General features: G+C 41.0%; 1 protein-coding gene across 2 annotated transcripts; it reads left to right on the top strand.

Annotated features, from left to right (window-relative positions):
* The first annotated feature begins 41,098 nt into the window (after window positions 1–41,098).
* LOC132818735 (DEP domain-containing protein 1A-like) lies at window positions 41,099–71,775 on the top strand. 2 transcript variants are annotated; one of them, XM_060829785.1, is made up of 12 exons: window positions 41,099–41,229; window positions 45,962–46,227; window positions 49,311–49,458; window positions 54,795–54,916; window positions 56,982–57,112; window positions 57,766–57,813; window positions 60,069–60,209; window positions 60,516–61,580; window positions 62,067–62,239; window positions 64,571–64,747; window positions 64,911–65,096; window positions 70,541–71,775. In XM_060829785.1, the coding sequence occupies exons 1-12, from the start codon at window positions 41,182–41,184 to the stop codon at window positions 70,697–70,699; spliced, it is 2,664 nt and encodes an 887-aa protein (XP_060685768.1). In that variant the 5' UTR covers window positions 41,099–41,181; the 3' UTR covers window positions 70,700–71,775. The 2 variants fall into 2 exon arrangements, with proteins under 2 accessions (XP_060685768.1, XP_060685769.1); XM_060829786.1 differs by lacking the exon at window positions 60,516–61,580.
* Window positions 71,776–72,089: the final 314 nt, after the last annotated feature.

Genomic DNA, 72,089 nt, shown 5'->3' with positions numbered 1-72,089 from the left:
TAACTACAAGTCTTTCCTTCTCCATTTTTAATTAATGTTCAGCTTGTGTGGAACCATCTACAATGAACAATCTGAAAATCATTTCCCACTTTAGAACAGCACTTAAATGGCTTTACAAGGTGTCGAATATTTTATTCTGCAAACTATCAAGACAAGCTTTGGATCGTGGATGACTAGAGATATTTACTCCACTCTTAGCCCTGCTTCAGAAAACAATGGATGATAGCAGAGTACAGGTATATTAAGTATTTACTTCTTATCATAACGGACTCCTTTATTTTCAATACATTGAGAAGGAAACAAGGACAAGAACTTTCAAGGCCCATGAGAAAAGGAAACAGCCGTCCTCAAAAAAACGCATTTAAGGCATTGAACAACCTGCCAAGCAGTTTCTTCACAATGGCTAGAAGGCCCCAAGACTAAAGTTAATAGAAATTGAACCACCATTGTTATCTTTCAAAATCTCTTTGTATTGACATGGCAAAGTTTACAGATTAAAAATATAACGATTCTTATCAATGTTGTACAGATTACAAATAGAAAAAGAGAGAGACCAAGTTTCAGAATAGGTGACTTAAGCTACTAATCATACTAGGAAATATTTTTCCACTTCTTTTGTGTCTATGAATAAAATCCATGGCAATCACTTTTTTTTTCTCGTTACAGACAGTCTTTTGAAACTTAGACTAAAAACTGTTATTGTTACTGGCAGTGACATGATATTTTGAGTTAAGGTACATTTGAATGGCATGCTAATGTATTCAGTTGATGAACAGGTTCCCAAATCACATTGTCAAATGAGTAATGCAATTATTTTCTTTCAAGTATTTCTTTCTTAATCATTTATTATTGCTACTCTGCCACTTCGCTAATCTTGTGTGGGTTAACTACGATGCTCAGGACCTTTGAAAAAAACACCCACAAAAGACAACTAAACAATCACGTATTACTTAATCCACACAAAGCAAAATCAAATATCAGCAATGACCAGTGACTGGCATTTTTGCCGCAAGCTTGTTATATGCACTCCTAATTAAAAAGAGGAAAATCGGGATTAAATTATCAGTGCCAAGATTGGTGTACAGATAGCAAAATATGCATCAATATTGCTCATCTCACAAGAACATCAAGGTCCTATGGCATAGGATGAAACCTGCATTTGTAACTCAAATCAATCTCTCATCTAGATTGCTGCTAAATCATCTTTTTGTTGTTGTTGTGGCAGAGGTAAAAATAACTTCACTGTTTATCATTTGCCATGTTATTTTCTTACATCAACAGAACAGAAAAGCAAATTTACTTGTGGCCTTCAAATGAGTTTGTACAACAGGGAAAATAAAGCAAATGCACAACCATCTTAATCATTATTTTGAGTGGATTTAAATATGCTGCTGTGTCAATGACATAAGTATGTAATTTTCTCATAAGAGTTGCTATAAAAATATCTGCTGGCTCGGGTTCCTTAAAGCCCACTGTCTATCAACGCCTCCATCTCTTCTATTTCTGTCTGTCATTAATTGTTATCCAAATTTGCAAGCTTGATGACTCACAAGACATAGGATTAGTTGTGAAGCATTTCCTTACAACATGCTCGACAGAAAATAAGAACAGTAGCATTTCCAAGAGAACAATTAGAAAGAAAATGCAAAACTGTTCATCAATTATATAAATTATGAGAGAAAAACTTCAAATGCAAAATATTTTCTTCCTTGGACAAACCGTACAGAGCACTCGATTCTTCTAATTGTATACACCTGTAAATTTTCAGAGAGAGAAAAATCAATTTTGAAAATTCAGCACACTTCAAAGTAACTGCTGTAATTTGGAGCCAACATACAACAGAGCAATATTGACAAAAGAATTGTGTTGGTGAAGTGAATAATTACCTGAACATGAAATACAATCTGTTATCTGTGTGAGCCCCAGAATGCTACCCTGTTGCTTCTGGCTAGACCTGGTGAAAGTGATGTAAGTTTTACTTTGGTAAACATGGCAGTCAAACTGCTTAAAAGCATGCAATACAACTTGATGGATGACATGACACATGCACGAAGTAAAGAAATCCAGTGCTGCAGTATTTTGATTGCAACAACTAATGCAATGCCAGCAGTGGAGTGTAGGTGTTGCTGGAATGGGAAGCTTCATTTGCAGTAGCCTCCCAAAGCACTGGTACTCAGATGTGCAAGGGTTTTGTTTTGCACTTGTGTATTCTGCTGAGAGTGTCATCATGTTGTATCTAAGTTTCCTGCAGCAGAAAATTTTGTCTGATCCTTAAGTTACTGCTAAATCATGTTCAAATATTTGACAACTTCATTGCATCTGCAATAATTAATAATTTGTTTGCTCAACCAAATCCTAGGTCACTTACGAGTCAGAAATTTAGATCCATATCTTCATAATACGATGCATTGTAAAATCAATCCTATATGCTTATTGTCGAGCTACTTAGCACATTAAAATCAAAGTAAGACAGAAATTGCAATTACAAATTTCAAAGAGATGGTTTGAGCTTCAAACATATGGTCCATTTACTGTTCTACAAATTTGCAGGTTTCTCAGTTATATCAAAGCCTCTAATGACTTATCCTAGTCTCTCTTACATGTGCAGAAAAGTCTGTATCAAATAGCACAGAAATATATTTTAACATTGTATCTTGTAATTCTTTCTGCTGTTTCACTGAAATTTCAAGTTGAATAGAAACAAAATTTAAATGCTAAAATGTATAGGAAGAGAAGAAAAGTAACAAAAAAAAGACGGATGCCTGCAAAAGACTAAGAAAGTACTGTATAATAAGAGAAAGGATAAAAGACCACGGATAACATACAGCTGGAAATAAAAAGTAACTAGATAACTAAGCAATTTGGAAGCAGCAACCCACTTGTGAAACATTATTCCAACATGTTTCAGTGCTTTTGAGACACTAAGGAAGTAAAACAGAAAGGATATTATTGAGCTGGAGAGGATTCAGAAAAGACGTAACCAGGATGTTGCTGGGTATGGAAGGTCTGAGTTATAAAGAAAGGCTGGGATTTTTTCACTGGAACATAGGAAGTTGAGAGGTGACCTTAGAGAGTTTTTAAAATTATGAGGGGTATAGATATGGTTAATGGCAGTTGTCTTTTCTCTAGGATGGGGGATTTCAAGACTAGGAGGCATTTTTTAAGGTGACAGGAGAGAGATTTAAAAAAGACACGGGGGCAATTTTTGTGACACAGGGCGTGACTCATGTGTTGAATGAACTTCCTGAGAAAGTAGTGAATGTGGGTACAAACATAACGTTTAAAAGAAATTTGGATAGATACGTGAATAGGAAAGGTTTGGAGGGATATGGGCCAGCAGCAGACAGGTGGGACTAGTTAGTTAGGGATTATGTTTGGCATGAACTGGTTGAACTGACATTAGCCCTTCATTCCTAATGAAGGGCTAATGCCTGAAATATTGATTCTCCTGCTCCTCGGATGCTGTCTGACCTGCTGTGCTTTTCCAGCACCACACTCTTGACTCTGATCTCCAGCATCTTCACTTTCTCCTCAATGACTCTACACTTGTGCAGGCTCTTAAAAATCCACTTTATGAATGTTATAAAAGTATAGCTTTTCCATTTAATAAGGACATAAAATAAAAGCGAAACATAATTCCTTATGTTAAAACTGTTAAAATAATAATAACTTACTAAAATTATCAATTTCTTTCATAACATTTTAGTACTGGGACTGGGAAATGTGTATTCAAGGTCTCTCAACATTTAAGAAAGGCAAAAACAGCAGTAACTCTGAGGATCAGGAGATTTTATAGAACAGGCGGAGGACCAAGAAATTTTATCAAGAACAGGAATATAGAATATGAATGCAAACTAGCAAAAAAAAATTTTGACTGTTCAAGCTTTTACGAGAGCATAGAAAGGAATCAGGGATCTTGAACAAATGAGCCAATGGGCTGAAGAATGGCAGATCGAGTTTAATTTAGATAAAGGCGAGGTGTTACATTTTGGAAAAGCATATCTTAGCAGGACTTGTACATGTAATGGTGAGCTCCTAGGGAGTGTTGCTGAACAAAGAGACCTTGGAGTGCAGGTTTATACCTCCTTGAAAGTAGAGTCGCAGGTGGATAGGATAATGAAGAATGTGTTTGGTATGCTTTCCTTTATTGGTCAGAGCATTGAGTATAGGAGTTGTGAGGACATGTTGCAACTGTACAGGATGTTGGGTCGGCCACTTTTGGATTATTGCATGCAATTCTGGTCTCCTTCCTATCGGAACGATGTTGTGAAATTGAAAGAGTTCAGAAACGATTTACAATGATGTTGCCAGAGTTGGAGGATTTGAGCTTTAGGGAGATGTTGAATAGGCTGGGGCTATTTACCCTGGAACATTAGATGCTGAGGAGTGACCTAATAGAAGTTTATAAAATCATAAAGGGCATGGATAGGATAAATAGACAAGGTGTTTTTCCTGGGGTGGGTGAGTCCATAACTAGAGAGCATAGATTTCGGGTGAGAGAGGAAACATATAAAAGAGACCTAAGGGACAACTTTTTCGCACAGAGAGTGGTGTGTGTATGGAATGAGCTGCCAGAGGAAGAGGTGAAGGCTGGTACAATTATAACATTTAAAAGGCATCTGGTATATGACTTTTGTATATGTATAGGAAGGGTTTGAAGGGATATGGGCCGGATTCTGGCAATTGGGACGAAATTAGATTGGGATATCTGGTAGGCATGGACAAGTTGGACCGGAGGTTCTGTTTCCGTGCTGTACATCTCTATGACTCTAATTTGCTAAAAAGAATGTGGATTCATTAAAGGCAGAGTCAGCAGAATAGAAAAAAATGACAACTTTGTCTCTTTATACTGAAGAAGATACCAGAAATCACCCAGAACTAGAGACCCAAGTGGCTAGGGAGAATGAGGAATTGAAGGAAATTAGTATAAGAAGATTGTACTGGAGATGTTAATTAGATCTGAAAGTTGATAAATCCTCAGGATCTGATTATCACCACCAAGAATGTTGAAAACAGTGACTCTAGACACAATCAAAACATTACTGATTATCTCCCAATATTCTGTGGATTGTGGAATGATTCCTGTGACTTAGAAGGGAGTAAATATCACAACACTATTTAAGAAGGGAGTGAGAGAAAAAAAAGGAACGGCAGACTTGAGCTTTATGTCAGTAGTGGGAAAATGTGAGAATCTATTAGAAATGATGAGACAAATAGACACCTGTTTGAAGATGATCTACAAAGGCAGCATAGATTAACGCATTGGGAATCATCTTTTGCAAACTTGGTGTTTTTTTGAAGCTGTTACTAACAAAATTGATAAATGATGGACATATTATTCTTAGATTTTTGGAAGGCTTTTGAGCAAGTCCCCACAGGAGACTGGTTAGAAAAGCACATAGGAAGTAAATACTGCCATCAACTAAGGATTGACTGACAGACAGAAAACAAAGTAGGAATAAACAGGTCATTATTGTATTCATAAGTACAGGATATTCATAACTCAGGGTCCCCCCTCCCCCCATACATGCTAAGTGGGAAAATACATTGTGAGGAAGATGCAAAGTGACTTCAGGAAGATTTGGACAGGTTTATGAATGGGCAAGTTTTCCACTTTGGAGGAGGAACAGGTGTGTAAATTATTTCTTACATGGTTAGAGGATAGAGTGTATATATGTACAAAAGGATCTAGGTACCCTTGCTAATAAGTCACTCAAGGCTAACATTCATATTCACCAAGCTATTAGGAAGGTTAGTGAAATGTTAACCTTTATTGCAAGAAGTTTTGACTTCAACAGTGGTGAAGTCTTTCTTTAATTGTACAGAAGTTTGGATGTATTCAGCTTTGGACTTCTTATCTCAAGAAAGATATTATTAACATCGAGAAAGTGAAATGAAGGCTGACCACAATTGTCTCCGGAATGGTGGGACTGTCATACAAAGAGAGATTGGGTAAACTAAGCCTGAATTCTCCAGAGTTTCTAAGACTGAGAGGTGTTCACCTTGAAACCTATGAAGTATATAAAGGATAAACAGGGTGGATGTAGGTAAGATGTTTCTATCAGCTGGGGAGTCAAGAACCAGAGGGCACAACTTAAAAATAAGGTAGATGTCACTTAAGCCAGAGATGAAGAGAAACGATTTTACTCAGGATTGTGAACGTTTGGAACTTTCTATCACAGAAGGCTGTGAAAGCTCAGCCTTTGTGCATCTTTAAAGGTGAAGATTGACAGATTTCTGACTTCCAGTGGTGGACAGGATTAAAGGGATAGGGTGGGTAAACAGGCAGTAAAGTGTTCAATGAGCCATGATTGTATTGAATGTTGGGGCAGGGTCGATGAGCTGAATGAACTCTTGTTCTGTATTCCAATATGAGCACTGATATTCAAGAGTCACTATTTCTCAGATAGGTGCTGGTTAATGTGAAGAAATGTGCATAAAATACATCATGATGAAACAAAGAACTGCGGATGTTGGAGATCTAAAACGAAATGTGCTGGAGAAACTCAGCAGGTCAGGCAGCATCTATAGAGAGAAAAACACAGTTAGTGTTTTAAGTCCAGTGACCTTTCATCTTCATTTTTAGAGAGTAGATTGTTTTAAAACAGAAGCACAAATGTTGATTAGTTCTGTGAAGTTTTTTTTTAAAACAAAGCTCAAAAGTCATTCTGGAATAGTGACACAAACATACTAGTTCTGAGAAGACATGTCATTGCATGCAAGCACTTAGGAGAGTCCCTGAAGTGTTAACAAGATGCTTGTACATTTGGGTTTACAAAAGGCAGCTTAAAATCATCAAGCCTATACTTTCAGGTTCAGTCTATAAAATAGAGTTTTAGTTGAGAAAAGTATAAGGGCTGAGTTCAGAACTTTTCAGGTTTTCTCCAAATGTTTCTCTCCTAGCTGGTCTTGGTTCAGTTCAGTTCAGAGAAGACTAGTCATAGAGATGTACAGCATGGAAACAGACCCTTCGGTCCAACCCGTCCATGCCGACCCACTGCAGTGGAACTAATTTTTCGAGTGTGGAAATGTTTCCAAGGCAAGAGAGTTTGGGATAGAAATTTCAAGTTATAAGAATTAACTAAGTGTGGGCCATCAGATTTGTGAAGGGCTGATGCTATCAGATGCTGAGAACAATTAAAATTATCTCTATAGTTCAAGACAGGCAAACAAGAATAGAAACTTGAGTTAAGATATATACATTATTCCTCAAGAGTTAAATCTTTGTAAAAGAATATCAATGCAAAATAAGTTGAAACTTGGCTTTAGTGTCTTCTCTAAGATCTAACTATAACAAATATTGGTTTGCTTTTCAGTGTAATAAACGTGCTCTTTTATTAAAGAACTTCAGCAGCCTCATGTTTTACTGTTTAATTAACACACTATCCAACTAAACAAAAAAAAGTTAATCAAAAGAAGTCACTGCAAAAGGCAGCAGGTCTGGCAGCATCTATGGAGAGAAAGCAAAGTTAAACTAACGAGGCGGTGTAGTGGCTAGCACTGCTGCCTCAAAGTTCTGGGGACCCGGATTCAATTCTAGCTTTGGGTGATTGTGTGTGGAGTTTGCATTTTTCCCTAGTGTCAGTGTGGATTTCCTCTAGGTGGTCTAGTTTCCTCCTACCATCCAAAGATGTGCAGGCTAGGTGGATTGGCCATGGGAAGTGCAGGGTTACAAGGATAGGGTAAGGGGAGGTTGGTCTGGGTGTGATGGTCTTAGAAAGATCAATGTGGACTCAATGAGCCAAATGGTCTGTTTCCCCCACTGTAGGGATTCTATGATTAATGTTTCAGATCCAGTGACCCTTCTTCTGAACTGGTCAAGTGATCCGAAACATTAATTCTGCTTTCTCTCCACAGATGCTACCAGACATGCTGAGTTACTTTCAGTAATTTCTGTTTTTGCTTCTGATTTCCAGCATGCACAGTTCTTAAATATTTTTGAAAAAACAATCAAGCCTGGTTTCATTCTCCACTCTGACTTGTCCAGTAGTTCCATTAGCTGGGGTCTTAACAATTAAACAGACTTTCATTACATGGAAAATGTCAGTGGAGGTCATGGGGACACCTGTGACCTAGGAGACCATCCAGATCCCTAATCAGAAGGCAGTGGGAAAAAGGTAGGTGAAGATGGCAATACATAACCTATAGCACCAAGGACAAGGTCACAGTGTTATAACAAGTTTCATTAACTGATAGGAGTGATTAATGTCAGTTAATATATTTCATTGAGTAATAGAGCCATAGGATCAGATTGCATGGAAACAGATGCTTTGGTCCAACTTGTCCATACTGACAAAGTTTCTCAAACTAAACTAGTCTCATATTACAGTGTTTGAACCATATTCTTCTAAAGCTTTCCTATTCATGCACCTATCCAAATGAATTTTAAATGTTCTAACTGTACCTGCATCTCCCACTTCCTCAGCCAATTCATTCCTCAAACGATCATCTGTGTGAAAAAGTTGCCTCTCAGGTCCCTTTTAAATCTTTCCCCTCTCACCTTAAAATAATGCCCCATCCTCATCCTAAGGAAAAGATCTTTGCTATTCACCTTATCTATGCCCCTCATTATTTTATAAATCTCTACAAGGTCATCCTCCAACCTCAAACTCCAGTGAAAAAAGTCCCAGCCTAGCCAGCCTCTTCTCACATCTCAAATCCTCCAGTCCAGATAATATCCTTGTAAATCTTTTCTGCATCCTGTCCAATTGAATAATATCCTTCCTAAAGCAGGGCAACTAGAACTATACATTGTATTCCAAAAATGTCGACTCACCAACATCCTGTACAAATACAACATAACATCCCAACTCCTATACTCTCATGCTGGGCAAAAAAAAGCAAGCGTTCCCAACTCCTTTTTTTAACCATTTTGTCTATTTGTATCACAACTTTCAAAGGTCATATGAATGCATCATATCACTAACCTCACCTATTGTTCCAGTTGTCACACCTCCCTCATGCAACAACCAAAAATCTTTGTAAATCAAGTCTCATGACTAACATTCACATATGTAATGGAGTTGCAATCCCTAAAACCACAGCTTGTACCTTGCACACACTAGCAATTATTAAGCCATGATTTGGAGATGCCGGTGTTGGACTGGGGTGTTCAAAGTTAAAAGTCACACAACACCAGGTTATAGTCCAACGGACAAACCTGTTGGACTATAACCTGGTGTTGTGTAATTATTATGCCATGACAGTATATTATCCAAACAGATTGCGTAACATTCACTCACATTCTTCCTCCTTTCTTGCTGGAAATTTTAGCATGTAAGTGAGAGCAGCATAAACCAAAAACAGTTTCTATAATTGCATTTTCTAGTACTCAAACAGACATTGATGCTAGGTATTATGAGAATAGCCTATTTGCAGGCTTTGCCGGGAGGTTGAAAATATTGATGCTAATGTTATCCCAGACATTTAATCTTCTTTCTCTCATTGACTTCTCACTCGATCAAATTTCTTTAAACTAATGGTGTAAGCATACTCATATAGTTATATTGTTATGCTTTAATACATTATGTGCTACAATATGTTAGCATGCAGTCGAAAGAGGTACTAGGAAACAAGAGTTAATAACTAAGGAATTAGTGTAAGAGGCTGCTCGTGATGATAAAGAATGCTAGAAGGGAAAGACCTCATTCAATCAGCTAACTGATGAGCAGATGCGGGATGGAGCGGGAAGAGACACAGCAAAACAAAAATGCCAACAATACCTTTTACGTATGGACAGAACCTCGGTAGACAAGGCAAAATCAATATATTATATCAGCCCTGAACAATGGAGCTACAAGAATAGTTCATGGGACTCCTCCCATGAGTCAGATAAAAGATCTATTGCCGCACCCCCATCCCCATCCAGCACTGCCCCCCGCACTCCCATCCCCGTCCAGCACTGCCCCCCCGCACCTCCATCCCCTTCAGCACCACCCCTGCACCCCCATCCCCATCCAGCACCGCCCCCCACACCCCCAACCCCGTCCAGCACCACCCCCGCATTCCCATCCCGGTCCAGCACTGCCCTCGCACCCCCATCCCCATCCAACATCGCCCCTACAGCCCCATCACCGTCCAGCATCGCCCCTGCACCCCCATCCCCGTCCAGCACCGCCCCCGCACCCCCATTCCCGTCCAGCGCCGCCCCTGTACCCCCATCCCCGTCCAACACCACCCCGCCAGCCCTGTCCCCATCCAGCACCGCCCCTGCACTCCCATCCCCGTCCAGCACCGCCCCCGCACCCCCATCCAGCGCCACTCCCACACTCCCATCCCCGTCCAGCGCCACCGCCGCACCCCCATCCCCCTCCAGCACTGCCCCCCGCACCTCCATCCCCTTCAGCACCAGCCCTGCACCCCCACCCCCACCCAGCACCGCGCCCCCACACCCCCACACCCCCAACCCTGTCCAGCACCGCCCCCGCATCCCCATCCCCGTCCAGCACTGCCCTCGCACCCCCATCCCCGTACAGCACCGCCCCCTGCACCCCCATCCCCGTCCAGCACCGCCCCCGCAACCCAATCCCCGTCCAGGACTGCTCCCGCACCCCCATCCCTGTCCAGCACCGCCCCCGCAACCCCATCCCCATCAAGCACCGCCCCTGCAACCCCATCCCCGTCCAACACCGCCCCGCCAGCCCCGTCCCCGTCCAGCACCGCCCCTGCACTCCCATCCCCATCCAGCGCCGCCCCCGCACCCCCATCCCCATCCAGCACCGCCTCGGCCCGCCCCATCACTGTCCAGCACCACCCCTGGACTGCCATCCCCGTCCAGCGCTGCCCCCACACCCCCATCCCCATTCAGCACTGCCCCTGCACCCCCATCCCTGTCCAGCGCCGCCCCCGCACCCCCATCCCCATCAGTACCGCACCTGCACTGCCATCCCCATCAGCACCACTCCCGCACCCCCATCCCTGTCCAGCGCCACCCCCAAACCCCCATCCCCATCAGCACCGCCCCTGCACCGCCATCCCTGTCCAGTGCCGCCACCGCACCCCCATCCCTGTACAGCGCCACCCCCGCACCCCCATCCCCATCCAGCACCGCCCCCCGTACCCACATCCCTGTCCAACACCGCCCCCCGCACCCCCATCCCTGTCCAGCACTGCCCTCGCACCCCCATCCCCTTCCAGCACTGCCCCCGCACCCCCATTCCTGTCCAGCACTGCCCCACACCCCATGCCCATCCAGCTCCACCCCCACACCCCATACCTGTCCAGCACTGCCCCCCACCCATCCAGCTCCACCCCCGCACCCCCATCCCCATCCAGTACTGCCCCACGCCCGTCCAGTTCCGCCCCCGCACCCCGAACTCCATCCAGCACTGCCCCATGCCCCCTCTCCAGGGCAGCTGGACTGGACACTAACAACAAGACTATTGCTGCTGCTGCCTATATGGGGTAAGTCTCCAAATAGCGCGCTGCCACAGCCACATACCCAACTTTTTACTGCAACATTTTGACAGGTTCCACGTTTACCCTGTACAGGACAATGTTGGAGAGATTATCTGGGGAAGGGGGGTTAGGGTACACCCCTGCGTAGAACTCCAAGGTAAGTGGAGGGAGAGAGAGAGGGTGGGAGGTCAGTCATTTGGAGATGGTGCCTGTTCAACCATTGTAAACAAAAGACACAGTTATTGTTGGAGTTACATGTTTGATGTAATGTTTCTATCGCGACCTCGAGATCTCCTTTGGATAATCGGTTTTTGGATAATTGGTATTCGGATAATCGAAGTTCCTCTGTACAATGAAAGGGAAAAGGCCAGTTCTCCCAATTCAGGGTTTGGTTTCATTTTAGCGAGCAGTGTAATTGAGGCTGCTGGTGAAAGAAACAGCTCCAAGATGACCCCCTCTCTCTCTGCAATCTCTCCCCTGTAAGAACCTGTATTTGAATTTACCTTTTTGCCAAGGTGTTATAGGATGTCGTAAGTGTTTGGAACAGTACCATTAAGTTGCGATAGAGTCAAATGGGTTATTGTAAATTCAGCTCTCTTTTTGGGCATAAGCCCTTCATCAGAAATAGGGCCTCATTCCTGTTGAAGGGCTTATGCCCAACGCGTCAATTTTCTTGTTCCTCAGATGCTACCTAACCTAATGTGCTTTTCCAGCACCACACTCTCGACTCTGATCTCCAGCATCTGCAGTCCTCACTTTCTCTTAAGTAGTTCTGAAAGGTGGCATCATCCAAACAGATGCAATGTAGGCAAAGCAACTGGGAGAATGGGATGGAGTCCTTGCAGGACATGGGGTAGCAAGGGGTTTAGTGAAGGTAGCTATAGGAGTCAGTGGCTTTTTAGTGGAAGACAGTGGACAGTTAATTCCCCAAAATACAGACAGAGGGGTCAAGGAAATAAAGGGGAGTGTTGGAAGTGGACAATGTGAAAATAATAGAGGCATAGAAATTAGAGGCAAAATGAACAAATTTGTCAAGGTCCTGGTAGGACCATGAAGCAGCACCGAAACAGTCATCGATGTACTAACAAAAATGGGTGTGTGTGTGGGTGTGTGTGTGTGTGTGTGTGTGTGTGTGTTGGGGGGTGGGGGGAGGGGGAGAATGCAGGCAGCCGTGTAGAACTAGAACAAGGATCCATATACCCTATAAAGAGGCAGGCATAATTGGGACCCATGCAGGTGTCCATAGCCACTCCTTTGACTTGATAGAAGTGAGATGAATTAAAAGGAAAAATTGTTCAGTGAAAGAACAAGTTCAGCCAGGCAGAGGAAAGTGATGGTGATGGATGGGGAGTGTTCAGCCCTCTGGTCAAGGAATGGAGATATAGAAGGACTGGACATCCATGATGTTCAGGAGGCAGTTCGGGCCAGGGTACTGGAAATTGTCAATATAGTGGAGGGCATCAGAGGAATCATGGGTGAAGATGGGCAGAGTCTGGACAAATGGAGAGAGGTTGGAATCAAGGTAGGAGGAAATGAGCTCAGTTGGGCAGGTACACACTGATATAATGGGCCTACTAGCATCATCTGGTTTGTAGATTTTGGGGCTGTTCAGAGTTGAGAGACAGTAAAGTTGGAGGCATGAGGCAGGGGGGCGGTAAGATCTCCAGAGGTAATGAGGTCAGTGACAGTCCTGGCAACAATAGTTTGATATTTGGATGTGGAGTCATGGCCACCTAGCGCCCCCCACATTTTACAGTCAATGGCCAGATGACAAGGCCTTACTCATTCTGGTCCATAGCATGGTGGTTGGCTCTGAAATAGTCTAGAAAGTTAGCCAGTTGTATTAAAGTGTTACAAAGAAAGATCAACAATAAAACCAGATCAAACATGAGATATCAATCTCTGCATCACAGCCAACCAACCTTACTAGGACTTTCCCACTGACATCTAGACTTGTACCAAAATTGGGAGATCTGGCCTAAAGACTAGGTAAATCACAGTCTGGAACATTCATGTGAAACAGCACTAAAACTGATTCATAATCTCACTGTCATCCTTAATTAAGCATAAACACAAAAGTAAAATATTGTGGATATTTGAAGTCTAAAATAAAAACAGAAAGGACAAAAGAAACTCAGAAAGTCATGGCAGTACCTGTGAAGAGAAAAACAAAGTCAACATTTTGGGCTAAATCTTAGCCCAAAAACTGAAGTGAGTTTTGATGAATTTTCTTTTTGAGAGGGTTTTCACCACAAGGCCAAGTAAAATCTCACTACCTTACCAAATTCACCCTCATTACCAAACACACTAACTACATGCCCTGCTCTTATGGTGCCACTCTCATTCAATTCTAGCCCCATTTAACCATGCACTATTCTCTGAAGAACTTGCCATTTAATGGATATCCACCAAATGACCAGCATCCTTCACTGTTCTTATTAATTATTCACTCATGGGGCATGTGGGTTGCTGGCTTGCCAGCATTCATCGTCTGTTCCTAGTTGCCTAGTTGCAACAAGATGGTGGTGAGCTTCCTTCTTGAACCACTCCAATCCACATGCTGTAGGTTGAGCCATAATGCTCTAAAATGAGGGAATTCCAGGATTTTGATCCACCTGCAATGAAGGAATGGTGAAATATTTCCAAGTCGGGATGCTACATGGCTTAGAATCATAGACTTAGAATATCAACTGTGTGGAAGGAGGCCATTCAGCCAATCAAGTCCACACCAGCACCCAACCGTTTCCCTGTAACCCCACATTTCTTATGGCTAATCTACCAAGCCTACACATCCCTGGACACTATGGACAATGGTCAATCCACCAACCTGCACATTTTTGGGATATGGGAGGAAACTGGAGCACCCAGCAGAAACCCACACAGACACAGGGAGGACATGCAAGCAGTCAAGCAGGGTGGAATCAAACCCAGTCCCTGATGCTGAGATGCAGCAGTGCTAACACTGAGCCACTGTACCGCCTGTGACCACTTGGAGGGGAACTTGCAGGTGGTGTTACTCCTGTGTATCTACTGCCCTTGCTATTCTACATGGCAACGGTCATTGTTTTTGAAAGTTGTTAGATAAGGATCTTTCCCGAATATCTGCAGTGGATCTTGCTGCTACTGACCTTCAGTGGTGGACCGAGTGAATGCTGGTGGACCGAGTGAATGCTGGTGGATGTGGTGCTTTGTCTTGGATGGAGTCAAGCTTCTTTTGTATTGTGGGAGCTGCAGCCATCCAAGCAAGTGGGGAATATTCCATCACAGTCCTGACTTGTGCCTCATAGAAGGTTAATAGGCTTAGGGAATCAGGAAGAGTTACTTGCCGTAGTACTCCTAGCTTCTGATCTGTTCTTGTAACCAGTGTTTATGTGATTGAATTTCTGGGCAAGGATGTTGAAAGTGAGGATTCAGTGAAGGGAAAACCATTGAATGTCAAGGGATAATGGTTATATTGTCTCTTGTTGGTCATTGTCCAGCCTTGAGCTGACAAGTGGCAAGTAACATTCATTCCACATAAATGCCAGACATTGTCCAGATCTTGTTATATTTGAAAATGAACTGCTTCAGTATCTGAGTCAGAGTTATCGCAAATGATGCTGAAGATTGCATAATCAATCATCGGCGAACATCCCATTTGTGATCTTAAAGTGAGGGAAGATCATTGATGAAGAGCTGAAGATGGTTAGGCCCAAGACACTACCCTGAGGAACTCCCACAGAGCTTTCCTGGAGCTGAGATGATTAACCTCCAATAACCACAACCATCATCCTCTGTGCCAAGTATGATGCCACCCAGCAGAAAGTTATCCATTGTTTCCAGCTTTGCTAGGTCTCCTGAAGCCCCACTGTATCAAGTGCAGCCTTGATGTCAAGGGCTGTCACTCTCACTTCATCTCTGGAATTCAGCACTTTTGTCCATGTTTGAACCAAGCTTGAAATGATGCAAGGAGCTAAGGGACCCTGGTGGAACCCAATCTGGACATCGCTGAGCAGGTTGTTGCTGAGCAGGTATTGCTTGATAGCACTGTTGATGACACCTTTGGTCACTTTACTGATGATCAAAAGTAGACCAATGGAGCAGTAATTGCCTGGGCAGGACATATCTGGGCAAACTTTCCAGATTAGTTGAATAGATGCGTGTTCTAACTGTACTAGAAGAGCTCAGCTCAGGGAGTGACAAAATCTGGAGCAGAAGTCTACAGCCTTCCACCATTGGTACTGAAAGGACCCATAACCTCTGCCTTATCCAGCGCTTCCAACCACTTCTTGATGTTACGTGGAGTGAATTGGAATGGCTGCAGACTGCTATCTGTGGTGCTGGGGAAACTGGAGGAGGCCAAGATGGATCATCCACTTAGAACCTCTGGCTGAAGATTGTTATAAAATGTTTCAGCCTTATCTTTTGCACTAATGTGTTGGGCTCTTCCATCAGAGTATGTGGATATTTCCTTCAGTGAGTTAAATTGTCCATCATCATTCACGACTGCAGGATTGCAGAGCTTAGATCTGATCCACTGGCTGTGACATCGCTTCTCTCTGTATAGTGCTTGCTGCTTATGCTGTTCAAGAGGCAAGCAGCCCTGTTTAGTAGCTTCACCAGGTTCATACTTTATTTTTAGGTATGCCTGGTGCTGTTCCTAGCATACCCTGCTGCACTTTCCATTGTACTAGGCTTGATTCTCTGACTTGATGGCAACGGTTGAGTGATGTACATACCAGACCATGAGGTTGCAGATTGTATTGGAGTACAATTCTGCTGCTGTTGATAGCCCTTACTGCCTCCCGATTGCCCAATTTTAAGTTGCTCCGTCTGTTCAAAGTCTGTCCCATTTAGCATGGTGATAGTTTCATATAACACAATTGTGGGTATTCTCAATTTGAAGCGGGACTTGTTCTCCCCAAAGGCTGTGTGGTGGCCACTCTTACCAATACTGTCATGAACAGATGCATCTATAGCTGGCAGATTGATAAGGATGAGGTAAAGAATGTTTTTCCCTCTTGTTGGTTCCCTCACAACCTGCCACAGACCAAGTCTAGCAGTTTTGTCCCTTCAAGCCCTCCCAGCTCAATTAGTAGTATTGCTGCTGAACTACTCATGGTGGTGGATATGGAAATCCCTCGCCCAGAGTACATCTTGTACCCTTGACACCCTCGGTGCTTCCTCCAAGTATTATTCAATGTGGAGGTGTACTCAGTTACAGTCAAGAGAGGATGGTATACGATAATCAGAAGATTTCCATTCCCATGTTTAACCTGAAGCCATAAGATATCATAGAATTTTTTAGAATTAGAATCCCTACTGGCCCTTCAGTCCAAGTCCACACCAACCCTTCAAAGAGTATCCTACCAGACCCATTCCCCTACATTTACCCGTGCCTCATGCACCTAACCAATACATCCCTGAACACTATGGGTAATTTAGTACAGCCAATTCACTTAACCTGCACATCGTTTGACTGTGGGAGAAAACCGGAGCACCCAGGGGAATCCACACAGACATGGACAGAATGTGCAAACTCCACATAGACAGTCACCCAAGGCTGGAATCGAACTCAGATCACTGGTGCGGTGAAGCAGCAATGCTAACCACTGAGCCACTGTGCTACATATGGGGTTTGAAATCAATGCCGAGGACTACCATGCAATTCCCTCACACTATGCTGTCACCTCTACCTGCTCTGTCCCACTGGTAGAACAGGACTTATCCAGGGATGATGATGGTGGTGTCTGAGACATTGTGTATATTAAAAAAGATATGATTCTGTGAGTATGACAATGTCAGGCTTTTCTTTGACTTATCTGTGAGACCCCTCTCTCAACTAGCCCCCAGATGTTCATAAGGTGGACTTTGCAGGGTCAACAGGACAATTTCTGTTGTTGTCTTTTAAGCTGCCTACATCAATTCTGGATGGTCTATCCAGTTTCATTTATTTGTTGAGGTTCTGTAGCAATTAACACAACTGAGTAGTTTGCTAGGCCATTTAAGGGCAGTTTAGAGTCAACCATGCTAGAGTCACATGTAGTCTGAACTAAGTGAAGATGACAATTTTCCTTCCTTTAAAGATATTAGCGAACCAGATGGGTTTTTCCAGCAACGGTTTTATGGTCATCAGTAGATTCTTAATTCCATGTATTTTTTATTGGAATTCAAATTCTACCATCTGCCATGGTGGGATCCAAACCCTGTTCCCCAGAACATTAGCTGAGTTTCTGCATTGATAGTCTAGCATTGGTAACACTAAGTCAACATCTCTTTTGTGCCAAGATGTTCTGGTGTTCCAAAGCTGTCTTATTCAGTTATAGATATTCATTCAAATGACATTGGAGGAGAGGAAAATGGTGCTGAAATTCTCCGACAAAGACCAGGAGGTCTTGATAGATGCAGAGATCAGAGGAGAGGTATCCTTTTCCCAGAATACAAGCAGAAGAGGCCGCATCACTAGATCCTGAAACTTGACTTAAAACTGACACCAGGTAAGTACACTGCCTCTGTACAGAGGAATGGCAAGCAGTACTGCAAGAATGTCAATTACCTTCTCTACTTTGACACTGAGGGCGCCACACTCTTTTCTTAGCTACCTCATACTCACTTTTGCCAACTCTGCTACTGCATCAATGCTCTTGTAGTGCTACTCTCCCTATTTTCTGCAAAATCATCTTCATTACTGTTTCGTGCACCAACACCCACCCCCCCAAACCTTCTTGACCTCTAACTGTGCAAGGCCTCTGTGTTGCCTACTCAATTGCCTGGACACCTCACTTTTCAATTAGTTGCACCAACACTGACTGCTGTGCCACCCACTTCCATTTTATTCAATCCCTCTCTTTCTCTCATTCTAGCAGAAGACAGCTCATAATAAGACGTGTGGATGAGGACAGAATTCTGCTCACACTGGAGACGACTAAGACTGTTCCACAGGGATGCCAAGCAACTCATGTTCCAAGTCAGCATTATTGCTCATTCCAGTGCAATTTTCACAGTATTCCCACTATTAGTGTCATTCATTGCACACCATTTATCATCATTGACCATGTAGCTTTCTCTCCTTTTCATTGCGCAGGTACCAGCAGGACATCCGTGTCTGGCTCACCAGAAGGCACCTCATCAACTTTCAAGGAAGACAATACTGAAAAATCAGAGGAAGTATCAGCAATGCAGCCTCCTGCATGCTATACTAACTCAGATACCAACACCTTGCTGGGAGCATCATGCTCAACGTTTGGGAGAATAATCTCAGGAAGAAATGCCCCAGGCTTCTGCTAGACTGCTAGTGATCAGGTACCTGCTCAGCCCTAGATCAGGAGAAGACGGTGTTGGTAATCAGAGATATCATTCAAATGCAGACAGAGTAACACAAGTGACAGACAAGAATGTGGGACACAACAGCCTTCTTGGCACCTACCCTGAGACAGCCAACTAAAAAGCTATATCCATTTCATAGCTACAAATTTATTGCTGCTTTGCATGAAAATCCTTCAGCATAGAAAGAATAGGTTTTAATTCATAGGTATTTCATAGGTATTTCAAATTGGCTTAAATTATCTAAGTAATACAATCTCATCTACGTTTGCTGCATTTGTTTTATATGCAGTGTTCAATACAGGGAGAAGAAAATGGTAAAAACTACAAGACATTGATGCATCAAACATGTACACGTTTCCTTTGCAATTTTGCAGGAAAGAGACCTACTTTATGCCAAATAGTTTTGTATGGTGTTCAGGAAAGCACATGGCTAACATTCTGGAATTTAGAGAATATACAGTGCTAACAATACTTTTAACAGTGTTAAGTGCTTTTCCGTCATAAGCTATTCGAATTAACTATCAATAACAAAAACCCATAAGTGCTGATCAATGATCATTTTATTACAATCACTAGCAGAACATTTTATGATTACATTCAAAGTCTGAGATCCACTACACAGCAGGAGCTGTTGCAGTATACTCTGCAAACAGTTATTACAATTTTCACAAGATCAGAGTAAAAGTGAAAGATGGTGATGTATTTTGGGATAATTATATACATTGATGAATGTGTGATACACAGTTGAATTTCACAAGTCATCAATATTTTTGCTTTAATGCTGGCACAAACAGCAGAATGTAGTGCAAATCCACACGAATCAGGAAAATTGAGTACTTGTATCCAAACAAGCTATTACAGATGGTGATGCAGTTTCTTAGGTTCAGCATCACTGCTAGCACTATGCAGTCTGTACGTTTCTCTTTATGTTATCTATGTAACATGTACTACAGTAACTGGGTTCTTGTTGAGACAAGTGTCTCGTAGTTTATTAACACTAACAATGTACACTGTTATAAGATTGTCCAATTACCCAGTCTGGATTCCACGCTTGCTGATGTTACAGCGACATTACATGACATGACTATAATACCACAGATAGCTGACTTGAATGACTATGCAATGCATTGACTGATTACTAAAGAGGAAGTATGGACCATTTTTACTGGAATATCATTTGTCATGATGCAATTTAACTGACTTAAAAAGGTCCACCACCTTTCTGGGATATCTGCAATACTACAACAGGAGATTCTGAACAATTCTCACAGGAAAAGCCAAGAATTGTGGTGCAAGGTGTGCAAATTATTTATATTTTAATATAATTTATTTTAGAGTTTGGATTGGAGTTAATGGCATGAACGCTTTGATTCATGTCTTAAGGGGTTTAATGATTAACTTGCAAATATTTTTGTAACCATCATGATATCCCTTACTAAAAAAAAATCCAAGCTGGTCCTTAGAGTTTAATGGGAATTTGTTTATATTGGGAGGGTTTGGGAATGAACAGAGTGAAACCATATATTGCATTATGTTTTCAGAGTAGAAGATTCTGAAAATCAATTATTTTTATTAACAGATACTACGATATCTATTGAAAAAGCTTTTGGGCATCAGTTGGGCAGGTTTCGTTGAAGCTGGATATGTAAAACAATTGAACCTAATGGAAAATAAAATGGTTCAGAACTGTAAAGAAATAGGTTTCCTCAGTGTAAGCAGTTTTGTTTGAAAGTTCTAGACCAGAAGTTGTTTGTTACAACCCTGAAGGAGTTAGTTGAAGCTGAGAAGGTTCTAGCTCAGTTGTATGAATGCTCCAGATTTGAGGGAATTAAAGCCAGAGTTAAATTAAGCCACATAGATGCGAAAGAGAAGGGAATGCTCTCTAGTGTGAATACTATAAAGAAGTGATTTTGGGATTAATGTGATTGTATTCTAACACGTGTTTTGATCATTTTAATGATCTTAAGACTCAACAGACAATCAAGGTATTTTTCAATGTATAATTTCAGTTACATCACACTGTAAATTTTTGCCATAAATTCTGTGCCTTAGAATTGTGTCCTCCACTATCACCTGATGAAAGAGCGGCACTCTGAAAGCTAGTGTGCTTCCAATTAAACCTGTTGGACTATAACCTGGTGTTGTGTGATTTTTAATTTGATAATTTTAAACTTTTGTTATATGTAAATAGTTTGATTTATTCTGTTTTGATGTTCATTTGTTATGCATATTAAACTTCTGTTTTATTGTTAAAAGCAAATCTGCAGCATTGCATCATTACATTTCAGTTACGCCACCTTAGTAAAAACCAAAACGTTAGATATCAGTTGAAATCTGATTTGTCCAGTAATAACATCAGCTGGAATCATAACAATATGAAAAAGATCAAGTACACTATTATCTCCTAGGAACAAGATCTGGGAAAAAGAAATATTGAAGAAAGTATGCAAGAACAAATAGTCAATTCATAAGTTTGGCCCAGAGAGTTTATGAAGTGAGGGTTGCCAAAGAAGGAAAAGAACATCTTAAAAACAGATCAGTCATTCAAATTCTTTGAGCATACTATGAACATAGCAATATTCTAATTAAAGACTGTCAACGTGTCTTTATTTCTAATCTATCTAAACCACATGGATTTCTAATTCTGTAATCAAGACTTTTCTCAACCCTGCTCACTATTAAAACGTCTTTCACAAAATTAGCAAGCAGACAAAAAGAGAGGCACACACAAAGATGTTCATCAGCTCTTCAGAAAGGGAAGGAACCTCATATATGATTTTACACATACAAATTTCAATCTTCTGTCAACTTTAGATATTACATTTCTTCTCTTGCTGCTATCAAATACTGATCAACTCATTGTACTTTGGTTATTGTGCCCAAAGACTCCTCACTTATAGAAATATTTATGGATCAGCATAATACACGTAATGGCACACAGATGATTGAGGTACATGCTGTATTATTTTTGGTTTCCTTCAACACTGGAATTCAATAATCACAGATACTGATTCCTCCTTTCCACTAAATTATGTAATACAAAAACATTTGATATACTAGCACACAATAGAAATGGTCAATACTGAACCAGAACATCATTATTGGTTAATAGCTCGAGAGGGAAGAAAGGCAATTAACCTGGAACTATTCCTGCTCAAGTCATTGCCATTAGAAATACTCACATTTATAGACAAGAGAATGCTTAGATTCGTCCAGACATAGGTTATTAAAATTTATTACGCAGGTTCACAAAATAAGAATGTCGAGAAGTCCTTGTACCTGTGAAGCCAAAACAGAGTGAAAATTGGGCAGAAAGTAAATGATTCCGTTCAAATTAACAAAATGGGAACATTGGGTATTTTTTGGCAGACTTCCAAATGTTATTCATATTTTGCATCTTGGCAGTAAATTCTATGTTAAACATTTTGTGACTCTGGAGCCCCAGTCTCGCATGGCAAAGACTGCACTTGCTGCAGATGAAGACAGTAAATGGACAAAGTGCAGTATTTGCTGATCTCTGCTTTCACTGGGCTCCCTTCTCTGCCAGTTGCACATTTCACTTTTCTTCACATCTTACGTCCCTTCAAACAATCGGCCTCCAGAGGTCTAAGCTGTCGACACTGGCGTCCCGGTGGTCTAAATCAATCAATGTTTGCCATCTTCACAACTCACTTGCAAATATCTTTGTAAAGGATGTTTAAAGGTTCATGAGTTTGTGGCCTGGTAGACAGACTTCCAGCTTAAATAACATGGAAGAAAGCCCTGCATTAGTTATTTAGCACATCACTGAATTGCAGGAAAGTTGTCTCCAGCTCTGGGCTAGCAGCAAAGTGTGGATGGTCCATCAAAGTGAATACGTAGAAAGCAAATAAGTGGCACAGCGCCACACATACTGACTCCTGGTCTAAACACCGGGCATGTCTCTGCTCTTGTGCAGCAAGTTTGATTTTTGGCAAGAGGTGCACAACTCCAAACTTCAAAGAATATTAGCCATCAGAACCTCTGCAGGCAAAACAGCTGTCTCTGTTGTGTTTGTGATTCAGTAGAATCACAAATAGAATGAGGTAGACACAGGATAAACTTGAGCAGGGAATAGTTTGTTGTGCATCCACTCAGCTCCACAGTCAATCTTAATTCCTGCCTCCAGGTCACTTACCTGACATGTTAAAGGAGCCACACATACCCAACTACAGTACATACTAACAGCCTCTATCTTTACTGATGTCAGACTGGAGTTTTTTTCCAAGACTGCTACAAACTCAAGAAGGTTACAGGATGGTTGAGTTCAAGGAAGGCAAGTAGCCAGGACAAGGATAGTATCTAGGAACGCTTCAGGTTCCTTGCCTCAGATCAGAAAGGAGTGTGGTCTAAGTGGAGGTGAAAGTTGAAGGCCAAAGTATTTCCATTGTAATCAAGTTTTGTTCAAAATGCTGGAAGATGAGTGGGAACCCCATGGAACTTACTGGGGTTTGAAAACAAGAGAGACTAAAAAAGGAACTCACTAAGAAACACCTTTCATGATCTTTTCAGATACTGTAGCAATCCACATCCAAATGCAGCAAGACCTGTATGATATCCAGGCCTGGGCTGACAAGTGGCAATTAATATTGGCGCCACATCATTTTCAGACAAAGTCCATTTCAAGAAAGAGTGAATATAACTATTGTCCCATGACATTCAATAGTGTTAGCGTCACTGAATCCCATTTTATCAACATCTTTGCAGTCATCATTGACCATAAACTCAAATGGACTATCCATATTCAGTTGATGGGCTGAATTCTGGAAGATGGAGTTTAATTTGGATAAATACGAGCTATTACATTTTGGTAAAACAAACAGGATCAGGAATTGTACAATTAGAAATAAAGTGTTGTAGAATAGAGAAACCTAGATGTTCAGGTATATAATTCTTTGAAGTTTTCATCACATATAGACAAGGTAATTTTCTATAAAGAAGGTGTTCAGTATGCTTGCCTTCACTGCTCAGTCCATTGTGTATGGGAGATGGGACGTCATGTTGAGGTTGTACAGGATGTTGGTGAGGCCTCTTCTGAATACTGTGTCCAGTTATGGTCATCCTGTTTTAGGAAGGATATTGCTAAGCTGGTGACCATCCCACACTGTTAACAAAGCAACAGTGAAAACTTCAGCCATAAAATGCTTGAGTAACTTGTTTTGTTTGAAAAAGGCACAGCAATTCCTTCCTCAGGTTTTTGTTTTCAAAACAGTCCAATTCAGTCCACAATCAAATATAACAGTATAATAAAGAGATGCTGTCTTTACAACACTAACAATTCTCATGAAATTTAGTTTTAAAAAAATTCAAGGAAGTGCAAATATTTGATTTACAGGAAGTGTCTTACAAGAACTGAATTTTATGCTTGAAGTATTTTGTGTATTATGAATTTGTGTTATTAAACCAATGAATTAATTCATTGGTCAAATGTCTTACTAAATGACCCTATTATATTGCATTTACACAAAACTAAATGGTTGAAGTAATATTGGTGAATGTACAAGTGAACAGGAAACTTCTTAAACAATTCAAGTAACAGTACATTATCCACTCCATATTAGATACACGTCAATTACTTATGTGATTCCATTGCATTAAGAATTGAAAACTCCTTTATAAGAATTATATCCAAATGTCAACATTTATCTGCAATACATGCTGTGCCTGTACTTGGCACATAATAATCTATTGCAATGTCAAATCTCACACAGCATTAGACAAGATCAGATACTGCATTTTGGTTGTAGTCAGTTCTTATGTTATACCCTAGACACTCAATTATTTTCTAATAGACCGTTCCTTCTAACTATATCAAAGTTAGTTAAAAGTACATTCAAGGAAACAAATAATATTTTTGATCAAAATTCCTATTTCGCCAACATAAAACCACATACCTTTAAATGATATGAAAAACTTCCCGTTGATCACATGGTATTAGTCACATTCACTTACAGAGGTACTCTTTGTTACCTGTTGTCATGAAACTGACTTTCAAATTCTATTATTCAATGTTGATACCAGGAACTTCTATGGACTTTTTTTTAACCAAGGAAAAAAACATTTTTTTTAAAGTTATTCATTCATGGAATGTGAGCATCACTATTTAAGCCAGCATTTATTGCCCTATTTGACATGAGAGCAATTTCAACTCTACTGGAGTGTACTTGCGAGAGAATCCTTTTGTGTTGTACCAGTCTAGTTTCCAGTGTTACCTTGTTGTGATAGTCACAATCGAAGAACTATCCCCTAGTTAATCTTGTGCTGAAGGTAAAGACTCTTTCTCACTTAGAGTACTGCAAACTAGTTTTAAAAAGGAACCAGAACAATATCCTTCAGTATTGGAATTTGATCATAAATGAAAGAAATGAAAACTACATCATCTCAACCAATCTGCAAAACTAAGGATTATGAAACTGACTGTTCAACTGTGTCAACACTATCAGTAACCTCCACTGCAATGGCCACAACATGCATTCTTCATGAATGATTCAGAGACTAATTTGTAAAGGATAAAATCACCATCATCCCACTAGACCAAAGACCTGCTCTCTCATTAAACAGAGGTAATTGGTGATGGTTTAACTTAAGGGTTTCCAGACCTCAGGTGAGGGGAGAGGTTAAGAAGAAAATTCCTTCATGATAACCTCAGCCAGTGCAGAAATTGGACCCATGTGTTGCTATCAAACTGCATCACAACCTGCATTGCTAATCTTTGGATTTCATTGTCCAATAGAACAGCAGAGGTTGGATTGTTGAATACGTCAAGACCAAGTTAGACAGATATTTGATTCATACTGGAGTCAAAACATTATTTTTATAGGTTGGAAAGTGAAGTTAAAGTAACAATCAGATCAGGGATGATCTTATTAAATTTCAGAACAGCCTCAAGAGGCCAAATTACCTTTTTGCATCCTTATTTCTTATATGCTAATTATGTTGGATTAGACAGAAAGAACAGAAACTGGATGCAACATAATGATTCTCTTTGATAAAATTATAAGAAAGGGAACATGAGTAGCAGATTGTACTTTAACTGTCACAAATCATCCGCTCTAAAAGGCAACAGTAAGATAACAATGAATGAATAAATAAATAAATAAATTGGAGGATAATGGCAAGCCTTGGTGCTTCATTGGTCCATTCATTAAACATATCGTCAATATTAGAAACCTAAGACAACAAATAAATATCCATGGAAGAAAAAAGAGACTTTTGCAATGTGAATGCTAAAACATTTGCTCAAAATTCCATATGTAAACCGTAAGAAAATTGAACAGGTGCTCAAACTGCAAGAGCAATAAGATCTCTTAAAAAGAAGAAATCCAGGAAAGACATTTTCAACATTTTGGCCATTGGTCAGAACTGAAAAATTACAGAAATCTCTTCTAGGTGAAGCAAAAGGCAGCAGGGAAAGGGGTCAATCTCGGCAAAATTAGATAATAAATGTCACAGAGCGATTGCAGATGAGCTCCAGTGGATGGGAAAGAATGATACAAGATAGGCGAGATTATTTAACCTGACAGTAGATGGCTTGGTAGGAATAGCTACAAGCAGCAAAAGCAGCAGCAATATAAGTACATTATCAAATCTTTTAAAGAACATTGTTTATTACATTTGTTCATACCCACTGCTTGGGTATCCTCACTTCCTTCCTACCTGTTGCACGCTGACTCCTCTTTGAGGCAAAAATCATGCAGTATCTACAATATAACAATGATTATGGAAGATTTTAACTTGGCAGTATTGGAGGATTCCCTCAGACCTTTCTAGGGAGTGGAATCTGTGCTTCAGCATATAGATGATATGCATTCATTTGAATCCTTAAACTGGTAGTTCAGTATCATTCTTTCCTAATCATGGTGCAAGACTGCTCAGAAGTTTCATTCACCAAGCTTCCAGGAGCTTTTCTGGTTCCCTAGAGGCCACATTCTTGAAATAACAATATCACAGAAAATTACTGTAGAATAAAAGCATTTTGGCTAGCTTACAGCAAACCTTGCACTTAGCAGCAGTGGAAAAGTGAATGACAACACTTGACTAGTAATCTAGAAAACCAGGCTAATGTTCAGGGAACATAGGCTCAAATCATTCAAATTCTACCATAGTAGTTAATAGAGTTTAAATTAAATTAACAAAATCTGGAAATGAAAGCACATGTGATGGAGACCATGAAAGCATAATTAAGTGTCATAAATACCTATCCAGTTTACTAATATAATTTAGAGAATGAAAATATTTCCCTTACCTGATCAACATGTGATTCCAGAACAAAATGGTTGACTCAACTGAAATGTGAAATGGCTTCTTGTGATGAGGAACATGACGGCCTTGCCAATGATGCCCATATCCCATTACAGAAGAAAAAATACTGCTGTCAATGGTCACAATGCAAAGAAACATCATTGAAATGGCACAATTTTCTGTTACTGAAACCATAGCATTGCAATGAAACCAATCAGAAATTGAAATACATTATCTAGCCAATCCAAGACTGACTGTGCTGTTCATGCATTGGCAGGCCAAACAGAGTTCAGAGACGCCATTAACCAGGCACAGAGATTGTGGTTAATAAGAGTTAAAATACTAATCAGTTTAGCAGCGAGGTATGCAGTAAGAAGAGAAGAGAAGACCAAACAAAAGTTTTAGTCAACAGAACAATATGTGAGCACCAGATCGACCAGAAGTCACAAACTGGTGCACTAAAGTTCATAACTGAATCCACCATCTGTATTAAATATTACCCTTATGTATTTACTATAACTTTTAAAAATACCTTGACACTTGTGAAAACATACTCATACCTAGAAAAGTAACGTAAAGAATCAGAACCAAAGGACTCTTTAAGATCGGCTTTCCTAATACTATCTATGTTAATAATTGGCCCCAAGTCTTCAAATTAAAATTAAATTGAACAATCCAGACATCACAGGATGACCACAGGGGTTCCATCTATGAGGATCTACATTCTTAGGATACAAGCAACCCAGAAAAACTGAATTCCTATTGTTGGCATTTAAAAAGTTGGTGAGTCATCTGTCTCAGCAAATAAGAAATCAATTACTTGATTCCTAAAATGTGCAAAATTAGCAGGTCTCAGTGAAAGGAATGCGCAAGGAAAATTGTTGAGAATATCAGCTTCTTAAATGATTTGGAAATGTCCATCTGTGAATCCAAGGTAATGACAGAATAAAGTTCAGATGTTACATCATCCATTGTTGAATATTACAGACATTCACTCTCAGTTTTGCATACTGCCTGTTCTACAAACATAACAGAACAACTTGGTCAAAGAGCAGGTGGCTAGTTCTAACACACATCTTTTTCTGTAACACAATCAGGCTGTTTTGGATAAGTCCAGATGCAAGTTATAACTATTAACTATACTTCCCTCCCCATGATCTCAACAATACTTCATTCTGAGGCTGTAGCAGTTATTATAGTCGACGCATCCACCTAAATGGCCCTAATTTAATATTCCTGCAAAATGTTGCTTTACATTGTATCTTTCAATGTCTGGTAATTATCACATCAGAATCATTTTCTGACACCTTGTTTAAGCTTACGTTTGACTATAAACTCATAGTTTTGATGTTTAATAGCAGATTAAATTACCTGTTACTTAATTACAAGTTGTGCAAACCCCGGCAGGAGCTCGATCCTTGGAAGACTGTTAGTAGTTCCAAAGGCTCGCTGTGATTCTTTAGTGGAATAAGCAAGAGCAGAAAATGCAAACGGCAAATGTGGGTGGGCAAACTAAACAGTCCTGGTGTGCATCTTCAGTATACCTCTATCTGTAAGTAGTCCTTAAAAAAATCACACTCCACATAAATCTATGATATCACTACCCTGAAAAATTATGGACTAAAATATTTTTTATTTGATTATTAGATAGGCAGTTGTAGATTATTCATTCATACGATTTAAAATGTAAGCTAGGTTAATTGGGAATCACAAATTAAACTGAAGAAAAAGACAATGAATAATGAATAAAAAGAGAATTAATTATTGTCATTTCACACATCATTTCACTCTCAAAGTGTGTGAGGGGACTATTTTACAAAATTTAGCTATCACACCATCAATAAAGAGCCACATGTAGTTCTTATGTATTAAGTATAACTGTAAAATATAGAGGTTTTATTTTCCCCGATTTAATTATTTTCATCTTATTACTAAAATTAAGCAAACCAAAAAATTACAACAGCACCTCCCACATGGGTCTGGGTGGGTTACTCTTCAGAGGGTTGGTGTGGACTGGTTGAGCCGAAGGGCCTGTTTCCGCACTGTAGAGAATCTAATCTCATCTAATCTAATCTCTCCCAATTGGTGGGCGCATAATCAATTTTCAGAATGTGATTTCCCCAGTAGTTTATTGATTATCCCAATTCTTCCACATGAAGCGCATACACCTTCATCCTCTACATATAACATCTACAAAAAAAATCTATATGTAATGTTTGTAAATAAGCTTTTTGGGGAAAGAAATCTGTATGTTTGTTCTCGGCACTAAAGCTGAATAACCACATGATTAATCATTTAAACAGTGGATCAAAGCCTACCGTTCAATGATGCTCTACATCTCTGCAGATGTTTTCAAAGTCGTGCAGAGAGGTGGCTGACATGCATTTTCCTTCTATCTAATATCGCAACAAACCTGAATTGAAATTTTCACATGGTAGTTATATACTTTGAATATTAGCATTTATTTGAGACATATAGAAAATTTCCATTTATCCTTTTGGATTTTAACTTGCACTTAATTAGTTTGTTAATACAGAATGCATTTTATAAGTGTAATCTCAGCATTGCTGTAATATTGTGCGACTCACGGGAATAGGTACAACATCAAACCATTGTTGAACCAAAGCCTTGTCCAACACATGTATCGATTGGCAATTTTAAGATAGCATAATTCCAATGGAACTCCTCTGTGGCTATTAGTAGTGTAATTTGAATGAAATTTTACATTGCTTCCTAAAGTGTTGTATTTTAATTGTAGGGTGGAGAGAACAAGGACCAGGGTCTGCTGGGAAGGTAAGCAAAACGTTTACAGAACTTCTCTCTGGGATCTGCGGCCTCTATTTTAATTGCAGCGAGGGCAGAGAGAAAGAAGACTGGGAGGCTGCCAGGAAGGTAAGCAAATTGTTTAAAAAGCTTCCCTCAGGAATCTGCGACCTCCATTTTAATTGCAGCAAGCGCAGAGAGCATAAAAACCTGGAGTGCTGTCAGGAAGGTAAGCAAACCTTTTAAATAGCTGATATATTCGGGCAGCAGCTGAACCCAAGACACTACCCGTGCAGTGTCTCCCATCCCACTCCTCCTCTAACCAAAAAACTGACTCCAGGGTGTGTTGATAAGGTAAGGAGTTTGGTAAGATAAGGTAAGTTGGTTAAAAAAAACTTTTTCCTTTTTTGTAACTTTGGTCTCAACTTAGGTAAAGCTTAAGTTTAAAAATGACAGGAGCTCCTCTTGCTCAATGTGGGAGCTCAGGGATACAGCTGGTGTCTCTGGCTCCTTCACGTGCAAGAAGTGTGTCCAGTTGCAGCTCTTGTTAGACTGCATGATGGCTCTGGAGCTGTGGATGGACTCGCATTGGAGCATACGTGATGCTGAGGAAGTTGTGGATAGCAGGTTTAGTGAATTGGTGACACTGCAGGTTAGGATTGCTGAGGGAGAAAGGGAATGGGTGACCAAAAGACTGAGAAAAAGCAGGAAGGCAGTGCAGGTGCCCCCTGCAGTCATCTCCCTCCAAAACAGGTATACCACTTTAGATACTGTGGAGGGAGATGGTTCACCAGAAGAAGGCAGCAGTAGCCAAGTTCATGGCATCGTAGCTGGTTCTGCTGTACAGAAGGGCGGGAAAAAGAGTGAAAGGGCTATAGTCATAGGTGATTCAATTGTAAGGGGAATAGATAGACATTTTTGCGGTCAAAAATGAGATCCCCAAATAGTATGATGCCTCCTAGGAATGTCTCGGATCAACTGCAGAAAATTCTCAAGGGGGAGAGTGAACAGCCAGTTGTCGGGCGCATATAGGCACCAATGATACAAGTAAAAAAACAGGATGACGTTTTACATGAAGAAATTAAGGAGTCAGGAACCAATTTAAAAAGTAGGACCTCAGAGTTAGCAATCTCAGGATGTATGAGCAACAGAGTGGTGATGATAGGAGATTTTAATTTTCCCAACATTGATGAAGATTCATTTAGTGTTAGAGGATTGGACAGAGTAGAATTTGTAAGGAACATCCAGGAGGATTTTCTAAACCAGTATGTAAGTAGTCCAACTCATGAAGGGACCATACTGGACATGGTGTTAGGAAATGAGCCCGGCCAGGTGGTGAGGTTTCAGTGGGGGGTTACTTTGGGAACAGTAATCACAATTCCATCAGATTTAGGATACTCATGGACAAAGACGAGAGTGGTCCTAAAGGAAGAGTGCTAATTTGGAGGAAGGCCAACTATACCAAAATTCGGCAGGAGCTGGGGAATGTAGATTGGGAGCAGCTATTTGAAAGGAAATCCACATTCAATATGTGGGAGGCTTGTAAAGAGAGATTGATTAGAGTTTAGGATTGATAGAGAACTGGTTGGGCAACAGGAGACAGAGAGTAGTAGTGGAAGGGAGCTTCTCAAAATGGAGACCTGTGACCAGTGGTATCCCACAGAGATCTGTGCTGGGACCGCTGTTGTTTGTGATATACATAAATGATTTGGAAGAAGGTCTAGGTTGCCTCATTAGCAAGTTTGCAGATGACACCAAGATTGGTGGAGTAGCAGATAATGAAAGGGATTGTCAGAGAATATAGCAAAATATAGATAGATTGGAGAGCTGAGCAGAGAAATGGCAGATGAAATTCAATCTGGAGAAATGCGAGGTGATGCATTTTGGAAGATGCAATTCCAGAGCGAACTATACAGTAAATGGAAAAGGTAAAAACAGGACTGCAGATGCTGGACGCCAGAGTCTAGATTAGAGTGGTGCTGGAAAAGCACAGCAGGTCAGGCAGCATCCGAGGAGCAGGAAAATCAATGTTTCGGGCTAAAGCCCTTCATCAGCCATGAAGGCCTTTTGCCCAGAACATCGATTTTCTTGCTCCTCGGATGCTGCCTGACCTGCTGTGCTTTTCCAGCACCACTCTAATCTAGTAAATGGAAAAGTCCTGAGGAAAATTGATGTATGTAAACATTGGGTGTTCAGGTTCATTGTTCTGTGAAAGTGGCAACGCAAGTCAGTAGAGTTGTCAAGAAGGCATATGGCACGCTTTCTTTCATCGGGAAGATTGGTGAGTACAAGAATTGGCAAGTCATGTTACAATTGTATAAGACTTTGGTTCTGCCACATTTGCAGAGGCTGAGCAGATTAGGATTATTTTCATTGGAAAGAAAGTAGTTGAGAGGAGACCTGATTGAGGCCTACAAAATCATGAGAGATGTAGACAGGGTGGATAACAAGAATGGGGTCATAAGTTCAAAGTGAGAGTGGAAAAGTTTAAGGGAGATATACATGGAAAGTTCTTCACTCAGAGGGTGGTGGGTGCAGAGGTGGTAAGGGTGGGAACGATAGCACCATTTAAAATGTATCTAAACGGATGCATGAATTGGCAGGGAGCAAAGGGATACAGATCCTACGGCGCAGGCTTGGAGGGCCAAAGAGCCTGTTCCTGTATTGAAACGTTCCTTGTTCTTTGCTCTATTTAATGTCTGTAGAGTTTAAATCTAAATGTATTGACTTTTACTGGAGCAGGCTTTATTTTTAAGAAGGTATTTTTAAGAAGGTATATCTGAATTCACGACTGATCCACAAGCACCTGTTGCTAAATCCCTTCACCTATCTCGATACAATTTCAATCAATTTGAACCTACCCCTTTATGTAAGGTAACATTCGTAAGATGATAGCATTCTCTTTAATCTGTGAAATTGATTTAAAACATACATTGCTCAAATGGATCACTAATAATAAATATTTTATGTTGACTACCTTAATTAAGTAACATATGCGGTTAATTATTTTTGATAACAATATAAAAGGCAATTTATTTCTGACAAAAGCAACATTGTTGACCTTTGTCCAAAGGACTCTGGGATTTTAAAGGACTTTCCTCTGAATAAGATGCTTTGTAATTGCAAATGTCAATGATTTCAGTCTATCTTTCCCCAGAGTTGCAAAACTAATGTTTTAGTGAACTGGTAGTAATTGTTCAATTATTTTTACTTCAATTTTATAAAAGTAATTTATATTGGTGGCATGACATGTAAAATCGCTTCACAATTAGTGGTCTCCCAACTAACTTTTGTTTCATTTAATTTCAAGCTGCATAACTGAGACACTACCAGGACTGAACCAATACAAGCAACACGTTGCTGCCACCTGCCAGCCTCATGCAGTGTCACGAGCTGTTCTCACGAAATATGTCAAAAGTGTAGGCCCTTGTTCATTCACAGATGCCTGACATTGCGGCTCAATTGAGAAATGCTGCACAAAGTACATTGCTTTTAATATTTTTTATGACCTTGTAAATATATGTTGTATCTAAACTTGTATCACTTCTCAAATTTTATACAAGCAACTCTTTTTCTTCAAATAAAAATACATCGTGTTTAGAAATAATTTATATACTATAGTCCGAATATCTGGTTATATGAGGAAAGCTCGAATTAATTACATCTCATTAAAACACTTTCAAGATCTCAATCTCTGCTATAAATTGTTGATATCTAATTAAGCATCAACCTTTCACACTGATACTGAACTTTTTCAGGATTAATGGTCAAAAAACTTTCCATGGGGTTAGGTATGAATTTAGGGCAATACATTGAACATTATGATAATACAAGATGCTAGTATTGCCAAAAATGTTGGTATTTTGAAATTGTATAAGACCACAGCCAAGTCTACCAATCTCGGACATCCTTTCACGAAATTCTGATTATGATGAATTTGAAGAAAGGAAAGGAAAATGGACAAATCAACTTGGTAGAGTTTTGTCAACTTTGTCAAATCCTATTCATACAGCCTATGACAGCCCCTATATTGAATCCTATATTTACCCAACTTTTCAGGATCAATATATCTGCCTTGGAGGGAATAATGCAAAATTCACCAGCATTATACAGGGGTTTAGAGAGTTATTGGAGAGTGTGCATATATTAGATATATTTGGCTGCTATCCCATTGAACATAGGGAATTGAGGTGTTTAAATACTGAAGCGAGTTATACATTAGGAGACACTAGCTAGAATTTCACATTCTCCCTGGAGTTGGAGGGCAGGTTGCAGGGTTGTCACACCCAATGCTGAAAGCCCCTCCAGGTTTTCGCCTAAGTCAGGAGCACTCAATCACACTGTCCTTTCATGAGCAGATTAAGTGGCCATTTAATTTGCACTATTGCTGGAGTTTTTCTCAATGGCAACAGAGGCTAGTGTCAAGTGTCCAGGGCTACCTTGGGGCATTCTGGACCAGCTTTGTGGTGCCTCCAGTTCACACAGTCTGGTCTTGTCAGAGAGCCATAGCACTAAAAATATACCTCCAACACTTCTCTCAAATTTCAGAGTCTTCTCCCTCAGGCACCACTAAACTCCTTGCTGTGATCACAGCGAGACCCTAGAACTACCCACACATTGGGCTCCGTGCTTCTCACCTTACGTTCTGATTGCAATCCCAGCAGCTCTCTTAAGCTCATCCCTGAAGGGAACAGAAGCCCCACCTTAAGGCAATTAACAATCATAAAATGGCTGTAAGGCAAGCCAGAAATGCAATGGTGTGATCCACCATTCTGACGTAGATCATTGCTCACTTCCTGACCCCTCAGCCCACTATTTTCTCTGATGGGAACATCAAGGATAAAGGGAATTGATCATAAATGTAAGAAATGTTTAGAGTGGCAATTGGAATATATGTGTTTATATAAAAGCTAGCATTTTCTTCTTCAGAAGTCTGAAGATGTTGGGAGAACTAAAACATGCAAGTATGAGATAATTAGTTCAGACTAGTTATTCAGGATTCTTTGTTTACTAATTCATGGGTTACTGCTTGAGCCAGCATTTATTGCTCATGGTGGTGAGCTGCTTTCTTGAACAACTACAATCCAATTGGAAAATCTTGTCACAATCCAATTAGTTTCGATAGACTCACGAGGCTGTTAGGGAGGAACTTACAGGACTGAAGACAAGGATTTTGACCCAATACTTAGTGAAGGGAATTTAGAAGGGACTTTTTTTTTAAGGTATCGATTGTCTTTGCCGTATTAGATGGGACTTGGGTTTGGAAGGTGCTGTCTGAGGACAATTCCTGAATTTCTGTAATTCATTCCCATATATGAAGAACACTATATAAGAGTAGATTTATGCTATGGGTGTTGATGCTAGGGAAGGGAATAGGACAGTTAAATTTAATAGTCAATTACTAAAATTAAGCATTTTCTTTATCATCTATCCTGATACCAACTTACCTTTAATTGATCCAATACACACAATTATCTACAGAAAAACTGCCTTTTTTTCCCTTAATACAAACTTATAACTACATATTTAAATATTTACCATTATTTAAGTACAATCATATTTATGGATGCATTTCCTGGGTTTGATTTACACAGATCTATTTTTATCTCATATTTATTAGTTTATTTTATCAATCAATCCTCTTGTCCCTGACTTCTTCTCGGATTCTGATACTGGAGACTATTTATTTTCTGGTGACTACTCTTAAAATGTTTCTTCCTTTTGGGTCACCTATTTGTCATGCTCACTACAAAGAACCAGTTCGACAAATGCTTCCTTATTTGGTGTAATTAGACTAGATTCTCTACAGTATGGAAACAGGCCCTTCGGCCCAACAAGTCCACACTGACCTTCCGAACAGTAAACCACCCAGACCTATTCCCCTACATTTACCCCTGACTAATGTACCTAACACCATGAGCAATTTAACATGGCCAATTCACCTGACCTGCACATCTTTGGATTGTGGGAGGACACCCATGCAGACACAGGGAGAATGTGCAAACTCCACACAGTTGTCTGAGGCAGGAATCACACTTGGGTCCCTGGTGCTGTGAGGCAACAGTGCTAACCACTGTGCCACCACAATATATAAACTAATTATATCATAGTGACTGAGAAACACATTGCAAAAGAAAATCTTCAGTTATTCATCATAATTACATTCCCAATCCCAGGACATTTATGTATTAGTAAGATCCCCTTTAATTATAACTCTATGGTTAGCAATCCTTTACTTTCCAAATTTGGTGGTCTATATGCGATCAGCAATGGAACCAAACTGTTCCTAATCCATAATGAAGATTGATTTAAAACTATATCAATTTTAGTTTCTTTGACAATTTTATATTCAAAGATAGCCTACATTAGCTCATTTTATTTTCTTTCCATGTTGCTGTCTCTTTATCCACATATCAATGGATTTTTAGTACACTTGAAGCATAATTGTTTGCCCATAATTGCAGCATAAATGTCAAGAAAGACAATTGTGCAGTGTTGCATTTTCATCAAAAGAACAAGGAAATCACAAACTACATGGATAAGTATAAATGGAGTAGAGGAGCAAAGGATGTAGAGGTACATATATGTAACTTAACCAGTGTTTTACTTTCATTAATATGTGGGGCCACAGAAAAGGTAAGCAAAGCACTGATCTTGTTTGATCACATTTAGATTATTGTGCACAGTTCTGGATGCTATATTATGAAAAGGATATTGAGGTGTTAATTAAATTGTAAAAAAAGATTAACAAGAACATTGCTAAATTGAAATACTGAATAGGTGACACTCCTTTTGTGAGAAACAAATAAGCTGAAAGGTGACTTCATGGAGGCATTTAGGATAATAGCAAGTTGAGAAAATAGTGAGGGGATTTGGTTTGGTTGGGTGCCAAAACAATAGTCTGTAAAAAGAAGATACTTACTAATGAATTGGGTATTCAAGAGAAACTTCTGATAATACAAAGCTAGGTGAAATAGGAAGACATGATAATGAAGCAAGCTGGTTTGTAGTTGATCATGAACATGACAGATGAAGTGTAAATATTTTAAAATGTTTTTGAAAATCAAGATGAAGTAATATATATTGTATAGAGAGACGTTTACAAGTTTTCAAGGATGTAAGTAGCAGACTTGATCAAGGGAGCCAGTGGATATGGTTTATTTGGACTGTCAGAAGGCTTTCAATGAAGACCCACATATGAGATTAATGTGTAAAATTAAAGCACATGGGTTGTGCATTGAGAGCGATAGAATATTTGTTAGAAAACAGGAAACAAAAAGTAGGAATAAATAGGTTTTGCTTTGAATGGCAAGCAGTGGGGACAGTGGGATACCACAGGGATTGATATTAGGATCCCAGCTACTCACAATATGACTGCATAACTTAGTTGAGGAAACTAAACGTAATATCACAAAATTTGTAGGTGACACAAAGCTGAGTGAAAGGCTAAGCTGTGAAGAGGATGCAGATTTGTTGCAATGTGATTTGTAATGGCTGAGCGTTTGGGAAAATGTATAGCAGATGCAATATAATGTAGGTAAATAGGGTCGTAGAGTTGTATAACATGGAAACAGACCCTTTGGTCCAACTTGTCCATGCTGACTAGATACCCTAAATTAATCTAGTCCCATTTGCCAGTATTTAGCCCATTTCCCTCTAAACCCATCCTATTCATATACCCATTCAGATGCCTTTTAAATGTTGCCATCACTTCCCCTGGCAGTTCATTCCATACACGCACTGCCCTCAGTGTGAAAACGTTGCCCCTTAGGTCCCTTTGAAATCTTTCCCTTCCCACCTTAAACCTATGCCCTTCCTGCCCCAGGGAAAAGACTGTGGCTATTTACCCTATCCATGCCTCTCATGATTTTATCATCCTCTATAAGGTCACCAGGTATATAAATTAGGCCGTAGGAATTGCTCTAATTGTTCGGCTAGTCCAACCAGATCCTCTATTAAACTTTTCATTTCCTTTTTAAAGACCTTAACTGCACTGCTCGTTAAGGGAGCGCTTACATATCCGATTGTACCTTCCCCAATCGGAACCTCTCATAAGGGACATAATTTTACATGTTCCATTATCTCTGCCCCTCCTTTACATGTGGTGGCTTGAGTGTTTCTGAGCCCCTTAGGTTCTGCATCTTTTAGTTCAGAGTCTGTTCCCCTTTCTGTGTCTGGACTCTGTTCTACTTCGGGAGCTGTAGACTCGTTCCGGGGAGTAGTATATGGGGCAGCAAACATGTTAAGGGATCCCATTGAGGCTTCCCTTTTTCATTCTTCTTTTTTCCTGATTCCTCCGTATTCATGGGACATAATTTTACTCCTGCGCTCCCTATCCAATAAGCTGCATATTCTGACTCTTCTTGACTGTATGTTTCTTTCCGATTGACGTATATATTTAGATCTTGGCACAGCCAATCTTCATCGGACCCATATTTGGGCCAAAAAAAATACCAGGCGCCTTAATACTTTCTCTAGTGCAAACGAAACAACAACAGTTTATCACTGTAGCCTTAATCTTTCTCCCGCGTCCAGGAGTTGTGTTCCCAATCACCCAACATTCTCCTCAAAGAACTGTCAGGCGGGAAATATCCCCTTTACGTTATTTACAGATCGATCATTACACAGGCAACTCTCCGTGCCTCCCATTGTTGCTAATTTAATTAATATTAATGAGGTCCGGTGTCACCTTCTTCCAAACCCTCTTCAGGGTCCTGACTAGATACCTTACTCCACCGATTAATCTGACCAATTATATGCTTTTTTTTGAGACTTCAACTGTTCTCCATAAATCACTTTTATGTAAGGATAAAGGAGGTTAGTTAGAAACTGATAGTAAGGCAGTCATGAACTGTAAAAAGAACAGGAGTTAACATTTCATTTCATAATCTGTAAAATCCTTAACCTTAAAAGAAATCATGTTAAAATTTCCATAGTAGAAATCAGATTCAAAACAATCCCGGATCTCAGGCTCCAGGGAACAAAGCACAAATATTCAATCACCAACAAACTTGGCGGAGTGGACTCGATGGGCCGAATGGCCTTACTTCCACTCCTATGTCTTATGGTCTTAAACAAATGTGCATTCAAACCAAATCACAAAGGGTTAAACTTTCTACTAGCTGTATAGCTCTTCTCTCTCTCACACACGCACACACACCATGTCTCACAGACACTTTGAGCTTCCCGCAATGACTCCTCTAGCTTTTGAATATTTTTCTGGACGTCTGGCCATAAGTTAGTTACAAAGTGCACCCTCAGTAGCCCTTCAGCTACTAGCCCTTCTGACACGGGCTGTTTCCCATTGACATATGCTTAATTTTATATATCGCCAATTCCCCATACATGTCGTACGTCCCGACCACCAAGGCAATACTTAAAGGTCTCTTTTGTTACCTTGGCCTGTGCATAGAGTAACCTAGTCATTTCGGTGTGCTCCGTCCCGCGGGAATTCCTGCAGCAAATACCACTGCCTCCGGTCGCCCGGATATATCCTTTAAGACCTTTCCCTACCCGGGTCTTGTGCACAAGAGTTGCCCGACTAAACGCGCCTCGTCTGCCCGCCTTGTTTCCAGGGTCTCCCAGTCCGGATCATACTCACCCAAACCGCAAATGACAAGAGAGGGAGTCGGTGATCACCGATATCGGCGAGGTGCACCTCCCCCATCATCCCAAGAGCGGTCGGCGTATTGGATCCCGGACGAGCCCCCAATTGTGAGAAACAGAACACATTCACATATCAATCAGCCTGAGACAAAGCCTTGGAAACAAGAACAATTTATTACAGTCTTGCAAGTACCGGACACTTCTGCATTCAATCTGAAATGTGCGCCAAAACAGAGCCTGTTAGCTTTCTTACTCAGTTTACAAGTTGCGGAATCACGCCTCCCTTTTCCCATCCTATCATAGGCCGATTACCTCGCTTGTTAGTTATTTTCTTATCTGGCCATCCTGCTGTCCTTGTCTGCATTCTTTGTTCCTTGTTTGTTACAGCTTCTTCTTTTATCCAGTTTCTCTTATCATACTATAAGCTTTATTGTGAAATGCCCCTGCTGCTTCTTTTGTGGTCAGCTACAACCCTTCATTGTTATTTCCTAGCTTAAAACTATTTTCTTTAAAAGACCCTCTATATTCATTAAAGTCTTAGCCTTAAGTATGCTACATCCTACAAGAATTCTGCGACCGTTTGTATAATGTTCCCCTTCGCTTCCCCCCACTACACCCCCTCCCCCACCTGCAAAAACAACATTTCTAATCTCCCACATCCACCAAAGTCATTTATTGTATCCATTGCTCCCAATGCAGTCGTCTCTACATTGGGGAGACTGGACGCCTTCTAGCAGAGCACTTTATGGAACATCTCCAGGACACCCGCACCAATCAACCCCACCACCCGTGGCCAACATTTCAACTCCCTCCCACTCTATTGAGGACATGCAGGTCCTGGCCTCCTCCACCGCTGCTCCCTCACCACCCGATGCCTGGAGGAAGAACGCCTCATCTCCCGCCTCGGTACACTTCAACCCCAGGACATCAATGTGGACTTCACCAAATTCCTCATTTCCCCTCCCCCCCCACCTTACCCCAGTTCCAAACTTCCAGCTCAGTGCCATCCTCATGACCTGTCCTGCCAACCTTCCTTCCCACCTATCCGCTCCACCCTCCCCTATGACCTATCACCTACCACCAACCCCCATCCACCCATTGTACTCTTTGTTATCTTTTCCCCACTCCATCCCCATTTGTCTCTCCACCCTGGAGGCTCCTTGCCTTCAATCCTGAAGGGCTTTTGCCCAAAACGTCGATTTTCCCGCTCCTCAGATGCTGCCTGACCTGCTGTGCTTTTCCAGCACCACTCTAATCTAGAGCATCTGCAGTCCTCAAGTTTTTGGCTAACTTTCCTTCCATATCATACGCCGTGCTGACTCCGAATAATATTGTTCTTTTTTCACTGTCGTTAGACTAGAACCCCCAAACGTTCACTCTAACAGCAGAAATGGGTGTACCTAAAACACATACAGCATAGCCCCCATTAAGAAAGCAGTTAGGGAAGAGCAACAAAATGCCGACTTTGGGAACTATGCCCACGTCGCACGAAGGAATGCAGAAAAAAAAATTCTCGAAACACAACTATTACCCTTCGACCGTCAGTAAAAAATGAAGTACTAGAAGTAAAAACTAACGAAGTGACGTAGTTTCGTGGTTTAGTAAATAACGTACCACTTCCGGAACACAGAGGGATAAACAAACTGCTAAGCTCCAAATTAGGAGAATCACGTGACATCTTAACCAATGAGGTGCAACTAAGTGCTCGAGCTCGAAATTCAAATGTGTGGTGATGGCGGAGTTCGGGCTCGCGCTGTACCCGCGGCGGTGATGGTGACGGGACAATCCTAGTGACACTGTCACCATCCTGATCACTGACTAAACTGACAGTTCATACCAAATTGGAAAAGTATGGAAAGCCGTATGATCACGCCAGGTCCCTACAGGGCTACGAAGCTTGTAAGTTATTTTTAGGTGTTAACGGCTGCCTGACTGTTTGCAGAAAATGACTTTTCTTAAAAAAATACTCTGCTTGCAGAATGTAATGAGCTGGCGTTTTCCAGGAGTTGGAGTTTGGGGTGGGGATCTGGTGGACTGGAGAAGTTTGGGGCGAGAGCGAGATTTGCATGGACCGCGGGATGGACAAATGCAGTCCAAAACTGCTAGTAATACGGCTGATTTAAGTAGTGTGTAATTTTGAGACCACTTTGATTCTAGACTTCTTTGTGTTACTGGAAAATAAATGAAAAGTTGTTGGAAAACTTGGAGATGTGGGGGAACTGAATGTTAGTAAAGGTAGAAGTCAGTACCAGGTGGACGGAATGGCTGATGAAGGAAGACAGGAATGGCCTTTTCCAGCACCACTTACGTAGGTGTTGGAAGTTAAAAGAAACATTCCTGCATCCTAGCATAGGATTTGAGGGTATAAAAGTCTTGTACTCCATCATGGATCACTTGAAATTCTATTGGAAACATACTCCTCTAAACCTGTTTAATGTTAGCTTAGATGTTTGTATATCTGATTAATACAATGTAGTTGAGAGTGTGTTGCTGGGAAAGCACAGCAGGTCAGGCAGCATCAAAGGAGCAGGAGGATTTGTTTCGGGCATAAGCCCTTCATCAGGAATGATGCTTTTAGGGGGAGGGGTGGGCTGAGAGATAAATGGGAGGTGGTTGGGGTTGGGGGGGGGAAGTGGCTAAGGAAGTGATAGGTGGATGGAGGTGAGGGAGAGGTGATAAGTCAGAGGGGGGAGTGATGGACGGGTCTGGAGGATGGTGCTGAGTTGGAGGCTTGGGACTGGGATAATGTGGAAGGGTGGGAAATGAGGGAGCTGTTGAAATCCACATTTATCCTGAGTGGTTGCAGAATCCCATGGTGGTATATGTGGCGTTTTTCCTCCAGGCATCAAGTGGTGATGGTTTGGTGATGGAGGAGGCCCAGCACCTGCATGTATCTGATGGAGTGGTGTGTGTGTGTGTGGGGGGGGGGGGGGGGGGGGGGGGGGGGGGGGGGGGGGGGGGGGGGGGGGGGGGGGGGGGGGGGGGGGGGGGAGGTGGTGGCAGCGCGGGTGGGGAGAGAGTTGAAGTGTTCAGTCAGGGCGGTAGGGTTAGTGGGTGCGGGTGTCCCAGAGATGTTCTTTGAAATGATCTGTAAGAAGATGCCCTGCCTCCCTGATGTAGAGGAGAACACTGTGTGCAACAGATGTAGGAGATGACATTGGTAGAGTTCCAGGTAATTTCTGATGGATGTAGATGGATCCCTTAGGGCCTTGGACAGAGGTGAGGGCAGTGGTGTGGGAGCAGGTTTTGCAGTTTCTGCGGTAACAGGGAAAGGTGCCAGAAGTGAGGTTTGGGTTTGGGCTTGGGGTGGGGGTGGGGTGCATGGACCTGACGAGGGAGTCGCAGAGGGAATGGCCTCTCCAGAACGCTGATAAGGGTAAGGAGGGACATATATCTTTGGTGGAAGCAGTGGAGGATGATGCGATGTATGTGGAAGGGGAGGGCTAGGGGGTTCTGTCCTTGTTGCGTTGAGAGGGGTGCGGTTTAAAGGCAGTGGTGCGTGAAGTGGACGAGCATCATCAACGATGTGGGAAGGGAAGATGCAATCACGGAAGAAGGAGGCAAACTAGGACTTTGAGGTGGAATTGGTCATCCTGGGAACAGACGCAGCAGAGGTGGAGGAATTGGGAATAAGGGATGGCTTTCCTACAGGAAGTAGGTTGGGAGGAGGTTTAGGAGGAGAAAGTGAGGACTGCAGATGCTGGACATCAGAGCTGAAAATGTGTTGCTGGAAAAGCGCACTAGGTCAGGCAGCATCCAAAGAACAGGAGATTCGAGGTTTCAGGCATAAGCCCTTCAGGAGGTTTAGTACAGCTAGCTGTGGGAGTCAGTAGGCCTGTGGTAGATGTCTGCAGTTAGTTGGTCGCTGGTGACGGTGATGTCCAAAAAGAGGAAGGAGGTGTCTGAAATGGTCCTGGTGAATTTGAAGTCGAAGTGGAAGGTGTTAGTAAAGTTGATGAACTGTTCAACCTCCTTGTGAGGGCACAAGCCGGCGCTTATACAATCACCAATGTAGCAGAGTAACAGGTGGGAGATGGCGCTGGTGTAACTGCGGAAGATGGACCATTCCATATATCTGACAAACAGGGAGGCATAGCTGGCTCCCATGCCAGTGCCCATGGCTTCCGACAAACAGGCAGGTGTAGCCGGGAGCCCATGGCTTCGGACAAACAGGTAGGCGTAGCTGCGTCGCGTGCGGGTGCCCATGGCTTCCGGCAAACAGATAGGCGTAGCCGCATCTCATGCAGCTGCACGTTGGATTCTTCTGTACTGTACTATGATGTCCATCTTCCACTTCATCTGTAGTGAAGGAGATAACAAGCACTGGGGAAAATATCTGGCTGGTGATAAACCTAGAATGGGGGACATCAGCACTGTCCATAATCCTGGATACCATGACTCTTGAGCTGCTCTTTTCCTTCTGTCTGATCTCTTCACTGGTGTCTATGAATCAACAATAGATTTGTTTTCAACATGAAATGCTAATTGTTAAAATCTTTTGTGCCAAAGGATTTTTTTTGCTTCAATTGATGAGCGAAGCAATGAGATCAACCCAGTATGCAGACAGCAGAGCAAGAGAGGTATCAGGAAGGGGATTAGCCAGTCCTAGCAGTATCATCCATTCAGAAGTGGAAGCTGTGAAGTCAAGAACTGGGTAGAAGTTGTCCAATACCAAAATTAAGGAGCACCAAGGACAGCCCACAGAAGGAAGATTGTCCAACAAGATAGTATCTTCTCATTGTTTATTCATTTAAGTTTTTGTATATCTAGTTGAGATTTGAATACCTTTGGGTCTATGCTATGATGCAGTGATGCTATCGTGAGTAAATCTCTTAATTTTCAACACTTGTAAACTTCAATCATACTGCTGTTACCTTTTGCTAAAATTAAGTTTTCCTATGCCTTCAATGATTTAAATTCTAGTTATTCTAATAAAATGTGTCTAACTCCTTGAAAATGCTCACTGTTTTGGCCTCAACTGCTGTCTTTGGCAGAGAATTCCACGGGCTCACCATCCTCTGGGTAAAAAAACTTCTCATCAGTCCCAAAAGGATTACCCTGTATTCTTAGTGACCCCTGGTTCTAGACTCCCTGGTACAGATGAGGAGTCATCTGGAAAGTGGTGAGCCTATGGAATTCTCAGTCACAGAAAGCGATTGAGTTCAAAACATTGAATGTTTTTAAAACCAGTTTAACAGATCTCTTGGGGCAAAAGGGATCAAAGGATATGGGGAGAAAGATGGAACAAGGTACTGAGTTGGATGATCAGCCATGATCATATATAGTGGCTTGAATAGCTTATTCCTGTTCTAATTTTCAGTTTCTATCATGAAAATCCTGTATTCCACCCAGTCTAATCCAGCTAGATTTTGGTTCTGTATCCAATGTTGTTTGTCTAACTTCCAGTGATTATAGTCAAAACCAATCCAGTGTCTCTTACTTCTGTCTTGCCATCTCAGGAGTTAGTCTAGTAAAGTTTTGTTGCACACCCTCCATAGCCAGAATATCATCATGTGAGGTTTCACCAAGACCAGGTAAAATTGCAGAAAGACATACCTGCTCTAACTCTCATTCCCTTGCTACGAAGGCTAACGTAGCATTTACCACCTTCGCCACCTGCATGCTTTTCTTTCAACAACTGTTGCACAATGACATCCAAAAGATGTTACACTTCCTACTATTCCAATCTATTGTCATTCAGACAATCTGCCTTTGGTTTTTGCTGGTAAAAGTGGATAATCTTGCATTCATCCACTTATTTCTGCCATGTGTTGGACCACTCAACTTGTCCAAATTACACAAAAGCATGGCTATATCCTTCTCTCAGTTCACTTTTCCACCCAGCTTTATGTTTGTCTGCAAACTGAACAGTAATCCAGAAACAAGTTAAAGAAAGAACTCTGCAATCTATAATTAGCTAAATCATCTCACCTCGTGTTGGATTGAAGTTATGGCCATTGCTTTCAAAGGGGCTGCTCCAGATGTAAGTGGTGTGACTAAAATCAGGTGATTCTCAAATCAATTTTGTTTTTAATGCAGTTAGACCACACCACCATCTTACCAAAGACAATTAGGAAATCACAATTAATGTTAGCCTTGCCAACAATGCCCAGTATGTGAAAGAATATTTTTAAGTATTCCTCCATGTACTTTTTTTAAAAAATTGTACTTATTCTGAGTTGTTACCAGCTTATTGCAATAGAGAGATGAATTAGAGAAATGAATAGGGCGGCACGGTGGCACAGTGGTTAGCACTGCTGCCTCATCGCGCCAGAGACCCGGGTTAAAATCTCGCCTCAGGCAACTGTCTGTGTGGAATTTGCACATTCTCCCCGTGTCTGCATGGGTTTCCTCTGGGTGCTCCGGTTTCCTCCCACAGTCCAAAAATGTGCAGGTTAGGTGAATTGGCCATGCTAAATTGCCAGTAGTGTTAGGTGAAGGGGTAAATGTAGGGGAATGGGTCTGGGTGGACTTCGGAGGGTCGGTGTGGACTTGTTGGGCTGAAGGGCCTGTTTCCACACTAAGTAATCTAATCTAATCTAAATTTTAAAATAGCTCCTGTCCAGTTGTCGAGCTTTCCAGAACAGTGTTGAAGGAGGTTTTATGTTTTCCTTTTGGATTTTTTTTTCAGTGGAATGAATTGACCAAGCTTTTTAGGGCAGGAATGCCTCTGAAAAAACATAGAATGCACTTGAAAAAATACACTAACTGTTTCATGGCTTCTGAAGCAGTGGATTGGCTACATGAACTACTAAGAAGTAACAGTAATTTTGGGCCAGAAGTGACTAGACAACAGACTCTACAACTATTGAGGAAGTTTTTGAAGAATCATGTAATTGAAGATATGAAGGGAAGATGGGGAGCAGAGAACCTGGATGATAATAGCCAGCTCTACAGGTAAGAAAAGAGATGGAGGAATTTGCATTTACAGTATGTTTAGCTATTTCTTGGGATATCCTAAAGTGTTCATAATTATGTGTATTCCAACACAGTTATTGGTGCATAGATCATACAGGTTATATTTTTGAATGTCTAAGCATTCATTCACAAAGTACACTTTTTTTTGTGGTTCAATTTTTATGCTTTGATATGTTGATCATAGCGGTTAGCCAAAGCCTTATCTTCTATGGGCAATAATGATCTACAATAGCAAAGATTATCAAATCTTAGAATTTACTTTATTTTTATTTAATTTTTGTTTTTGTTTCCAATCCCGTCCCATTTGCCAGCAGTTGGCCCATATCCCTCTAAACCCTTCCTATTCATATACTCATCCAGATGCCTTTTAGATGTTGTAATTGAACCAGCCTCCACCACTTCCTCTGGCAGCTCATTCCATACATGCATCACCCTCTGTGTGAATAAAGTTGCCCCTTAGGTCCCTTTTTAAATCTTTCCCCTCTCACCCTAAACCTATGCCTTCTCGTTCTGGACTCTTCTTCTTTTCCCCCAGGCAAAAGTGAGGACTGCAGATGCTGGAAATCAGAGTCTAGATTAGAGTGGCGCTGGAAAAGCACAGCAGGTTGGACAGCATCCAAGGAGCAGGAAAATCGACGTATCGGGCAAAAGCCCCTCAGGTTTCTGATGAAGGGCTTTTGCCTGAAATATTGCTTTCCTGCTCATTCCCCTACCTCAGGAAAAGACCTTGTCTACTTATCCTATCCATGCCCCTTATAATTTTATAAACCTCCATAAAGACTCCCCTAGCCTCCAAGACTCCAAGGAAAACAGTCCTAACCTTTCCCTATAGCTCAATTCCTTCAACCCTGGCAAATTCCTGGCAAATCTTTTCTGAGCCCTTTCAGGTGTCACAACATCCTTTCGATAGGAAGGAGACCAGAATTGCATGCAATATTCAAACAGTAGCCTAACCAATGTCCTATACAGCTGCTACATGACACCTCAACTTCTATACTCAATGCTCTGACCAATGAAGGAAAGCATACCAAACGTCGCTGTTATCCTATTTACCCACGACTCTACTTTCGAGGAACTGTGAACCTGCATTCCAAGGTCTTTGTTCAGCAACATTCTCCAGGACCTTACCATTAAGTGTAGAAGTCTTGCACTGATTTTGGCTTTTTCCAAAATGCAGCACCTCACATTTATCTAAATTAAACTCCATCTGCCACTCCTCCACTCTTTGGTCCCTCTGATCAAGATCCCGTTGTAATCTGAGGTAACCTTTTTTTGCTGTCCATACACCACCAATATTGGTGTCATCTCCAAACTTACTAACTGTACCTCCTATGTTCATTTCCAAATAATTTACATAAATGGCAAAAAGTAGTGGACCAAGCACCAATCCTTGTGCCATACCACTGGTCACAAGCCTCCAGTCTGAAAAGCAACCCTCCACCACCATCCTTTGTCTTCTACCTTCAAGTCAGTTCTGTATTCAAATGGCTAGTTATCCCTGTATTTCATGAGATCTAACTTTACTAACCAGTCTACCATGAGGCATCTTGGCAAACGTCTTACTGAAGTCCATTTAGATCACGTCCACCACTCTGTCCTTATCAATCCTCTTTGTTACTAAAAAAAAACAAAATCAAATTCATGGGACGTGATTTCCCACGCACAAAGTCATGCTGACTATCCCTAATCAGTCCTTGCCTTTCCAAATACATGAGTTAAAAAGTGAGGTCTGCAGATGCTGGAGATCAGAGCTGAAAATGTGTTGCTGGTTAAAGCACAGCAGGTTAGACAGCATCCAAGGAACAGGAAATTCGACGTTTTGGGCCAGAGCCCTTCATCAGGAATGAGGAGAGTGTGTGTGACACTCTCCTCATTCCTGATGAAGGGCTCTGGCCCGAAACGTCGAATTTCCTGTTCCTTGGATGCTGTCTAACCTGCTGTGCTTTAACTAGCAACACATTTTCAGCCCATTCCAAATACATGTAAATCCTATCCCTCCAGATTCACTCCAACATCTTGCTAGGCTTAGACTGACAAGTGGCAAGTAATATTTGCACAACACACATGCCAGGTAATGACCATCTCAAATAAGAGACATTCTTGCCCTGCCCTTGACATTCAATGGTGTGACCATCACTGAATTCCCTCTATCAACATCCTAGGGGTTACCACTGACCAGAAACTCAACTGGACTTGTCATGTGAATATAGTAGCTGTAGGAGAAGATCAGAGGCAATTGTGGTCTTCTGGCCTTTGAGACAAGAGGCCTGGATTCAATGCCATATGCTCCGGAAGTGTGTAACAACATCTCCGAAAAGGTTGATTTTGGAGAATATAAATATAAAAGGATATACTGACATTGGAGGTTTTTCAAACGAAATTCACAGTGCTGATTCCTGAAATGAAGGGTTTGGATTATTAATAATAGTTAAATAAATTGATTTGTTGGAGTTTAGATGAATGAAAGGTGACTTTTTTTGTTACAAAATATTAGATTGAGATGGCTTGACAAGGTAAATGTTGAGAAGATGGTTCAGCTAATGGGGAATCTTGAACTAGGTGCCATGCTTACAGAATAAAGTGGCACTGATTTTAAAACTATAGTGCCATAGAATGTCTTCTCCTAGAGGTTAGTGAATGCCTTCATTTTTGTTTTACCACAGAGGGATGGGAAGTCTAGAAATTACTTCAAGAGGAGGTTGATAGGAATCGACTCCCTATCATTTCAAAAATCTATGATGAACTGGCATGAAACAGGAGTTGTGGTCTGGAGCAGATCAGCAATAATCTTGTTGAATTTCAGGGCAGGCTTGAGAGATTAAATTGCCTACTCCTCTTTTGTACATTCTTTGTTTATTGTGAATTGTTGGGTACATATTATTTGCTTTAATTGAGGTTCGTATTGTGTTATGACAAGTCTTTTTGACTTGTGTTCTCTGTTTTGATCTTGCAGTTATTACAACTAAAATACATTGCATGCGTTTTTTCACATTGTACTTGGCTTCAGAGCAACTCTATTTATTTACTTACCTGAAAAATTGTGTTGATGTACTTTTGAACAGATTTCCTACAACATCCCCACTGAAAGTTGTTCCTAATCATCCTCCGTTTCACAAAACAAATGCTGCAAGCAGAAGTACCAAGGTGAAAGGTGGCTTTTGTGAATTACCCAAGACAATGACCAAGGAAAATGACATTCTTCAATTTCAGGTATTAGAATTCTTAATCTGCATATGAATATCTGTACTGTTTAATTGTGCAATTATTTCCATTTCTACACATTGTCCTTTTGAGAAAATACAACTGATTGCCTTTTTGTAATATGAATTTTAAACTACATATTCTTGCCATTGGAAGTTGCTAATGCTCTTTGTAATGTGGTGCTTCAGCGTATTTACAAGTGCACTAATTGAAGGATACAGATAACAGTACTTTTCACTAACCTTCCTATTCTTTGGGCTTACAGAAGCTGCTGTAGGAGATTTAGACAGGGAGCTTTCAAATGTGCATGGTGTGTCAGCAGCTAAGCCCATCTCCACCAAAAACACAATTTTTTAAAAAAAAACTTCAATTCTGGTTCCTACCCCTGAGACAACAGTCTTTTCCTGAGGCCTCGATTGCCATTCAACATCTGCCATCTGCTTGAATATGCAGTCTTTTCCAGACTTGCCAGACCAATTCCTAGGATTGATTTTTTTTAATTATAGTGGTGCTGGAAAAACACAGCAGGTTAGGCAACATCCTCGGATGCTTTCTGGCCTGCTGTGCTTTTCCAGCACTACTCTAATCTAGACTCTGATCTCCAGCAACTGCAGTCCTCGCTTTTGCCTGAACTTGTTAATTGCCAACTTCTGTTATCTGTTTAAAGAAATACTCTTCTCAGGATGTTCTTGAAAGAACTCTTTAATCAGGAATCAGCCTGCCATTAACCTCCAGGCCTGGTCTTGCAAACCAGCAAAGGCTTGCTTAGTCTATTCTGTTTTCCTTTTTTCTGTAAGCCATTCCAAATTCCATCTGTCATTTCCAGCTGTCAATTCCTAGTTCACAGTTCAAAACCAAAATTGATATAAGACTAAAAATAAACTTGGTGAAAATACTAACTCAGTTAAAATTAACAACTGAACAACTGACCTAGCGTTCTCCATTTGTGGCAGAGAATTCAATATCTCTTCTACTGTATGTAAAATTGCTTTGTAGTATCTTTCCTGAATGGTCTTTCCCTAATTTTCAGGCTATGTTCTCTAGTTCAAAAGCTCCAAACAGAGGAAATAGCTCATCTTTTACCTTGTCTACCCTTTTGGCAAGTGAAAATAAAGCACGGAACTGTGGATACTTGAAAGCTGAAACAAAAACAAATTGCTGGAGAAACTAAGCCAGTCTGGCACCATCTGCAGGGAGTAAGCAGAGTTAACATTTTTGGTCCAGTGACCCTTCTACAAAACTGACAGTAGCTAGGAAATGGTAGTATATATTCTGTAGATGGAGTGGGGGTGGAAAAAGCGTGGTTGTTAGATAGACATGAAGCACAGAGGGAGCGAGAGACAGTAAGGCAGATAAAAGGATGAATAATGGTTAGGCAGTGAGTAAGAAAAGCTGATAATAGGGAAAATTGGCTGGGTCTAGTGAAAGCAGCTCGTGTTCTGATAGTACCTGGGGTATGGAGGGTATGTATAGGATATGGAAAAAGATGTTCAGACCCTAAAGGAATTAAGCTCTACCAAGTTCTGAAGGCTGCAGGGTACCCAAGTGGAAAATGAGTCGCTATTCTTCCAGCTTGAGCTGAACCGCACTGAAACACTATAGTCTGAGACAAATGTTGGTGTGGGAACATAGTGATATGTTGGCTTGGGGTCATTTTTGTGGACAGATCATGGGTGTTTGCAAAACAGACATTAATTCTGAGTTTTCTCTCTCCAATGTAGAGAAAAACCACATTGTCAGCAGTAAATATCGTAGACCAGATTGAATGAAGTGCAGGTTCTGTTATGTTTCTGTTGGCATGTTACTTATTTTTCGGTGAACAATATTATGTGAACTTGTAACCTTCAGAACATATAGCAGAGCACAAAACTTGAAGTTACCCAACTTTGAGCCCATTGAATTGGGTGCACTTGTCAACAATACAAACAAAGGGACTAAGGATAATCTGTGCATCTAGTCCATCAAGATGAGAGAGATGAATGTTGGTTGATAAGCACTTCCCAATTCAAGCATCTATTTGGCATTTCAAACAGTGTCTAGTCAAATATAATATAGTCTAATATAGAGTACCTTGCACCATCGTGCTTAAAAATGGTGGTTATCCTTTGGAATTGTCTAATTGGTACTGAGTTCAAATATAATCTTGTTCTGTAGACCAATGCCTTAAAGTGAATTGAGATCATTCATTCACTTCACATCAGAACATCAAAATATTTATATCTAACAAATCTCGGATCACTGGACTCAAAATGTTGCCAGACCTGCTGATTTTTTTACTACAATTTCTTTGTTAGACATAAGTTGTCTGATGCTAGTTTGATTTGAACGCAAAGTTTATGTCTGGCACGATAGTGCTAACAGACTAATTTTAGGATGAATGCGCATCCTTGAAATGTAGATTAACCAGATTAATTATTGAAGTCCCAAGGACAGCATTATGACTTACGCAGTTTAAGACAGAATTGCCAAACTGGTATGAGAATTTGTCCTATTTGTTAATTAATGCTAGTGGCTGAGATTTCCAATAGTTCTACATTTTGATACTTCATTGAAAAAGGTGAAGAGTTATTTCATCTTTATCCTTTTAACAGCAAAATTCCAAAGTAAACTCGAGCTTTAAGATTGACATGGTCCCCTTGGCTTGATTGATAACTTTGTATCCTATATATATGGTAAGAAGAAAACTGGAGTGAATTTATTGTAAAAATGGGGATACTGGACAGATAAGGGCTCTTTGATCTTCCAAACATTATGTTGATAATCCTGAAGGGGACCAAGCTCCTGGCAGGTATGACTCTATCAAAGCTACTTGCATGAGGATCTCTTCTTACTTGGATAGGTGTGCTGCATCTTTACAACAGAAGCATTTACATTTCTGTTTTCTGGTAATGACTTTGTTTTGAGTGTTGCCTTTGTAGCATTGGCTTAGAGATCTTAAACCTAGTAATAGATTTCATGAAGATCAAACTGCTGGATGCTTCCGACCCCCACCCCGCGCCACCTGTATGATTTCCTGATAGTTCAGTTGGACTGATTTCACCCTGAGCGTAATGATACTTGGCGAATGTCATTCATTTTTGGATCTGACTGGCCAAACTGAATTTAATGAATTACAGAAGGCCTTGGTGTAGCAGCTAGTAATGGAGACCCCAGAAGATTGGTGAGTCTGTCAGTCAGCCAGACTTGGGGTTGTGGGAATGGAGGAGTAAATGATGAGAGGGAACAATCAATATGGCTGATAGGGGAGGCTGTGCCTTCCACAAGATACTCCTTGCCAGAGGGGATGTCCTCTGGATACCTTAATGATCTCCAAGTCAGGTGTTGGGTATGCCATGACACCTATGTGCCTTGCCTCTCTTGCACACCCTCCCCCAATGCCCTCACCACCCCACCCCCCATTTCCTATCCCTACCCCTTTTCCTTTCCCCTCCTCCCTTTCTTAATTGGGTGCACTGGAAAGTTATGGGCTCCCCCTTCCCCTTCTCCTCCTCCTCTCTTCCCCCCCCTCCTCCTCCTCTCTTCCCCCCCCTCCTCCTCCTCTCTTCCCCCCCCACCTCCTCCTCTCTGCCCCCCCTCCTCCTCCTCTCTCCCCCCCCTCCTCCTCCTCTCTTCCCCCCCCCCTCCTCCTCTCTTCCCCCCCTCCTCCTCCTCTCTTCCCCCCCTCCTCCTCCTCTCTTTCCCCCCCTCCTCCTCCTCTCTTTCCCCCCCTCCTCCTCCTCTCTTCCCCCTCTCCTCCTCCTCTCTTCCCCTCCTCCTCCTCCTCTCTTCCCCCCCCTCCTCCTCCTCCTCTCTTCCCCCCTCCTCCTCCTCCTCCTCTCTTCCCCCCTCCTCCTCCTCCTCCTCTCTTCCCCCCTCCTCCTCCTCCTCCTCCTCCTCCTCCTCTCTTCCCCCTCCTCCTCCTCCTCCTCCTCCTCTCTTCCCCCTCCTCCTCCTCCTCCTCTCTTCCCCCCTCCTCCTCCTCCTCCTCCTCTCTTCCCCCCTCCTCCTCCTCCTCCTCCTCTCTTCCCCCCTCCTCCTCCTCCTCCTCTCTTCCCCCCTCCTCCTCCTCCTCCTCTCTTCCCCCCTCCTCCTCCTCCTCCTCTCTTCCCCCCTCCTCCTCCTCCTCTCTTCCCCCCTCCTCCTCCTCCTCCTCCTCTCTTCCCCCCTCCTCCTCCTCCTCCTCTCTTCCCCCCTCCTCCTCCTCTCTTCCCCCCTCCTCCTCCTCTCTTCCCCCCCTCCTCCTCCTCCTCCTCTCTTCCCCCCCTCCTCCTCCTCCTCCTCTCTTCCCCCCCTCCTCCTCCTCCTCCTCTTCCCCCCTCCTCCTCCTCCTCTCTTCCCCCCTCCTCCTCCTCCTCCTCCTCTCTTCCCCCCCTCCTCCTCCTCTCTTCCCCCCTCCTCCTCCTCTCTTCCCCCCCCTCCTCCTCCTCTCTTCCCCCCTCCTCCTCCTCTCTTCCCCCCTCCTCCTCCTCTCTTCCCCCCCTCCTCCTCCTCTCTTCCCCCTCCTCCTCCTCTCTTCCCCCCTCCTCCTCCTCTCTTCCCCCCCTCCTCCTCCTCTCTTCCCCCACTCCTCCTCCTCTCTTCCCCCCTCCTCCTCCTCCTCTCTGCCCCCCCCGCCTCCTCCTCTCATCCCCCCCTCCTCCTCCTCCCTTCCCCCTCCTCCTCCTCTTCCCCCCACCTCCTCCTCCTCTCTTCCCCCCCTCCTCCTCCTCTCTTCCCCCCCTCCTCCTCCTCTCTTCCCCCCTCCTCCTCCTCTCTTCCCCCCCTCCTCCTCCTCTCTTCCCCCCCTCCTCCTCCTCTCTTCCCCCCCTCCTCCTCCTCTCTTCCCCCCCCTCCTCCTCCTCTCTTCCCCCCCTCCTCCTCCTCTCTTCCCCCCCTCCTCCTCCTCTCTTCCCCCCCTCCTCCTCCTCTCTTCCCCCCCTCCTCCTCCTCTCTTCCCCCCTCCTCCTCCTCTCTTCCCCCCCTCCTCCTCCTCTCTTCCCCCCCTCCTCCTCCTCTCTTCCCCCCCTCCTCCTCCTCTCTTCCCCCCCTCCTCCTCCGCTCTGCCCCCCCTCCTCCTCCGCCTCCTCTCTTCCCCCCCTCCTCCCCCTCCTCCTCCTCTCTGTCCCCCCCCCCTCCTCTCTTCCCCACTATCCTCCATATGCCTATCCAATGCCCGTTTAAATGCTCATAAAGAGGGAGAGTCCACCATTGCTACTGGCAGGGCATTCCATGAACTCACGACTCGCTGAGTAAAGAATCTACCCCAAACATCTGTCCCATACATACCTCCCCTTTAATTTAAAGCTATGCCCCCTCATAATAGCTGACTCCATGAAGTTAAGTTAAGTTAATTTTATTTTCTGTCAAATTTGTGTAATTCTTGCAAGGTGAATGCAGAAGAAACAGATAAAGAGATGCCAGAGGTCATTTCTGAGGAACCAAAAATACATGTCAGACAAGTTACACAAACTGACATTGAAGAAACTTGGAGAGAAGTTGCACTTAACCAGTAAGTGTGTTGTTTTTTAAAAATTGAGATAAGTATAATGACAATGAACTGCAGAAGAGGTGGATCTTGACAACCCAAATGTCATTAGATTAGATTAGACTTACAGTGTGGAAACAGGCCCTTCGGCCCAACAAGTCCACACCGACCCGCCGAAGCGCAACCCACCCATACATTTACCCCTTACCTAACACTACGGGCAATTTAGCTTGTCCAATTCACCTGACCCGCACATCTTTGGACTGTGGGAGGAAACCGGAGCACCCGGAGGAAACCCACGCAGACACGGGGAGAATGTGCAAACTCCACACAGTCAGTCGCCTGAGTCGGGAATTGAACCCGGGTCTACAGGCGCTGTGAGGCAGCAGTGCTAACCACTGTGCCACCGTGCTGCCCGTCATGTTTGTCCTCCGTTCCTCACTTGCTTATTCTCAATACTCTCCAGATTTCCCACCCAAGTATCAACTGCTCATATGCTTGAAATTTATACTCTGAAGACTTTTGTCAATAGTAGTGGTCCTCCACCTCTAAACCTCTTCCATGTTTTAAAAAAAAACAATGTTGCTGGAAAAATGCAGCAGGTCAGGCAGCATCCAAGGAGCAGGAGAATTGATGTTTCGGGCATGAGCCCTTCTTCAGGAATTTTTTGTTGCGGCACAGTGGCACAGTGGTTGGCACTGCTGCCTCACAGTGCCAGAGACCCGCCTCATTACTGCATTTTAAATTACGTCGATTCTCCTGCTCCTTGGATGCTGCCTGACCTGCTGCGCTTTTCCAGCAACACATTTTCAGCTCTGATCTCCAGCATCTGCAGTCCTCACTTTCTTCTTTTATATAAAAAAAAAATTCTTATCAAAATTTACTTGTTTTCTCCTTTTCTGTTGCAAGTTGTTCTCTTTGATTCTCCTACCCCACCCCAACAGTGCATACCATCTTAATTAAGAGAAATATAAATGTTATCTAGAATGGACTAATTCCAGCTGGTCAAGTTTCACCATCTTCCTAATATTGACTTAATGGAATCTGACATAATTTGTGTTTTCACTGGAATATTTTTCCATAATTGTGTCCTTTCATCTATCAGTAACTTTAATCTAACTTTGCTACTCATTTTCATATATAAACTTGCCAATGCTTTGGAATTGGGTCTAATTCCATCTGAAAGACTATTCCAAATCTATTCTTCAAATATTACTGAAATGTCTGATTTCTGTGTGAAATCTTACAAATGTCATTTTTCTCTATTACTTTATTTTCTCTCAATAATGAAAGGTACATTCAAGGGAAGTTTTCATGTAACGTTCCAGTAGGTACATCTGTGATTTGCTCATTTGTACCTTTTTAATATAATTCTCCAATTTTAAGTTTCCAAAAGATTGGGCTTGAGACATCCTTCCAATTGATTTTGGCTGTACAAAAAGTTTGACATGTGATAACCTTTAGTTACACTCGTTATTCTTATTGCTCCATTATTCGTATTGGCTAACATTTGTGATGCAATCTTAAGTTATTAAACATTTGTGGTGATTTGTGGCTAAAACAAAATGTATTACAATGGAAAAAGAACGCCTGGCTGGTCTAATAATTAGAATTGGCAGTAAGCAAGTAAATCTATAAGACCAGAACACAGGCACTGTCCTTTAAATTGCCCTGTCTTTAATCCCCATGTGTGATACAAATGGGCATCTACAATCTGATTGACATTTTGTATTGTATTCAAAAAATGCATTCCAAATTCATTTGTGATCTTTTGTTAGTAGGGCTGTTAGAGAAAGCTGTACAATGCTGAACTTCAAAATGGAAAAACCCAACAAAGCTAAAGGAATGAGTGCTTGATGCAGTCACTTTTTAAAAATTTTTTTAAATTTTGAGTAGGTTTAGTAATTTTGACCAGTTATTAGTCAATTAAAATCGGAATATATCAAATAAAATTTTCTCTAGATAATTTTAACTCTTGCTGATTAGTAAAAGCATAAAAAACAAATTACAGCCTAATTTTCTTTGGCAATGAAAAGACTTGAATTTGCTTTTGAATATTGGTCATTCTATATTGTGGTGTTTATTCCAGCCTACAGAAGATCTTGGGTTTGGCTGCATTAAATGATGTGCTCGATTTCTCTCAAGTTATCCCGCAGTACATTTTGTACAATGTACATAATGTCAGTAAACATGGAGTTGTAATATTACAAGACAAGTCGGGTGAGACTACCTCTTATCTTTCTAACAGTATGTAATATTGTCAAATAGAAGTTGGAGACAGGTTACTCATTCCATGATGCATCTGTTTGTAGAAATCTTCTATTTTTGCATTCATTTATTACTGGTCATTGAATGTGGTGGTTTGATTAATGTCTTCACTGTTATCAAATATATTGTACAGATGTTTATGCAGTATAGAATATTTGTTTTAGTGAATTATCCATTATAGATAGGTAAAATGGGTAGGGCCAGATTGTCTTGTCTGGCTGAGACTGTGCTTGTTCTGAATGCTTCATAACTCAGGTTATGTGATAATTATTCAGCAAGTTGAAACTTCCCTTGGGCAGTTTAGATGCCATCTAGAATTCTTGATTTCTCCAAGCTGGTCTTGAATGCTTGAAGGTTGTGGATTACCAGGACAATTACTGGATGAAAACTTGCTCTAACTCCTGGCTAAGTATAAAATTGTTTGTTTTTCTTTCTCCTCTTCTCTCCCTCTCTGAATTAAATTAGATTTGGTAATTTATAAAATTTTGGCAGCTTCAATGAACTGAATCATGGGTAGCCAATGAAAGTTAATCTAATAATTTTGAAGTTTTCAACACTTAGTACATAGAATTTCTTCCTCAAACATTTCTCTTTTTGTTTTGTAGAGGACTTGCCTCATTGGGTGCTATCTGCCATGAAATGTCTAGCAAACTGTAAGTTGTCAACATACAATGAAATGGTTAATGGATTCAAATAACTAGAGGTAGCTGATGTCATTGTATTGCAGTGAAAATATCAGTGCAGTTTTTTTTTTAGCAAGAGTTTAGACTCTGCATGTGTTGAATTGGAAAAGTAGTAAAGCAACAACAAGATAATAAAGCAATTGCAAGATAGCAAAGGAATAATGTAATGTCCACAGTCAAAATTGTTTTATTCGTTGAACCTCTAAGCATTGAAAGAGGCCACTAAAACACCAGGAACCTTTGACAAGGGAAGGTAATTGATGTGCACAAATCTGACATGAGCCATTTTGTAAGGAGAAATTCTAGTCCAAGGTGCAATCAGACCTGATGATATGTATGAGCCTTCACACAGACCATATATTACAATTAGATAGGCATACATATGTAGTGATTTATTATAGTCATTCTATGTATGATTCTAGGCATTCTATATCATTTTAATCAATAATAATGATTCTGTTTTAGATAACTATTCCTCGTAATTGGTATATGTTAATTTTTTGCAATTGAATTCAAGGGTATAATTGTCTCTGAAATCCTTTTGTTCTTAATCTCAAGCACATTTTTAGATTATCTGGAGTTCCAACCTATAGCGAAGTAATATAAACCATTTTAACACTCTAAAGATCTCTGGTTACAATCTCTCTCTATAGTGAAGAGTCAGAGGATAGTGGGGCTACTATGAGACCCCAGAAATACCTGTGGACAGGTGAAAGGTGAAAAGTGCAGCTGGAAAGAGGAGCAGGAATTGAGAGCGTAGAGAAAATAATGAAACAAGAAAAAATTGTTTTCTGACAGGGCTTTGGAGTTTGGGGAGAATAAACTGATCCCATCTAACCCTTTTAAGTTCCTAAAATTTGATAATCCTCATACAAGTGGTGATCCCTGATACAAGTAGGGTAGGGGCAAGATTGCATGCGTTGAAGTTTGCACAGACTTCTTGCCTCCACACCCATTCCTAGAATTAAATGTTTCACACCATGAAACAGTAATCTAACTTCAGCTGACCATCTTTAGAATACACAGCAAGATGCTATATAATGAGGAATTGATATTAACTGTATGAATAAAGTAATGGATGTAGAATAGAACAGTCAATTGTATTTCAAAAGAATAAAGGGTGGATTTGCAAACTTTAATCCCAAAACATCAGTAAAGATAAATCTATGACTGCATTTTTTTAATAGAAAGTGGATTTGAGTTGAATCACTTTAAATTAGTGGATAAAAGCAAATTACTGCAAATGCTGGAATCTGAAACCAAAAGAGAAAATGCTGGAAAATCTCAGCAGGTCTTACTGCATCTGTAAGGAGAGAAGAGCTGATGTTTCGAGCCGAACTGGGTGAAGCAGAGGCCAAATGGAAAACAGGGGAGAAGGGTAGCAAAGGGGGACGAGGAGAGAAAAAGGTGATAAGAGAGTGGGGAGCGAAAAAAAAGTGAGACAATCACCCTCCCTCCTCCTCCTCTTCTTCCCCCATTCTCCACATATTTTGTCACACAGCATGGCTTCGGCCTTGGTCATTCACAGCTTCACAGCTCCTAATCTCTCTATGCACTGTCATTATCATCTCTTTATTGTTACCTTTGCTTCTGGAGCCATGACTCACCTTCTCTCAGCCTCGTATAAATACCTCCCTATTTCTCCCCTTTTTAGCTTTGACAAAGGGTCAATCAGATTGAAACGTCAGCTCTTTTCTCATCTTCCAGATGCTGCCAGACTTGCTGAGATTTTCCAAATGCTGCCAGACTTGCTGAGATTTTCCAACATTTTCTTTTTTGGTTTCACTTTAAACTAATGTTAACTCCAAAGTAACCCAATATCCTTTGGTACAAGATATTGAATTTGCTGATTTTCCTTAAGAAACATCGCAGAGAATCTGCCAGTAATAGTTTTTTGCTTTTTCTGTTATTCATTGTAAAGACATAAGAATATCTGTCAGAAAATACTGTTGCGTGCCCTCTGGTGGAAGAGCTGAACTGAAATGTCAGCATAGGTGATATGCTCAAATCCTATAGCAAGGCTTCTATCCACCACTTGCTGAATATGGTGAGAATAATACCAATGAGACATTGAGATGTGAAATTTGTAACGATTTAAAAATTTTAGTTGGAAATGCTTTGAACTTATTCTACTTAGTTTTATACAGGTCCTGGCAGTTTGTCTGAACTTCATTATCGCTTCCCCCTGTATTTTTGTTAATATTAGTGATGTTATGTTTTTGCAGGGCCCCGGAACAATGACCTGACCCAGCCAAGTTATCCTGGTTTTGAGCGAGATGTATTCAAAACAGTTGCAGACTACTTTGTGAACCTTCCTGAGCCTCTACTTACATTTGAATTTTATGAACTCTTTGTAAATATATTGGGTAGGTACATGGAAACAAGAATAATGGAAAGATTCTATCATCTGTAGCTGTGAATCTGACTTTTTTATGACACTTGATGCTTGCTTAGACCTATAGTTTTTACAAGTGCTTTTCAGAAGGGATATAAGCATTAACGTTAATTATGCCCATTAGTAACTGTTGCTGCATGTATTTTACAGTCTGTGTTTTCAATGTTACTAACATACTTTGCAGTGAGTCTTATATTTTGTCCTTGTTGAGCTCATTGCTAATGTTTGCTGTTCATTTGCATTCAGTGTATCTAAACGTGTTTTGGTTTTCTGCTAGTTTTGTGTGGCTACATCATGGTCTCAAACAGACCGCAAGGAAAGCGCAAGAATTTGGATGAGCTCTATTGCCCACAGCCAGCAAAATCACAGCATTTGAATAGACATACACACTCTTTCAAATCAACAGAGTGCCTATTACTAAGCTTAATTCGCAAAGACGTTTCAGAAGAAAATAACCCTTTGTTTCAACCAGAACAACTACAAGAGGAAATGGAATATACATCTGAGCAAAACATCAATCAAAAAGGATGCGTTATACATCTAAACCAGAATGTGAAAAACTCCAGAAAAGCTGTTTTCAAAGAGCACCTAACAGGAGGCAGCTGTCAGAATCTGACTAATTTAATGAACGATCACATACCGCATTCTTCCATCCAGTCTAGATGCTACTCAGTAGGAAACGTTTTGAATTTTTCAAGTGGGGATATACTGCACAAACAAAGTTGTCACTCTGATCTAAATGAAGCAAAACTTCAAACCAGTCACAAACCGTCCCATAGTCAGGTTTCACGATCACTTACAAAGAGTAGACCGAGAGCAGAGTCTATGTCAAATCTCTATTTGGAGAGTGGCAGACAACAAATTTCTAACTCGACTTCTAGGTGTAGCTCAGCATGGACCTTGACTGAATCTGGTAAGGAACCTTTGACTAATTGTACAAATCAAGAATTGCTCAGAGAGTCAAGCAATGTATCCAGCCAAAACCCAATTTATGGTCAGGACCAACAAAATCAAGACGTACAGTCATGGAGTTTGCACCACTTCTCTAAAATGAACTCCAGTGAGTTAAATACAGCCAGTAAAAATAAAGTATTCAACAATAAAGGCAACCACTTCAATATAAATGCTCCAGTTGCTGAAGTCACTATGAAACCTGACTTTTCAGCTCCGCTAGGATTCAGGCGACCAAGCTCATTCAGTTTAGCTGCTGCAGTTGGCAGTGAATATACAGCTGTAGATGGGGCTCTTGTGTCCCATTATAACAAACATGCTGTGGATGGATCTGAACATGCTTCAACTGGTTGTCACTCAACATTTGCTGGATATTTAAATGGAACACAAAGTAAGATAAATATTGCATGCATTGTTGTTGGTCTTGGCTTGCATGTTTTGTTTGTGTATTTGGAAAAAAATAAGTTAAACGTAGCTAAATTTGTAAAATGTAATGGAAGTATTTCACTGAATATAAACAGAAAGTTTGAACAGGTGCTGCTGTATTTTTATAAAATAATTGGATTATAAAGATTGAGTCTAGTATTATTGATAGTGGTTTTGTATCAGCTACAACCCTCAAATTGTTGCTGTATACTGGCTGAATAGAAGGAGATTTGATGCTTCCAGATTAAGAATTTAATAACACTCCGTGTCAATTATTGTTAAAAACTGTCTTCTCTAGTTTTTTTTTAATCTAACTTTGAGCCGGTGCACTCTTTTTACTTTGGAACAAGTTAGCTGTGCATTTTTTAAATAAGTATGCATTTTACAGTTTATGCATTAAATGAAGATCAGAAAAAAAGTAGTCAAACCTGATTTAATGCCCTTATGACAGGTCTGCTACAACCTCAGCTGGAGCGGATTGCCATTGAAGCCCTTCAGATCTGTTGTCTCTTCTTGCCTCCACCTAATCGTAGAAAACTGCAACTACTTATGCGCATGATATCTCGCATCAGTCAGAATGTTGATATGCCACAACTTCATGAAGCCATGGGAACAAGAATGTTGGTATGTGGCAATGTTCATTCTATTGACTTGGTATAATATGCCATGCTGAATCCATATGAATTCTGATTCTTTCAAATTAGGGCTAAATGGTGATTTAATGAGGAAGGTGTAGCAAAGCCTGAGGTCCTGCTGATTGCAGTGAATCACAGCCAGCTTTCAGTGATGGCCTGGTTATACAGCGGCCAGTGGGGCACTGAGACAGCTTGCTGGAAGGTTTTTGGAAAGGACAAGCTGTGAATGTGTTGTCACAAATCAGTACAATCACTAAATCAACACGTGAGGCATGCTGGTACGCAAAGGTGAAGCTGTTCTATGAAGCCCAATGAGCTTGCAGACCTAGATATCATTTCTGTGCAAATGGAACATTGCTTTAGAGTCTGCCTTTCTGATAAAATTGGACCAGCTTCTTGACTTTTCCTTGTGATAGTACACAAACAAGTGTCTGCCTGGTGATTTATGGGAGGTTGGAAAAGGGGACTATACGTGAATAAACAGAGGGAAAAGGGGCTAGTGTTTAAGGGTGTTAGCTAAAGGGATTTGGAAGAAGAGCTTGAGTGTTTTCAAACTACTAAAAGTTTCACTCGCTTCATTTATTATTCACTTGTAAGAATTTTTACTCCATTTCAAGAGAGCTTGGAAATCCCATTGTTTCTCTTTTTTCAGTTTCAATACATGATTAAAATTCATATTGAAATAACCCTTGTCAAAGTTATTCTAAAATCTTCTTTTTCTTTCTTGCATAAATTTCAATTTATGATTCACCCACAAGTGAAAGTGGTCTTTCCTATTTGCCACCTCAATTTTTTTGTTTTTCCCAACCTTCTATTTTTTTAAGGAATCTTTTGATACTAATGGGCATTGGCACAGCTAAGAATGGGGCCATTGTTTACATTCTGCATGTGAACAGTAAATCAGCCAGAACTTGTGGTGGTTTGTGACGATTCATGGTGTCGACATACCAGATATGAATGTAGTACTTACCCTATGACTACCAATGTCTTGAGTCAATAACCTGATGAGAACATAATGAGAAATACAATGAGAACCACTGCTGCTTTAAAAAAAGGTCATTTCAGTGATTAAGCAGGTGACCTAACACTATAATTTTGTCTTCAGGGAGAAACACTGAAGCAAAAAGGAGGAAACGAGTAAGATAAGGGCCCATGCTGTCAAAAGCAAGGTGTTCACATGGATAGAAACTTGGCTGTCTGACAGCAGAGATTGGGGATAAAAAAGGTCTTTCTCAGGATGGCAGCCGGTGACAAGTGATGTTCTGCAAGAATCTATGATGGGGCCACAACTTTTACACTATGCATTAGCAATCTAGATGAAGGAACTGATGGCATTCTGACCAGGTTTGCAGACAATGCAAAGATAGATAGAGGGACAGGTAGCATTGAAGAGGCTGGGAGGCTGCCGAAGGATTTGGACAGGTTAGGAGAATGAGCAAAGAAGGGTCAGATGGAGTACAATGTGGGAAAGTGTGTGGGGTCATGTACTTTGATAGGAAAAAGGGGCATTGGCTATTTTCTACATGGGGAGAAAATTCAGAAGTCTTAATTGCAAGCAGACTTGGGAGAGCTAGCCCAAGATTCTCTCAAGGGAAACTCTCTGGTTGAGTCAGTCTTTAGAAAGATAAATACAATGACGGCATTTATTTTGAGAGGACTTGAATATAAAAGCAGGGATGTACTTTTGAGGCTCTTTAAGGCTGTGGTCAGACCACATTTGGAACATTTTGCACATATTTGGGCCCCATATCTCAGGAAGGATGTATTGGCTCTGGAGGAGGTTCAGAGAAGGTTGACGAGAATGGTCCCATGAATGAAAAGCTTAACATTTTATAAGGGACATTTGAGGACTCTGGGTCTATATTCGATGGAGTTTAGAAAGATGAGGGGGATCTAATTAAAACAATACTGAATGGCCAGTACTGAATACAATACAATACTGAATGCAGAGTAGATATTTCCATTGGTAGGAAAGACTAGGACCTGAGTGCACAGTCTTTGAGTAAAAGGAACACCTTTTAGAATGGAGATAAGAAACTTTCAGCCAGAGAGTGCTGAATCTATGGAATTCGCTGCCTCAAAAAGCTGTGGGAGCTCAGTCATTTGAGTATATCTAAGACTGCAATAATTAGGCTCTTGAGTATCAAGGGTTACACGGAAAAAGTGGGAGAATGGGGTTGAGAAACTTATCAGCCATGATTTGAATAGTGGAGCAGACTGCATGGGCTGAATGGCCTAATTTCTGCTCTTATGTCTTATAGTCTTAAAGATAAAAATTGGCTTGCTATTCTTTGACTGCAAATCTTGGTTTGCTAAATAGGTGGTTCAGACCTTTTCACGTGGTATACTACGTTGCGAAAACGAAGCTGACCTTGATGAATTACTAGGCACAAGACTTGTTTCCTTTATATTGGACCACCATCAAGAAATTCTGCAGGTACCACCTTATTTGCAGAATGCTGTTGACAACCACATCCGTCATCTCCAAAAAGTCCAGGTATACATATGTCTGTTGGTAATTATTTTGTAAGGATGTGCTAGAAAATGCCTCCACTTTATGCAACACAGTAATGGTATGAATCTTAATCCATTGTACTTCCAGCACTTTGAGTACTGTGTATTAATTTTGATTGGTATTAATTTTGTACTTTATTTTTCAGATTACATATCCATGCACAAACATGAATGCTGAGGTCCCAATGTATACATTCTGTAAACAAATAAGCACCAAAGAATTTGAAGAGCAAAAGGTTTCTGTATCTCAGATTGCCATAGCTGAGTTGCTGGAAAATATTGTAGAAGATAAAAAGATATCTATTAAAGACAAAAGGAAAAAACTTAAGCAAGTATGCAAAGAAACAACCTCTTTCTGATTTTTTTTTTTTGCTTTTGTTTTGGTGAGCAAGAATAATTGATTGTACAACTTATCTAAGGCACTTTTAAGAAGTGACTAAGTAAGCTGTACCATCCTTTTGATAAAAAGATAGCTCCTTAACTCCATCTGAATGTCAATTCAACTTTGTTCTATTGCATAAATGCTTCAAATCATCTCTGCAAGGAAATTCTAATTTCAAATTTATTCGGCTTTGATTTCAGAATTATTTAAAATTATGCTTTCACAAATCAGAACCACTCCAAAGAAAAATGTGTTCTAATGCCTTCATTTTGCATGTGTAGATTGCACCAATTACAATTGAGGAATTGTATTTCAGTACCTTGAGTCGTCCACGTTAGTACCTTGGAAAAGATGCAGCTCACCACATAGATTATTCTTATTCATTGTCCAAATGTCAGTTTGCAAAGGTTCTCTGTTGTGCTGTCTTTCAAGAAATTTTAGTTGCTTGCCATATTGAAGGAAACTGGACATTTGGCCCATTGTGTTTGTAATGATTTTGTTTCCCTCAAAAATCATCTCCTTGTTCTGACCCCATCAGTCTACTCTTGTATTTATTTCCTCTTAGTGTGCTTTGCCTAGCTTTCCCTTTTTAAGTGTCTTTCTGAATTTAGTACAACTGTTCCTTTCAGTGGCACATTTTGTCTTCCCATCATGTGTCTAGTACAGAAGGTTCTCCTAGTTATCAATTGAATTTTAGTGGCTTCCATTTATAGCCTCCAGTTCTGGTCATTCCAAAAAGTGGAAGCATTTTCCATCTGTTGTACCAAACCATTTCACAGTAAAAACATAAATAGGAATAGGAGTAGACCATACAACCATTTGAGCCTGCTTTGTTATTCATTTATAATTATAGCTGATCTTTTGCTTTCAGCTTCAATTCCTTTTCAATTCTCCATATCCTTTGTCCCTGTTTTGAACTAAGGCTGTAATGAAGTAAAGCATTGAATGCCTATGTGGCAGAACCTGGATAGAGGATCAGTGTTTTGTTTATTACTATGTAACTGCAGCTTGATAGCACTGTCAATGACACCTTCCCAAAGCTTTGGAGCCATCTCCATTCAACGATAATTGGCTAAATTGGATTTGTTCTGCATTTTGTGAATATGGCATTCCTGGGCAATTTTCCATTTTTGTCAAATATGTGCCAGTTCCCATGCTGAATTCTTAATTCAACATGATTTGGAGCACAATTCTTTAGTGCTATTGCCAGGACGTCAGAGCACATAGCATTTGGGGTATCCAGCGTATCAACTATTTATTGATACCATGTGGAATGAATTTGAATGTCTGAATACTGCTATTTGTGATGTTGGGAACGTTGTTAAGAAGCAGTAATGGATCAATCGTTCCATTTTATACTGAAGATGCTGTAAATGTTTCAGACTTGTCTTTTGCTGAGCTTTTCCATTACCTCAGGGTGGAGATGGTCTCCTGCTTCTGGTTAATTGAACACTATTTGTGACTGGACCTGGCAAGACTAGAACTTGATTTGTATCTGTTTGTCATGAGATTCCTTTGCTCTTGTCTATCACTTGCTGCTTCTGCTGGTGAACATGTAAGCAGTCCTGTGTTATATTTGACATTTCCATTTTTATGCATGCTGATGCTGCTCAGGGCATGTTCTTCTGCACATTTTTTTTGTACCAGGGTTGACTTCTTGGCTTGATGGTAATGATTGATAGAGTGCCAAGACATGAGTTGAAATACAGTTCTACTCCTGAAGGCCTGCAGAGCCTCATAGATGCCCTGTGCTGAGCTGAAAGATCTATTCAACATCTACATTTAACATGATCTTAATGGCACACAATTAGTTAAAGGGTATCAAAATAAACAACTGTGGATGTTAGAAAGTTGAATTAAAAGTAGAAAGTGCTGGAGAAAGTCAACATATCTGGTAGTACCTGTGGCGAGAGAGGTTAATTTGACTCTTCAAACTGAAGTGTTTACTCCTTATGAAAACCTGTGTGGTTATCACTCCTAAACTGTCATAGTCAAACGCATCTTTCTCAGTAGATTGAGAGCAAGGTCTAGTAGGTTTCTGCTTTTGGATTATCTCACCACCTGCAGGCCTGGCTGGTAAACATGTCCTTTAATGGCTGTTAGCTTGGTCAGTAGTGGTGCAACTGAGTCACTCTTGTGATAAATAATGGACATCTCCATCAGTACATTCTGTGCTTCTGCCACCTTTGCTCCCTCCAAATAGTATTCAATGTGGAGGAGTACCAGTTAATTAGCTGAGGGAGGACAATAGTTGATCAGAAGGTATGCCTACTTTGCTGTACAGGCAATTTGCTTTAATTCCATTACTTCAGTAAGGATATTTGCGTTTTCAATTCAGAATTCTTTGCTTAGTGGCACATTCCATGCTTGGTATGCAGCAGTATTTGGACTATATTCTGGCTTGAACTGAGGTGTGGCACAAGTGTCACTTGCCACTTGAGTGCCAAACAATAGCTATCTCTTTGAAAAGATAATTTTATTACCTCCCCTTGACATTCAAAGACATTACTAAAGCTTAATTCCCCCTCCTCAACTTCTTGAGTTGCCAAGTTGCCAGAAACTTAAATTAGTCCAGAAGGCATGTGATTCTGTATTATTCAGCAGACTTGCAAGCAAGGTTAGATCTCATGGAATAAAAGGGACTGTGGAAACATGGATTCAAAATTGGCTGAGTGATAGACAAATAGTTGAATGTTTTTTGGGTCGGAGGAATATTTTGTACTGGAGTTCCCTGCTGTCAGTGTTGGGACCTTTTACATTTCCTGGTGTACATTTAATGATTCAGAACTTGGAGTAAAAGGCACAATTTTTTTAAATTGCTATGAAACTTGGAAGCATTGTAAACTAGAATGAGGATGGTGTCAATGTTCTTAAGTTCTACAAGTTGGAATGGGTAGAGAGATGACAAGTGAAATTGTGTGTAAGTGATGTTTTGGCTGGAAGAATATGATGCAGCCTCATTCTTGTTCAGTTGCTCTTTTCTGTCCTAATAACTGTGCCCTGAACTGGAAGCTGTCCTTTCCCTATTTGTTTTTCTGCCATCTTGACTCTCTCTCTTAATGTGTGTTTGTGACATTTAGCTTTAAACTTGGATTGTAATCACAGATTACCCACCGTGAAGAGCTTTTACAAAAAAACGTTTCTAACCTGCCACTATTTCTTTAACAACAATTCCTTTGTCCTCCTTGTCATTGGTCCTGACCTGGATCATGACAGCTGGAACTTCCTTATTCCAATCAAAAGTTCTCTTCCAGCTGTTCAGGTGCCCTTTACTTCTGGAGGGAAACAATAACATAGTTCTGCACTGCTGGGTACTACTACAGTGAATGTTGTCACTTCCCCTAATTACTGAATTTCTATGATGACAATATTTCTGTTCCTCCATGTCCACACTCACCTGCTTTTTACACATCCCTGTCATGCATGATGTGAGTATTCTTGCCATTCTTCCTGAGTCGTCTTTTCAGTTGAGTATATTGTAACTATTGGGTCACACTAGTTTGGGGGGGGGTGCTCCTGAATTCCTTTGATCCCCTTTATACTGTTGATGGCATTCAAACTGGTCCTATTCTTGCACCTGTGCTTTCATCCATGACGTTACTACTTGGGAGAAACGTTTTTTTCCTAGCTGGTACAATTCTAATAAATCCTCCCTCACTGGCTGCAATGCACCAGCTGGGGCACACCACTGCTGTATGAAGACCATACACAACTGCCTGCCTTTCTGTTCTATACCTCCTATATATTCATAAAACCAAAAGTTTTGTGCCTTTTAACAGCCTTCCAATGTCCTCTTCCCTTCTGTGCCCCCCCCCCCCACCCCACCTACAATAACCTGAAAAATAGAAATTTGAGTAAATACAAATTTTTGGTTTTGAACAGGTGCTTTTCATTTATCAAGTACTTTCTTGGTATCTAATGCAAATGCTATGTTGAGGCATTTGGTGTGCGAGCCTGAAAATGAATTTCCTTTGTGCTGGGACAATGTTCTCTTCAACTTACCTGCCATAGATGATACATGCAGGGGCTTTGACTTGAAGTTGTCAGTTATTTTCACTAAATGGTTGGCTAACTTATGAATAATCCTTCCATATTTCTTTTCTGTCGACTAAAATAGAAAGGAAATTGGACAGGATGTAAGATAGGTAGTCAACCTGCTGTTTCCCATTTTCTGCCCAACAAGAATATTTAACATTTGAATCCCATGTGTCTAGTTTAGAATAGGAACTTGTGTATTACTGAAATGGGGAGAGTCATCTGACAGTGAATTTTTTTGATATTGTTTGAATACTGTTGCTTTTAGGGGTTCATCATCACCTTTTTATATAGTCAGTCGATTGTGTAAGTAATTTTCTGATGGTTTACTTTTAAAAAGGATGCCTTCTTTAATTAGATAAAGTATTGTAACAATGACAATTGGGGGTGGTTCACTCAGTGTGGAATATTTTAGTCTCGTTAAAGTGGTTAGGGGCAGCATTCCACTCTTTGGGGAACTCTCTCCATGGTCTTTTTCTCCTTCTGGTCCATCTTGCATCTGTCTGGTGAAGACTGGGCAGTCCCCCAAACTCAATGATGACTGCTGCCTGCAAGGTCTGGAATGTGGTGAAGAGTTTTGGGCATAAAACCTTCCATCAATTCTCCTGCTCCTCTGATGCTGCCTGACCTGCTGTGCTTTTCCAGTACCACACTCTCTCGACTCTGATCTCCGACATCTGCAATCCTCCCTTTCTCCTGCCTGCAAGGTCTGCTTGATGAAAAGTGCTCACTGAGGAACTCCCTTCTGCCCCAGGTCTGCTTTTTATTCTTGGTCATTGCATGGCTTTTCGAGTGCAAATTTGGTTTCTGTAACTTCCTCGGCCCCTGTGGTCTTCCTCCTGTCCTGCGTACTCCTATCCCAAGCCTGGCACTCTTGTTAGTCCTATATCTAGGGGCTCGTAGCTTGCGCTGTCAAGCAATTGTCTGAACCCTTTTGGTCAATTGCAATGGGATGGCCACTCCATGATGTTGGGTGATCATTGTCCCCTTGTCTGACTTCCTCAAAGTTATTTTTCTAAAGAAATACTAATTTTTGGAAATGATACACTGAAATAAGGTACATTTGGCACCAGCTAAATCATTGAATGAGCAACAATGGCGTTGTGACCTCTGTTTTCATAAGCTAGAATGTTGCGAAGTTAAGTGTTGAAATAGCTGTTAAAAGAAATCTCATGCTACAAGTTAAAAACCAGGAAAATTCAGTTTTTAAGGATCCCCAGCATTATGTGCTAATACAATAATATCATGATTGTGCTGATGTTAAATTTTCCTAGATTGGGGAAAATCTTATTTAAATGTTTCTTAACAAGAAATAACTTGGATTAATAGAAATATTTACCAATTCTCTTTCTCCTTCAGTTCCAAAGAGAATATCCAGAAATCTATCAAAACCGCTTCCCTACAACTGACAGCGAGGCCAAGCTTTTCCAGGATAAGCCCAAGATCAAGCAACCGATGTTAATTACGATGAAAAGACCACTTAAAAGTCTTCAGAAAATGCAGAGATTGAGATACTGAATAAAAGATCAGATTTTATAGATATATGCTGAAATCGTCCATGATCTTGCTCTGTGAAGTGAAACTTTCAGGGAAGGTTTCCTATAAGTCATCTGTTTGTATGTATGGCGACGTGTTTTAATGATGACAAAAAGTGAAGAAGGCATTTAGTAGAATGCATACCAAACCAGACTGGTATTAATTGCAATCATGCAGCTCTTGAGTTAGCACCACATAGCATGGAAATAGATCCTTCAGTCCAAACAGTCCATGTTGACTATAATCCCAAACTAAACTATCCCACCTGCCTGCTTCTGGCCCACATTCCTCCATACCTTTCCTATTCAAGGACTTATCCAAATGTCTTTTAAATGTGATAACTGTACCTGCATCCACCACTTCCTCAGGAAGTTTGTTCCACGTGCAAACCACCATCTGTTTTTAAACAATAAAAATTTGTCTCTCTCATTTGATTTTTAAATCTCTCGTTTCACGTTTAAAAATGCATCCACTAGTTTTAATCTCCCAAGCTCAAAGTTAACAAGCCGTCCGTTTTTTAAAAAAAAATCCTGAGTCTGGATTGTTATCTTCATGAAAAAATAGTCTGTTCTTCCTTGGGTCATAATCATAGTATCCCTACAGTGTGGAAGCAGGCTAATTCAGTCTGTTGAGTCCACACCATCCCTCCAAAGATCATCCCTCCCAGATCCACCTGCTATGCTATACCGGTAACACTCCATTTCCTGTGGTCAATACACCTAACCTGCACACCTTTGGTTTGTGGTAGGAAACTCACACAAACACTGGTAGAATGTGTAAACTCCACACACAGTCGCCCAGGGTTGGGGTTGGCGGGGTAGTATCAAACCTGGGTCTCTGTTACTGAGGCAGCAATGCTAACCACTGAGCCACCGTGCTACCTTAATCTAACAGTTTTGTTGAAAGCCATTACTTTTTAAAATGCTAATCAAGTAATCGAGGTGAAAATATTTAACTCAGTCTAGTCATGTGCTCAATGGATCAAGCATAATTGATGATAGGTCAATATTTGGTTAAAATCTTTTTTTTTCTGACAACCTCACTTCCCTTTGCAGATACTTCTGAGTACTTGTATTTATTTTGGATTTCCAACAATTGCAAACTTTTATAGAGTAGTTTTCGTTTATGCTAGTAAACATTTACATCGATGCATTAGCCTATTCTAGCCCTCTCTTGAGGTGATAATGGTTATGGTTTAAGCCTGAGATCTGTCAGAAAAATGGGCTTGCCAGAATGTGAAGTTATCCATGCATAAGTGTTTATTAATACATAGAATTGTTACTGTATTCTGCATAAGGTTTTCTAACTTCATAAGGCAAAGCCTAGATGTGCTATGGACACTTAGAATTATTTATTCAACTTAAAGGTCTTT

The sequence above is a fragment of the Hemiscyllium ocellatum genome, chromosome 9 (assembly GCF_020745735.1).
Source record: "Hemiscyllium ocellatum isolate sHemOce1 chromosome 9, sHemOce1.pat.X.cur, whole genome shotgun sequence".
Taxonomy (NCBI): Eukaryota; Metazoa; Chordata; class Chondrichthyes; order Orectolobiformes; family Hemiscylliidae; genus Hemiscyllium; species Hemiscyllium ocellatum.
The sequence above is the reverse complement of the archived record's forward strand: the minus strand, read 5'-3'. Positions and strand labels throughout refer to the sequence as shown.

What these genes read in the sequence shown, in the direction of transcription:
- LOC132818735 (XM_060829785.1), top strand. Translation starts at nt 41,182, where the DNA reads ATGGAAAGCCGTATGATCACGCCAGGTCCCTACAGGGCTACGAAGCTT. An exon ending in ATGACATTCTTCAATTTCAG is followed by an intron (nt 49,459 to 54,794) that starts GTATTAGAATTC and finishes AATTCTTGCAAG; the next exon opens with GTGAATGCAGAAGAAACAGA. An exon ending in AATATTACAAGACAAGTCGG is followed by an intron (nt 57,113 to 57,765) that starts GTGAGACTACCT and finishes TTTGTTTTGTAG; the next exon opens with AGGACTTGCCTCATTGGGTG.